Below are 72,089 nucleotides of genomic sequence, written 5' to 3' on the forward strand. Positions count from 1 at the left end.
CCCTCCAAATATCACCTTAGCCTCAGTGAAGCCACCTGGGGGGTATTTTCTTAACTCAAAGATACTCTATGAATGTTGCACTAACGAGTAGCAGGTCCAGAAAGGAGATCATATATGACAGGCACCAGGGGCGTTTCATTGAGTGATGATGCTTGCAATGTACACGCGGCTTTTACACACTTCAGTACTTTGTTCCTGCTTTACTTCCGCATCCGTTTAGGAAGGAAACAGCCCGGGTTGGGTGTAAGGCTGGGGAGGGGAATGAGTGGGGTGCTTTAGGCAGATAGGGCAGGGTAGGGAGACAGGGCAAGACAGGGGGACATGGCTCCGATGGGGGTCAGCGTATCCCGCAGCCGGGTGTTACTCTGCGTCCTGCTGCTCAGCGCTGTGATTTATTACCAGTACTCCCGGCTGCTGGGGAGCTCGGAGAGCCAAGTGGACCTCCGCCAGCTCCTGTCCCTGGCCATTAGAGCGGCGGAGGAAGGGGGCAGAGCGGTGAGACAGGTCCGGGAGTCAGACTCGCTCGCCCAGAGATCCAAAGGGAAGACCAAGGAGGGCGCCGACGAGATGGTGACCAGCGGAGACTTGCTGTCGCACGGGAGGATGAGCAGCTTGTTCAAGAACACCTTCCCAGACATCAAGGTAACAGAGTGTGCGCTGAGGACACTTTCTACGTAAGAGATGCAGTCTTAACTCAGCAGGTCAACATTGACTTGACTGCATCCTCAGTCTGATCAGTCCACCTGTCTTCCTCAATAACCCAGGCTGACACTTCAGTGCAGTACTGAGGGAGTGCTTCATTGTCAGATACACAGTACTGAGGGAGTGCTACACTGTCAGAGGGTCAGTACTGAGGGAGTGCTACACTGTCAGCTATACAGTACTGAAGGAATGCTGCACTGTCAGATATACAGTACTGAGGGAATGCTGCATTGTCAGATATACAGTACTGAGGGAGTGCTACACTGTCAGATATACAGTACTGAAGGAATGCTGCATTGTCAGATATACAGTACTGAGGGAGTGCTGCATTGTCAGATATACAGTACTGAAGGAATGCTGCACTGTCAGATATGCAGTACTGAGGGAGTGCTACACTGTCAGATAAACAGTACCGAGGGAGTTCAGCACTGTCAGATATACAGTACTGAGGGAGTGCAGAATTGTCAGATATACAGTACTGAGGGAGTGCAGAATTGTCAGATATACAGTACTGAGGGAGTGCAGAATTGTCAGATATACAGTACTGAGGGAGTGCAGAATTGTCAGATATACAGTACTGAGGGAGTGCAGAATTGTCAGATATACAGTACTGAGGGAGTGCAGAATTGTCAGATATACTGTACTGAGGGAATGCTACACTGTCAGATATACAGTACTGAAGGAATGCTGCACTGTCAGATATACAGTACTGAGGGAATGCTGCATTGTCAGATATACAGTACTGAAGGAATGCTGCATTGTCAGATATACAGTACTGAAGGAATGCTGCATTGTCAGATATACAGTACTGAAGGAATGCTGCACTGTCAGATATGCAGTACTGAGGGAGTGCTACACTGTCAGATAAACAGTACCGAGGGAGTTCAGCACTGTCAGATATACAGTACTGAGGGAGTGCAGAATTGTCAGATATACAGTACTGAGGGAGTGCAGAATTGTCAGATATACAGTACTGAGGGAGTGCAGAATTGTCAGATATACAGTACTGAGGGAGTGCAGAATTGTCAGATATACAGTACTGAGGGAGTGCAGAATTGTCAGATATACAGTACTGAGGGAGTGCAGAATTGTCAGATATACTGTACTGAGGGAATGCTACACTGTCAGATATACAGTACTGAAGGAATGCTGCACTGTCAGATATACAGTACTGAGGGAATGCTGCATTGTCAGATATACAGTACTGAAGGAATGCTGCATTGTCAGATATACAGTACTGAAGGAATGCTGCACTGTCAGATATACAGTACTGAGGGAATGCTGCATTGTCAGATATACAGTACTGAAGGAATGCTGCATTGTCAGATATACAGTACTGAGGGAATGCTGCATTGTCAGATATACAGTACTGAAGGAATGCTGCATTGTCAGATATACAGTATTCAGGGAGTGCTGCATTGTCAGATATACAGTACTGAAGGAATGCTGCACTGTCAGATATACAGTACTGAGGGAGTGCTACACTGTCAGAGGGTCAGAACTGAGGGAGTGCTGCATTGTCAGATATACAGTACTGAGGGAGTGCTGCATTGTCAGATATACAGTACTGAGGGAGTGCTGCATTGTCAGATATACAGTACTGAGGGACTGTTGCATTGTCAGATATACCGTACTGGGGGAGTGCTGCATTGTCCGATATACAGTACTGAGGGAGTGTTGCATTGTCAGATATATAGTATTGAGGGGGTGCTGCACTTAGATTTTCAGTACTGAGTGGGTGCTGCATTGTCAGATATACAGTACTGAGGAAATGCTGCACTGTCAGATGTACAGTACTGAGGGAGATCTGCACTGTCAGAGGGTCAGTACTGAGGGAGTGTTGCATTGTCAGATGTACAGTACTGAGCGGGCGCTGCACTGTCAGAGGGTCAGTACTGAGGGAGAGCTGCACTGTCAGATGTTCAGTACTGAGTGAGTGTTGCATTGTCAGATATATAGTATTGAGGGGGTGCTGCACTTAGATTTTCAGTACTGAGTGGGTGCTGCATTGTCAGATATACAGTACTGAGGAAATGCTGCACTGTCAGATGTACAGTACTGAGGGAGATCTGCACTGTCAGAGGGTCAGTACTGAGGGAGTGTTGCATTGTCAGATGTACAGTACTGAGCGGGCGCTGCACTGTCAGAGGGTCAGTACTGAGGGAGAGCTGCACTGTCAGATGTTCAGTACTGAGGGAGTGCTGCACTGTTAAAGGATCAGTGCCGAGGGAGTGCTGCACTGTCAGTTGTTCAGTACCAAGGGAGTGCTGCACTGTCAAAGGGTCAGTGTGAAGGAGTGCTGCACTGTCAGATGTTCAGTACAGAGGGAGTCCTGCACTGTCAGATGTACAGTACTGAGGGAGTGCTGCACTGTTAGATCTTCAGTAATGAGGGTGTGCCGTACTATCAGATGTACAGTACTGAGGGAGTGCTGCAGTGTTGGATGTTCAGTATTGAGGGATTTCTGCACTGTTGGATGTTCAGTATTGAAGGAGTTCTGCATTGTAGTATGAGGGAGTGTTGCATTGTCAAAGGATCAGTACTGAAGGATGCTGCACTATCAGATGTTTAATATGAGGGATTGTTGCATTGTTAGAGGATCAGAATTGGGAAAGTGCTGCACTGTGCGAGCATCAGTACTGAGGGAGTATTGGATTATCATAGGGTCAGCACTGACGGAGTGCTGTACTGAGGGAAATTTCCATTATTGGATGGTGAGTACTGAGGGATTGCTGTACTGTGGGAGTGTCAGTACAGAATCAATGTTGCACTTTCAGAGGGTCTATACTGAGGGCCTGTTGTACTGTTGGATTCTCAGTACTGAAGGAGTGCTTCACTGTATTATGATCCCCATAAAGACTTTTAAAAAAGAAATTTGTACTTCCAGTTAATACCTGAAGAAGCATGTGAAGAGTTCTATTTTAAGTCTTTTTCTGTAACAAATGACTAAAACACCTATGACTAAACACTACTTTGTGGGCAATTCTTTAAACCATAAAAAGAAATATCCCCCTTCTTATTCTTAGCCCAACTAAAAACACAAACTTCACAGGTATACTTTACACTGTCCTTTAAAGACAGTCTCAAAACATAACCATGTGAACTTCATAATTGTAACAACTATCGAGGGTCTATTAAAAGTCAGTACCGAGGGTGTGCTGCACTGTCAGTCAGCATTGAAAGAGTGCTGCACTCTTTGAAGGTCAGTATTTAAGGGGACACTGCACTGACGAGGGTCAGAACTGAGGAAATGCAACACACTGGAAGATCACGTCAGTTAATTAAATAAATATGGTTGGACAGAAATGGCTTGGTTGGTGACTGCAACATATGAGAATCTGTGGCATGTACTGCAATCATATCGGACAACTCCTGTCTTTGCACATTCTCTCCGTGTCTGCGTGAGTTTCCTCCGGGTGCTCCGACTGTCCAAAAATGTGCAGGTTAAGTGCATTGGCCATGCTAAATTGCCCCTTAGTGTCCTGGGATGCATAGTTTAGAGGGATTAGCGGAGTAAATATGTGGGGTTATGGGGATAAGACCTGGGTGGGATTGTTGTCAGTGCAGACTCGATGGGCCGAATGGCCTCCTTCTGCACTGTAGGGATTCTATGAACTATATTTGCCAAAAATGTCTGCAGCTTAGACAACTTTGACTCCTGGAGGTCATGTTCCACATTTGTATCAATGACATAGGTAGGATGAAGAACAAAGTTTTGGTTGGAGAGTTTGAGCAGCTAGGGGCTAAATTGAAAAAAGCAGATCCCCAATGGTAATAATCCCTGGACTGTTACCTGAGCCATGAGCAAATTGGTGCAAGACAAATATGATTAGAGATTAAATACATGGCTTAAAGGTTTGTGTGTGAGAAATGCGCTTTGAACCATGGGGAAAGTGGGAACTGTACCTTTGGGACGGTCTTCACTTCTACCATGCTGGGGCCAGAGTTCTGGCACATAACTAGGGCAGTAGAGAGGGCTTTAAACTAAATAGTGAGGTTGAGAGAAGATGTGATAAACTAATGAGAGAGGAGAGGGCAGGATAGCAATAAGGGAATTGGAAATTAGCATGTGGCAAGAAGGGACAGAGTGTGCAAGCATAAGAGTGTGGCAGCAGATAAGGCTAGAGATTGTGAAAATAGTGGCAGAATTGAAAGCACTCTACTTGAATGCACACAGCATTCACATCAAAGTAGTTGAATAAACAACAACAATAAAAGTAAACAGGTATGATCTAGTTGCTAATTTGGAGATGCAGCTGCAAGGCTAGGAACTAAAGTTCAAGGGTATATGGCATTTGGGAAGGATAGGAAAAAAGAAAAGGAGGTAGAGTTGTACTGCTAATAAAGGATGGGATCAGTATATAAGTGAGAGAAGACCTTAGATTGGAAGATCAAGTTGTAGAATAAGCTTGGGTGGAACTAAGAAACAGCAAGGCACAGCAAACTTTGATAGGAATTATTTATATGTCACCACAAATGCTGTAGGGCATGGTATAAATCAATAAATCAGGAGATGCATTCAATAAGGTTAAGATAATAATGGGGTGCTTCAGTCTACAAATAGACTGGATAAACCTGTTCTGCTGATGACTAAGTCTGGAATGTATATGCAATGATTTCCCAGAATAGTATGTTCAGGAACCAACCAGAGAACAGGCTATTTTAAATCTAGTATTGTGCAATGAGAAAGGACTAATTAATACTCTTGTTGTAAAAGAACCTTAGGGAAGGGTGACCAAAATATGATCGAATTTTGCATGAAGTTTAAAAGTGATGTAGTTCAGTCCAAAACTAGGGTCTTTCATCTAAACAAAAGGAAAGTACAAAAGTATGAGGGCCCAATGGGCTGAGGTAGATTGGGAAACTGCATTAAAATATATGACAGTAGACAGTCAATGGCTAGCATTTAAAGAATTGCTACATGGTTTGCAACTAATGTACATTCCTTTAAGGTACAAATGCCAGTAGGAAAAGTGATCCAGTTATGGCTAACAAGAGAATTTGAGGATTCTTTCAGATCAAAGGAAAAGGCATATACGTTTCCAAAAAAAGTAGTAAGCCTGAGGATTGGGAGCATATTGAGATTCACCAAAAGATGACCAAGAAATTGATAAGAGAAATAGAATGGAATTAAACCAGCAAGGAATATGAAAACAGACTATATAACCTTCTACAGGTATGTAAAAAGGAAAAAGTTAGTAAAAGACAAAAGTGGGCCCATTACTGAAAGAGAATGGAGAATTTATAATAAACAAATACTTTGTGTCTGTCTTCATGGAGGAAGATACAAAAAACCTGCCTGAAATATTGGGGAGACAGGGACTAGTGAGATTGAATATCTGAAAGAAATTTGTAATAGTAAAAAAGTAGTGCTGGAGAAATTAATGGAGTTGAAAGTTAATAAATGCCCTGGTCCTGATTATCTATATCCCAGAGTGTTGGTAGAGGTGGTTGTAGATATAGCCGATGCATTGGTGATGATCTTTCAAAATTCTATATATTCTGGAATGATGCCTGCAGGTTGGAAGCTAGCAAATGTTTAAGAAAGGAAGGAGAGAGAAAGTAGGAAACTATAGGCCTGTTGTTAGCATGACATCAAGAGTGCTGCACTCTCAGAGAGTCAGTATTGAGGGAGTGCTACACTGTCACAGGGCTAGTGCTGAGGGAATGCTGCACTGTCACAGGGCAAGTACTGAGGGAATGCTGCACTGTCAGAGTCAGTATTGAGGGAGTGCTGCACTGTCACAGGGCTGGTACTGAGGGAATGCTGCACTGTTGGATGGTCAGTATGAAGGGACTGCTGCATTGTGGATGTGTTGAAGGAATGTTGCACTGTCAGAGGGTCAGTACTGAGGCAATCCTACACTATGAGGATCAATACTAAAGGAATGCTGCACTGGAGGATGGTTACTACTAATAGAATGCTGCACTCTTGGAGGGTTAGTATTGAGGGAATGCTGCACTGGAGGAGGGTCAGTGCTGACGGAGTGCTGCATTGTCAGACGTGCAGTCTTTTGAATAAGATGTTAAACCAAGACTGTCTGCTCTCTCAGGTGTGTGTAAAAGATTCCATAACAGCAGGGGCATTATTTCCAGTGTCCTGGTGAATATTGTTTCCTCAATCAACACCACAAAACATCAGTTTATCTGGTCATTTATCAAATTGCTGCTTGTGGAAGCTTGCTGTCTGCAGATGTGCTGCTGCATTTTCTACCTTTCAACAATTCCTGCATTTCCAAAGTGTTTCAATTGATTATACATTGCTTTGGCATGTACTTAAGATTGTGAAAGGCACTGTGGAAGTGTCTTCCCTTCTAAGGCTGCCAACCTTTCAATATTGCCCTCGAGTCTCCTGGACATTGATTGCAGCCATCCCATGAACACATTAAAACAGAGCTGGGTTTTTTTCATTTTCTTTGAACACTTTTTGTTTATTCATTATTAAAATATTAACAATGTGGAGGCAGGGCAAGACTGACTGGAAGAGTCAATTGGAGGTGGGACTTTGTGCGATGACTCCTGCAGGGAAATGTCCAAACACAGCTGGCAACCTTGGTTTGATCTTGCCTGATGTATAAATGCACAGTGTTGTCAACTGCCTTGTTTCAAAAAATATGCAGGGGTTCTTCTGAAGTTTTACAACCCTTACAGTTTGCTTCATAAGGTGTGGTCACTGCTGTCCCTGCTCCTCAAAATATAATGGGCGGGTTTCTCCCATTTCATCCCCGCCCGTCCTGTTGCAAGTGAAAACGGAGAATTTGACATTCCAGCCAAAATTCCATTCACTTTCAGTGGTAAGGGAGAATCCCAGCCACGAACAAGATAGAGATTTTCAGCATTTAAACTGCAGCATTGAAGTTTGAGCCAGATGCTGTCAAGTAAGTACCAGTCTGCCAGAGATGTGGCTGCTGCAATTAAGGGATGGGAATGTAGGGCAAGGGGAGAAAATCATAAGGAAGAGGTTTCCAAGGATGTAACCACATGGGGTTCAACTTTTTCCCCAAAGTCTCTGTGGGTGTCCTTTGGGCGGCACCATGGCACAGTGGTTAGCACTGCTGCCTCACAACGCCAAGGACCCGGGTTCGATGCCCGGCTTGGGTCACTGTCTATGTGTGGCTCCCCGTGTCTGCGTGAGTTTCCTCCGGGTGCTCCGGTTTCCTCCCACAGTCCAAAGATGTGCGGGTTAGGTTGATTGGCCATGATAAATTGCCCCTTAATGTCAGGGGGATTAGGAGGATAAATATGTGGGGTTATGGGGATAGGACAGGACCTGGGTGGGATTGTTTTCAATGCAGGCTCGGTGGGCCAAATGGCCTCCTTCTGCACTGTAGATTCTATGATTCAATGATTCTATGACTTAGAAGCTAGTAGTATCACTTCCTCTGGTCTTAACATTAATGTGGACACTTCTTTTGGAGTGGCTGTTTTGCAGTGAGGTTTCACTCCCAGGAAGTGCCATTTTCAGTTGGAACGAACAACACATGTTTGTTGAACACAGTAGATTTGAGGCAAATGTTTTGAGCAGGTGTGCCTATGGCTCCCTGATGGTGACATTGTTAATGTTTTGAGAGCGTGAATGGACAGCTTGCTTTCTTGAAATGTGAGTGAAGAACTCGATATAAGCTTACAAAGTACCCAACATGTTTCGAAACGAGTTTAACATAGCAGTATAATACCACACATTATCAAACTCAGTGATGGAGTTATGACGCCACTTTCCCTGGACATTGATATGAAATTTATACTGTATCTTTATTCCGACCACGTTTGTAGATCTCTGTGTCCATTTCTTTTCTAATTTTTTGGAATTCTCCACTGACAGCATTTCAATTGAAACAGCTTTACACCAATGTTGCACCATCGGGTCTGATTTTACCATTTTCATTCTAAGTGCTGAACCCGACTTGGAAATCTGCTTTCAGGCACCCCCATTCGCACTTAGCCTGAAAAAACAACCGTGGGTCCCATTCGCGCTGTGGGCGGGGTTTAGCGCGCCTGAAATGATCAGAGCTCTGACATGCGCAGTTAGAAAAACATTTGAAAAAGCGCACCCGTGTCAGATCGCTCCCGGGCCGCAGAGAGCGGAGAAAGCGGCCCAGGAGTGAAAAGCAGGAGCGATCGCCCCCACAGACATCACTGCCCCCCTTATCCACCCCCCGCTACCCAGACCAATCGTGACCCTCTGCCTCCTTCCCCCCCACCGATCGCCCGCAAAATGGCAGCAGACCCCCTCCCCCCCCCACCACCAGAGATACATCTTACCCGCCTCCCTCCCCGCCCCCCCCAGAGAATGATCTGGCCTCACTCCCCACCCCCAGAGAACGATCTGGCCTCACTCCCCTCCCCCCCCCCCCCCCCCCCCCACAGAATGGTCTAGCCTCACTCCCCACCCCCCCCTCCCCCAGAGAACAATCTGGCCTCATTCACCCCCACAAAGGAACATCTGACCCGCCTCCTCCTCCCTCCCCACCAGACAACAATCAGCCCTCCCCGCCCGCCCCACCACCAGACAATGATCGAGCCTCCCCATTCCCCCCCCCCACCAACAGACAACGATCGGCCCTCCCCGCCCCCACCCCCCATCACCACCACCAGATAACAATCTAGCCTCACCCCCCTCCCCCACCCCCACCAGAGAATGATCTGGCCCGCCTCCCTCCCCCCCACCACTGATCTGAGTCAGAGAGCCGTTGGAAGCTCGGAACTCACTCTTCAGCAGCTGGAGCGCCCGATTCAGACTTTTATTCAGCAGATTCATTTCGGCGTGATTCCGGATCGACGAACGCAGCGGTAAAGGGGGAAATGCTGATAAAGTTGGGCGGGCTGTTCATTAATTCAATTGAAATACATACAAATACATTTAAATCGCCGTTGCGCCTGTTTTGGGCGCGAAGCAGCTCGCGGCCATTCCCGGGTTTCAGTAAAGTGACCATCTGCGCGGATGCGGGCGCGAATCACGTTAATGGCCTCACACCCGACTTTACCATGTTTTTGCGCCCAAAAATGGGTGCGATGCAATGGTAAAACAGGGCCCATCATGTACAAATGAACTCTCCAAAATATGATGTCAAATTAACACAGTTTTTCTTTATAATTTAGCCTATCCTTCCAGCTTTTTAAAATTAAATTTTCTTTTGGGCACTTGCTAAAAACACGACCATTTTCTTGCTTTTTCTTTCTTAATCAGTTTCCACCATACTCAAACATGAATCCCCATTTTGTTTCGGACCTCAGCTACAGAGTTGCTGAACCATGTGGGGCGGCATGGTGGCACAGTGGTTAGCACTGCTGTCTCACAGCGCCAGGGACTCGGGTTCAATTCCAGCCTAGGGTCACTGTCTGTGTGGAGTTTGCACGTTCTTCTCGTGTCTGCGTGGGTTTCCTCCAGGTGCTCCAGTTTCCTCCCACAGTCCAAAGATGTGCAGTTTAGGTGGATTGGCCATGATAAATTGCCCCTTAGTGTCCCAAGGTATGTAGGTTAGGGGGATTAGCAGGGTAAATATGTGGGGTTACGGGGATAGGGCCTGGGTAAGATGCTCATTCTGAGAGTTGGTGCAGATTTGATGGGTTGAGTGGCCTCCTTCTGCACTGTAGGGATCCTTGATGCTATGAACTTAGGGCAGTTGAAGGATCTGGGCATATTGGATTCAATGCTTAACATGTCCACTCACTGCACAGCAGCAGCTAATACGACAAATTCAGTATTCAACCATGTACCCATTTCAGGAAGTTACAGAACAAAGAATATCATGTTTGACTGCAAAGTGTACCAGTAGGAGTACATTTGGGTCTGTTATGTTAATGAGGCACAAGGGATAGTCCTCAAGGCAGTTTGGAGAAGAGTCATAAGGCTGCTTCTTAACATTGGACTATGTCGGGAGTAAAGACTGACAGAACTGACTTCTTAGCCTTGAAAAACAACCAGAAGTACAACTGCTTTTCGTTAGTGTGCAATATGAAAAAACTAATTTCAGAACGCTATTCACTGAATAATGATTGTTGGACAAGAGGACAAAGATTCAACCTGGTCGAAACAATATTTACGATTCAAGTCAAAAAAAATCTTAGAATCCCTTCAGTGCAGGAAGAGGCCATTCGGCCCGTTGAGTCCGCACTGAAAACAATCTCCTCCAGGCCCTGTTAATCTCCCTGACACTAAGGGGCAATCGAGCATGGCCAATCAACCTAACCCGCACATGTTTGGACTGGGGGAGGAAACCGGGGCACCCGGAGAAAAGCCACTCACACATGGGGAGAACATGCAAATTCCACACAGTCACCCGAGGCCATAATTGAACTCAGGTCCCTGGCCCTATGAGACAACAGTGCTAGCCATCGTGCCACCGTGCCACCCTATCTTCACAAAGATTGCTGAATAGATGGAGCAGGTTTCTGGGAAGCTCAAGTCTGCATTAAAGAAAATAAACCTCTTTAGTTCACTGTAGGCGGATGAGCAAGGATTGGCTAAGTGGTGGTCTTCATCAATGCCTGCTTTATGATCTGTTCCTGCGATATTAATACTGCACCTGTGGTTTTCTTTACTGGAGGCAAGGTTAGTCAGTGAGTGCAAGTCCCCAAAGCATAGAAAATTTTAAAACCTATTTCATCTTGAACCCATGTTGTGGATGGCAGCGAATCCACCAATTTGATTGGCTGCTCACATGGAAGGCAAGCTGGGACCAGCACGTTTTAGCTGCAGATCTGTCCTGAGTGAAACAAAGGCAATAAAAGGAGGCTTGTTGCCTGAACTTGCTAGTGGCAGCATGTTGTCTGTAGCCAGTTAACATAAAGGACTCATATTTCGTACACCGTAGGTGTGCCATCCAATCAATCTCTGTGGGAGCAGTGTAAATTCCATATCTGTTCATTTAGCAGCAATAAACCACTGCTGGCAATTTTAATCAGTGAGACAGTCCCGAGTCGACTTTGCCTCAAGGCAGTTTATTTATTGGAAGAAAGAAAGTGAATCGAGAGAGGGAGGTATATAATTTTTCAGAAAGGGAAAGGTTTAGAAATGATATTGGAAAGGAGTTATATTAGAGGCAAACTGGTACCAGCACGTTTAGCTGCAGATCTGTCCCGAGTGAAACAAAGGCAATAAAAGGGGGTTTGTTTCCCTATTGCTGTTGTTTTTCTCCATCAGCTTGGAGCGATAGAAACCAGAGATATTGGACTTTGACCATGTGAAGATGTGAAACTCGGTTCTCTTTTTGTAATTCTTTCATGGGATATGAACCTCACAGGCAAGGCCAGCATTTGTTGCCCATCGCTAATTGCCCTTCGGAAGGTAATGTGAGCTGTCTACTGCTACACTGCTGCAGTCCATCTGGTGGACGTACACCCACAGTGCTTTCCGCAAAGGAGTTCCAGAATTTTGACCTAGCGACCGTGAACCATATCACCTTTCCTTCAAAGTCAGGGATAGTGTGTGGTTTGGAGGGAAACCTTCATGTGGTGGTGTTCCCCTGTGTTTGTGCCCTTGTGCTGCGAGGTAGTAGAAATCTCAGTTTGGAAGGTACTGTCAAAGGTGGCTTAATCAATTGCTTCAGTGTATCTTGAAGATATACACATAGCTGCCACTGTGCACCGATGATGGAGTGAATTAATGTTTACGGTGGTGGTTGGGTACAGTGAAGTGCACTGCATTGTCTTGGATGGCGTTGGGCCTCTTCACTGTTGGAGCTCAGGCAGGCAACTGGGGAGTATTCCATCAGCTTCCTAATTTGTGCCTTGCAGATGGAGGACAGGCATTGGGGAATCAGGAAATGAGTCACTCACTATAGGATCCCCAGACTTTGAGCTACTATTGTAGCCACAGTATTTATATAGCTTGCCCAGTCCAATTTCTGGTCAATAGTGACCCCTAGGATGCTGATAGTGGGGCATTTAGTGATGGTGATGCCTTTGAATGTTATGAAGAGATGGTTAGATTCTGTCTTGTTGGAGATGGTTTTTGCCTGGCACTTGTGGGAGGGATTCTCATTTGTTTTGTTTGATCCTATGGACTGTTGCCAGAAAGGAATTTATTCCAACAATGGACTATGGAAAGGTATCTTCCAAAATAGTTAAATCCAGTTGCCTAATAAAATATGTTCCTTGAGCTGAGACTCAATTTAGTTTTATTAACTTTGTTTTTGTTGCTAGTTGATTTCAGAGGAGCATGACAACTCCAAACTAAACAAGAGCCTCACATGGAATTATGAAATTCCTAGTTTAATCCAGCAAAGCATTGGCAATGCTAGGATGGTATCAACAAAGAGTGTAACGATATGGATAGATCCATTGGATGCAACCCAGGAATACACAGGTGAGCCCTAATTGTCATTTCTTGACGCATGCAGTAGTAGCACTAGAATTACTGTGTCTTTTTACACGTTTAACATCACCCCTCAGCAGAATGAGAAGGGAAGTACTGTAGGGATTGACATCCTTGAAGGTGGATAAATCACCAGGACCGGATGGATTGTAGCCCAGGCTGTTAGAGAAAGCCGTGGTGGAAATAGCGGATGCTCTGCTGTTGTGCAATCATTTTGCAATCCTCACTGTATAGGGATAGTGTCCCTGAGGATTGGAAGTCTGAAAGAGCCAACTCCGTCTTCTTGAACCAATTGCCCCCCCCCCCCCCCCCCACCCCCCCACCCGCCCCATTCCCCAAAAATGAAATGGTGCCCCCTTGCTAGCGAGGGCAGTCCCACCAACCCCTCACCAAAGAGGGACATCCACGAGACACCCACCCCAGGGAAGAGTGGGGAGGTCACCCCCTTGCCGCAAGCCCGAGCCCACCCAAGCTCCAGGACCCATGAGGGATCTTTCCTCAGCCACCTGGCAGCAGCAGAGGGGCAAATGGCCACTGGACCTACTTCCTTGACCCCTCACTCTGGGCACAAGGCACCTATTAAGGCTGTCCGTACCAGGATATAAGGGGGCAGTGCACTGTTGGCAGTGCCCAGGCACGTGGCCTGAATGGGGAGGCCTGAGCGGCATGTCTGAGGGGGAAGGGGGAGCCTGAGTGGGAGGTCTGAGGGGGAAGGGACAGCCTGAGTGGGATGTTTGAGGGGGAAGGGGGAGCCTGAGTGGGAGGTCTGAGGGTGAAGGGGTGGCTTGAGTGGGGGGTCTGAAGGGAAAGGGGACCAGGGGGCAAGGGGGGGGGTCTGTAGGGGAGGGGAGCTGAGGGGGTTTGGGTCACCCTTATGCATGTGTGGTATGGGAGGGATTGACTTGTGATTTGAGTCATGGGAGGGGAGGATGTTCCTCTTTTCTGAGGGATTGGTGGTGCTCCCCTGGACCCTCGGGGTCCAGCACATCAGACCTCTGCTTATGATTAGCAACACCAAAGACTTCCCGGTGCCATTCCTTCCGGGGCGGGGCGGGGGGGGGGGGGGGGGGGGGCGCGGTGTTGCCGGTAGATGGGCCATCAAACTTGCTAATGCATTATTATTGGGTTACCGCCTGCTATAGTGGAACCCGATCGGGGTCGCCAGGACGAGTCGGGTGAATCCCGATTGCTTTGACGCCCATCGGGCATCCCGATCTTTGGCCGACATCCCATTCTGCAGGGCATCAGGATTCCCAGGGGTTGTCTGCCAAGGCTGGAGAATCCAGCCCATGGACTTAATGTCCAATTCAGTTTGCAATCAGATAGGGAAGGGACAGTGTCTAATCGCTCAATGGGTCCATCCAGTTAACAGATAGACCATACAGACCAGAAAGGTCCACGCTTTCGTGGATGCTTTGTTCAGAGTAAATTCATAGAATCAATGAATCCCTACAGTGCAGAAAGAGGCCCCTCGCCCAGCGAGTCTCCACCGACCACAATCCCACCCAGGCCCTATCCCCAAAACCCCATGTATTTACCCTAGCTAGTTCCCCTGACACTAAGGGGTAATTTTAGCATGGCCAATCCACCTGACCCACACATCTTTGGAGTGTGGGAGGAAACCGGAGCACCCGGAGGAAACCCACACAGACACGGGGAGAATGTGCAAACTCCACACAGACAGTCACCCAAGCCGGGAATCGAATCCGGGTCCCTGGCGCTGTGAGGCAGCAATGCTAACAACTATGCCACCCTACCACCTATTATCAACCAGGGGAGTGGTTGGGGCTATTGGAATTAGCCACCCGGTTTGAGAAGGGAAATGTGGCCAGAATTACTGGTCCTGGGTCGATATCCAATAAACTCTGTGTGCACATTAGATAAGAGCAGGATCAAGGGTCACTGTGAGGTCCAGACAGAGTAGTTTTCTAATACTTACATGAACAATAGAATAGCTGGACAAAATACTGAAGGGCGACCGATGACTATGGACCTAAGCCCTGGAGAATACATGAGCTTTAAGAAGGGGAGAGGAGAACATTGGTAACAGGTATAAATGGGAAGGATGCTAATCTCCATTTGGTGCAGCTTTTCACTGTCGGTCTCACATAGATATCAACTGAATTGGGGGGCGGGGGGAGGTGGGGGCAGCAATAAGCTGTTCAAATGTTCTCTCCTCAGAGAATTGCATTGCTTTATCCTGACTGAAATCTCTAAATGGTGTAGATGGAAGGGAATATTGCTTTACTTCTGCCTGATGAATTACATTTCCAAAAAATCCCCTTTTGTTTATATGTAAGACAAACCTACCAATATATTGCACATAGATTACTTCTTCACTTTCAGTTAATCAATAACACTGCTCTGTTAAGGCATACTTTCAGTTTCAGAGAGGACCAATGTAAAACAAGCACTCTGATTAGCAGATTAAACTGCTGCGAAATCATCAAATTGAGAGATGACTCGATGAAATAATGAGTGAATCCACTATTGGGATTTGATTCCTTTTAAGTGGAGCTAGTCAGTAGGGAGGTTATTTCCTTAAAATACATCTTAGTCAATTGAGCTGCATCTTACTTAACTACTTTGATTAATTAAAAACTGAAAGAATTAATTAATTATCACATTTGATCGCTGCGTAACCTCATTGTATAGGAGTCTTATGCTGTGACAAAGGAAGGACATAAATATTGGTACTGAATCAATAATAGTCTTTCATAGATATAGGGCTATTTTAGAACCGTGGTTTGAAAGCATAAGAACTTCCTTCCCCACAGAATAAGAAGTCCATTTTGGATGTGGCTTGTTTCTGTAAACACTCTGGATTTTGTCAACACTGCATGTGACAATGGCTGAAATTCTTCTGCTATTCACGCCAGCGGGATTCTCCGGTCCTGCCGGGAGCGCATTCCCACCTGTGGGTTTCCCACTGGCACAGGGTGACGTCAATGGGAATTGCCATTGGGAATGGAGAATCCCACTACTAGCAAACAATGTGCCACCTCCCGCCGGCGAGAAACACACGGCTGGGAGGCCGGAGAATCTTGCCCCACTGAAGCATATTCATTTCAGCATGGGTTTAAAAATAAACAAACATCCATGAACCAATCCTGAAAGCCTTCCTTTTAATAAGTTAAATTGGATTCAACCAATTGCTTTATGCTGGAAAACGACATTTAAAGTATAAAGTCATTGGTTTTTATTCTGGAGGGCTGTATTAAGTTACGCCGAGCACAAAATGACCCCTTTTCACATGAGCACAATTGCTTTTTAATTGATTCTTGGGATGTGTGTGTCGTTGGCAGGGCCAACATTCATCACCCATCTCTAATTGACCTGGATAAATTGGTGATGGATTACCTTCTTGAACCGCTGCAGTCCGTGTGGTGAAGGTGCTTCCCTAATGTTATTTCACAAACATATTCTTTAATTAATTCAACAAAACACGCAAAGGATATTCCCAGCTGGTTTGCATCAACAACTTAATAAAGCATACTGGAACTTCAGAAAGTCTGCATCATGATTTTTTTCTTGGCGAATTAATTTTATTTCGGAGAAACTTTGCTCGGAATCGTAATTTTGATGTATGTAGGAATTAATTAGACAAGGCGCCTCAATAAATTTCAATAATTTTATTTTTCAAGAAATTGCCATGCATTCAGACACTTGCATTATATATTCACCATCAATACTGTTATTTCTTGCTCAGCTAAAATGAAAGCCACATAAAAGCAAAATGAAATCACTGTTCAGTATCTTTCTTGTTTTATAGAGGATTTGAAACACTTCGTAACCACTATGGTGTGTGTGGCTGTCGATGGGAAGCCAGTTATTGGAGTCATACATAAACCTTTTTCAAAATACACAGGTAAGTTGTTGATATAAAAGTAATTCATGCCTCTGATCTAAAGAAAGTTGCAAACAGAAGTGCCACTTGATTTATTATGGATTAATTTGGGAACCTCCAGATCTTACAGTTCGGTAGTCACCTCTGGTTTTCTCCTCATAATTCTAATTTGGTCAGGTTGTTGGCCAAAGGCTGAGATGCAAACCGTCCCACATCAGAACCATTGGTTAAGTAAAAATGAGTGCTAAATTAAAGTAATTTACACTTCAGTATGACCAGAGAGACCATGGTTAATGAGTTGGCAGAGAGGGATCCTCTCTTCGTAATTCTGGCATTTGGAACAATTACAGTAAAATTGAGGAGGGGATGTGATTGAGAGATATCTCCTGCTTCCATTCTTCTTCATCCATTCCTCTTCACCCATCCTTCTTCACCCATTCCTCTTCGCCCATTCCTCTTCGCCCATTCTTCTTCACCTGTTCCTTTTCACCCATTCCTTTTCACCCTTTCCTCTTCGCCCATTCCTCTTCACCCTCCTGTAGGTGTATATGACGAATATCTTGAAATTTGATAAACCGTAAGAAAGTTCTGGAGCCCTGTTAAAGGAATTTTTTTTTGTCCAACAAGTAGTGATCTACTTAACGGCCAGTCTTACAGACCAACCCTTAAGCAGACTTCATTTCCTTTTGATCTTTCACTCTCCAAGCACACCCTTCCCCCCAATTACTATATGACAAGTTCCATGGCTAGTGTGCTGTGTCTGAAAGCCCGAGAGTATAAGGAGAGGCAGGTACCTCGGAACCCATTGAACTCTAAGAGAAACATCCTGGCCGGGTGTTGAATTCACGTGAAAATTGGAGTAAATCACGCTGTTTTTTTTCAGTGGGAGTTTCAGAAAGAATCTGCAGACTGCCTCAGCGTGAATCACACTGAAATTCAGTGGGTGAAGTCCATCCACGCAGAAGAGGCTGGCAGCATAGCACTGAACGGGCCACTGTGCATGCACTGACCTGTCAGCGCCGAGATCGGCACATATGCATTGCCGGCCTCCCGGTTGCTGTCCAGCTCGATCGCTGGCCAGCCCTGCGATTGCTGCAAAGCTGCCTGACCAACTCCCCCACAGCCTGATCATTGGCCCCCCCATGCATGCTGGGACCAACTTCAACCTCCCATTCCCCACCCCCCACCGACAGTGCGGAACCCCGCCCCGATTGCTAACTTCCCTCCCTCCCCCACTGATCCCAAATGCTGAGCAGTACCTGGACCCCCCCCCCACCCCCGGAGGCCCTGTTCCTATTAGGCCTACCCCCTTGGCACAGCCCCATGTCCAATGGAAAGTGCCAAAATGCCCTCTGGGCATCAGCACTTTGCCCCTTGGGCACTGCTGGGGGCCCACGCTGGCACTGCCAAGGAGCCAATGCCGAGGGGGCATCCCCCACCGCCTGATCCTCTGCGGGGCCCCAATTGCTCCTCCTTCACTCCAGCGGGGTTGGGCCGCTAGCTCCCTGACAGTGGAGAGCTACTATAAACCCCACTGAAGTGAAATACTCCTGGCTGGGGGGAGAGGCTAGCGGGCCAGGAGACTTCAGTCCCGGTCCTGCTAATTCTATTTAAATTGTATTTGATTTGATTTGATTTAATTTGATTTGATTTATTTTTGTCACGTGCATTAACATAGTGAAAAGTATTGTTTCTTGCGCGCTGTACAGACAAAGCATATAATTCATAGAGAAGGAAACGAGAGAGTGCAGAATGTAGTGTTACAGTCATAGCTAGGGTGTGGAGAAAGATCAACTTAATGCAAGGTAAGCCCATTCAAAAGCAGCAGGGAAGAACCTGTTCTTGAATCGGTTGGTACGTGACCTCAGACTTTTGTATCTTTTTCCTGACAGAAGAAGGTGAAAGAGAGAATGTCCGGGGTGCGTGGGGCCCTTAATTATACTGGCTGCTTTGCCAAGGCAGCGGGAAGTATGGGCAGAGTCAATGGATAGGAGGCTGGTTTGCGTGATGAATCGGGCTACATTCACGACCTTTTGTAGTTCCTTGCTGTCTTGGGCAGAGCAGGAGCCATACCAAGCTGTGATACAACCAGAAAGAATGCTTTCTATGGTGCATCTGTAAAAGTTGGTGAGAGTTGTAGCTGACATGCTAAATTTCCTTAGTCTTCTGAGAAAGTAGAGGCATTAGTGGGCTTTCTTAACTATAGTGTTGGCATGGAGGGACCAGGACAGGTTGTTGGTGATCTGGACACCTAAAAACTTGAAGTTCTCGACCCTTTCTACTTCATCCCCATTGATGTATACAGGGGCATGTTCTCCTTTATGCTTCCTGAAGTCGATGACAATCTCCTTCATTTTGTTGACATTGAGGGAGAGATTATTGTTGCCGCACCAGTTCACCAGATTCTCTATCTCATTCCTGTATTCTGTCTCGTCATTGTTTGAGATCCGACCCACTACGATGGTGTCATCAGCAAACTTGAAACTTTTAAATGGTGCTTTGCATTATTCATGTGGCTCCCTGGTGATTTCCGATGCAGATGTGGTGCTGCCGGAAATCCGGCACTGGGAGACGCTACTGGGGCAGGGCGCCCAATGCGGGCCCCGCGCATCGGGCACTGCTTGAATCTCCCGGCTCACAGTGCTAAAAAATTAGCGCAGTGGGATGGGAGAATCACCCCCCGATTTGTCCATGGCTACCAAAGAGGACCCAGCCCATATTCTAGTCAGCAGCATTTTATTGTATCGAAGACCAGGCCACAAATAGGAACCGATTTTAATTTGGAGAAGTTATTCTTTTCATGATTGAACCTAATTCTTTTGGTACATCAACATAGAACACTCCTATCCAAGGGTGGCATCGTGGCACCATGGTTAGCGTTGCTGCATTACAGTGCCAGGGACCCGGGTTCGATTCCAGCCTTGGGTGACTATCCATGTGGAGTTGGCACATTCTCCCATTGTGCGTGTGGGTTTCCTCCAAGTGCTCTGGCTTCCTCCCACAGTCCAAAGATGTGCAGGTTAAGTGGAATGGCCATGCTAAATTGCGCAAGATGTGAAGGTTAGGGGGATTAGTATGGGTAAATGCATGGGGTTACTGGGTTAGGACGGGGTTGGGCGTGGTGTCGGAGAGTGGGTGCAGGCCCGATGGGCAGAATGGTCTCCTTCTGCACTGTAGGAATTCTATGATTCTATCTGAGGAATCTTTACAAATATTGAGTAAAATTAACTGATTTATATAACAAAAGGACGATTTTAGCACCAAAGTTTATCCCCTTTAAATGAATTTGACTTAACAGAATGGTAACTTTTCAGCATTTTTTTAAATATTAGGCAGAGGAAGTTAGTTTGTCTCTTTAATTTCTGTTAACAGTACGTTTTGTATAAAAAGGCTTCCATGGGCCTGACGTTTGCATTTGGCATTACCTAATCTTGAATAAAAGACTTGCAAAAAAATGCTCCTCTCTGATGTAGAGACAGAAAGGACATTCATAATAGAACATAATCAATAGCAGCCTTGTGCAAGCTAAAAGCCCATGTCAAGATCATGGTTTATGAAGAGACCTTTATGTTTACAACATGCGTAGCATTTTGCTTGCTTGCAATGAAGGGCTAGGAATTAAGGCAAATGAAGTAGGAATGCACTAAATCAAGATATTTTTGTCGGGGTGGTAGAGGGTTGGTGTAGGGCTAAAAGAGGTTACAGAAATAAGGAAAGATGAAATAATTGTAAAGGCACAGAATAAATTTTTAAATTGGAGATGTTAGGGGACCAGCAGCGAAATACAGGTCAACTAGGAGAAACGTGTTAGGAATGGATTTATAGACACAAAGAACAAAGAAAATAGCAGCCAAGCCTGCACCGACCATGCTACCTGTCTGAACTAAAGCCCCCTACCATTCCGAGGACCATATCCCTCCATTACCATCCTATTCATGTATTTGTTCACGCGCCCCTTAAAAGTCACTGTCATATCCGCTTCCACTACCTCTCCTGACAGAGTTCCAGGCACCTACTACCCTCTGTGTAAAAAAACTTGCCTCTTACATCTCCTTTAAACCTTGCCCCTCGCACCTTAAACCTTTACCCACTAGTAATTGACTCTTCTACCCTGGGGAAAAGCTTCTGACTATCCACTCTGTCCATGCCCCTCATAATCTTGTAGACTTCTATCAAGTCGCCCCCTCAACCTCTGTCTTTCCAGTGAGAACAAACCAGGTTTCTCCAACCTCTCCTCATAGCTAATGCCCTCCATACCAGGCAACATCCTGGTAAATCTTTTCTGTACTCTCTCTAAAGCTACCACATCCTCTGGTAGTGTGGCGACCAGAATTGAACACTATATTCCAAGTGTGGCCCAACCAAGGTTCTATAAAGTTGCAACATTTCTTGCCAATTTTTAAACTCAATGCCTCCGCCAATGACGCCAAGTATGCCGTATGCCTTCTTGATTACCTTCTCCACCTGTGTTGCCACTTTCGATGACTTGTGTATCTGTGCACCCAGATCCCTCCACCTTCCACTGAAGTTATAAATTGTTGTTAATCATTTAATAGAAGTCACTGGGACTCCTATTTATTGACTACAGCTCAGCCTTCAACACCATTATTCCCATGAAACTCATCTCCAAACTCTGTGGCCTGGACCTTGGCACCTCCCTCTGCGACTGGATCCTGAACTTCCTAACTCTCAGACCACAGTCAGTAAGGATAGGCAACAACACCTCCTCCACGATCATCCTCAACACCGGTGCCCCACAAGGCTGTGTTCTCAGCCCCCTACTATACACCTTGTACACCTATGACTGTGCGGCCAAATTCCCCTCCAATTCGATTTTCAAGTTTGCTGACAACACCACCGTAGTGGATTGGATCACAGACAATGACGAGACAGAGTACAGAAATGAGATAGAGAATCTGGTGAACTGGTGCGGCAACAATAATCTCTCCCTCAATGTCAACAAAACAAAGGAGATTGTCATCGACTTCAGGAAGCATAAAGGAGAATGTGCCCCTGTCTACATCAATGTGGACGAAGTAGAAAGGCTCGAGAGTTTCAAGTTTTTAGGTGTCCAGATCACCAACAACCTGTCCTGGTACCCCCGTGCCAACACTATAGTTAAGAAAGCCCACTAATGCCTCTACTTTCTCAGAAGATTAAGGAAATTTGGCGTGTCAGCTACAACTCTCACCAACTTTTACAGATGCACTGTAGAAAGCATTCTTTCTGGTTGTATCACAGCTTGGTATGGTTCCTGCTCTGCCCAAGACCGCATGGAACTACAAAAGGTCGTGAATGTAGCCCAATCCATCATGCAAACCAGCCTCCCATCCACTGACTCCGTCTACACTTCCCGCTGCCTCGGCAAACCAGCCAGCATTATTAAGGACCCCAAGCACCCTGGACATTCTCTCTTTTACCTTTTTCCGTCGGGGAAAAAAATACAAAAGTCTGAGGTCACGTACCAGCCGATTCAAGAACAGGTTCTTCCCTGCTGCTGTCAGACTTTGAATGGACTTACCTTGCATTAAGTTGATCTTTCTCTACACCCTAGCTATGACTTTATCACTACATTCTGCACTCACTCGTTTCCTTCTCTATGAACGGTGTGTTTTGTCTTTATAGCGCGCAAGAAACAATACTTTTCACTGTATGTTAATACATGTGACAATAATAAATCAAATCTAAATCAAATCAAAGATATATAAATAGGTTACAGGGGGAACTGGGTGTTGGGGAGAATTGTACGTGGAGTTGAATCAAAGAAATAAAGGTAGTTTATGAAGAAGCAGAACTCTTGTCTTTTTTACCGAACTGCAACTGAGAGGCTCAAACAAAAGGTCACTAGCTTGGTGTGGTTTTCTTCAAAGGAATAGTTTGCCTCAGGAATGCACATGTACTTAAAAGCTTTCAAGAAGTATTGAATAGCGACTTCAAAAAAATCAAACTTATTGAGCAAGACCCATTACCTTCCACAAGCAACCGCTACACTCCTCTTTGTGGAATGCCTATGCGCATTTTCAGAGATTTAACAGGTGAAGAGGTAAAGTTTCAACTTGCTGACTGAATCTAACTGACTGCTGCAGATGGAGTTCCCATTACAGCAACTGTTCATTGTTACAGTGGGTTTCAGTAGAAATGAAAACCGGGAGATTGCCAGGGTAGCAGATCCACAACTCAGCCAGTTAAAATTATTTTAAACAACTTCAGTATGCACCACATTGCCTGCACATTAAAATATTGGAAAACCGTAATTAGGAGGTTCCTGATCTCAAACTTTGGCACCTTGAATTTCCTGAAGTATGTGCCTGAGCTGTGGCAGACCTACAGCACACAGCATTATTCTGATAAAGAAATTACAGGGAATTATGGAATTACATCCACCACAACATCCTACAACTCTTAGAGTCATAGAGGTTTTCGGCATGGAATCAGGCCTTTTGGCCCAACTTGTCCATGCCACCCGTTTTTAAAACCACTAAGCTAGTCCCAATTGCCCGCATCTGGCTCATATCCCTCTATACCCATCGTACCCATGCAACTGTCTAAATGTTTTTCAAAAGACAATATTGTACCCGCCTCTGCTACTACCTCTGGCAGCTTGTTCCAGACACTCACCACCCTCTGTGTGAAAAAACTGTCTCTGGACCCTTTTGTATCTCCCCCCGCTCACCTTAAACCGATGTCCTCTAGTTTTAGACTCCCTACCTTTGGGAAAGGATATTGACTATCTAGCTGATCTGTGCCCCTCACTAATTTATAGATCTCCATAAAATCACCCCTAAGTCTCCTACGCTCCAGAGAAAAAGTCCCAGTCTATCCAACCTCTTCTTATAACTCAAACCATCAATTCCTGGTAGCATCCTAGTAAATCTTTTCTGCACTCTTTCTAGTTTAATGATATCCTTTCTATAATAGGGTGACCAGAACAGTACACAGTATTCCAAGTGTGGCTTTACCAATGTCTTGTACAACTTAAACAAGTAGTCCCAACTCCTGTATTCAATGCTCTGACCAATGAAACCAAGCATGCCAAATATCTTCTTCACCACTGTGTCCACCTGTGACTCCACTTTCGAGGAGCTATGAACCTTTACCCCAAATCTCTTTGTTCTATCACTCTCCCCAACGCCCTACCATTAACTGAGCAAGTCCTGCCCTAGTTTGATCTACCAAAATGCATCATCCCGCATTTATCTTAATTAAACTCCATCTGCCATTCATCAGCCCACTGGCCCAATTGATGAATGTCCCATTGCAATCCTAGATAACCTTCTTCACTGTCCACTATGCCACCAATCTTGGTGTCATCTGCAAACTTACTAACCATGCCTCCTAAATTCTCATCCAAATCATTCATATAAATAACAAATAACAGTGGACCCAGCACCAATCCCTGAGGCACACTGCCAGTCACTGGCCTCCAGTTTGAAAAACAACCCTCTACAACCACCCACTGTCTTCTGTCATCAAACCAATTTTGTATCCGTTTGGCCACCTTACCCTGGATCCTGTGAGATTTAACCTTATGCAACAACGTACCTAGCGTAACCTTGTCAAAGGCCTTACTAAAGTCCATATAGACAACATCAATTGCACTGCCCTCATCTACCTTCTTGATTATCCCTTCAAAAAACTCAGTCAAATTTGTGAAACATGATTTTCCACTCACAAAGCCATGCTGATTGTCGCTAATCAGTCCTTGCCTCTCTAAATATCTCTCAGAACACATTCTAACAACTTACCCTCTATCTTTACCTTGTCAGAACAATAAAAATTTAATTACTGTGATCAATGGAGATTATTTTCTTACCAATAGTACATGAACCTATAAATTCAGCTATGTGGCATCTATTTTACAGATGTTAAACTGCCTCCTACTCCTCCAGAGTTGTGGGCAGAAAGTCGATGCATATTTATGACCATAAGTTTACCACCTATTCTATTAGTTATCTAGTTAATCTGGCATTAGGAACATACGTTAAGAACATTTAAAAGGAAATGTCCAATATCCCAGTGCATCACCCACCATGTACTGTCCTCAGTCAACAAAATGTCTGCTAACCTGTAGGAAAACACCCATTCTTACCTGAATGTGGATCTGGCAAGTGTAGTTCTCTTCCTATCCCATTATAAAGGGAATATGGATGGAAGGGGGCTCCTTTTCCCTACAAGCTATAAGGCCAGATCTCTTGATCCTAGCCCTGGCAGCCAGTCTCTCCTCTCACCTGTGGTCCAATCCCTTCCCCTGCCCCATTCCTCTAGCTTTACTTCCACTTTTCACCCGTATTGACTCATTGTCACTAAATGGATTACATAATTGCATTTGAATGATGAATTAACGATTGGCAGTTATTGAAGGAAAGACAGGCTCTCAAACCATTGTCATGTCATTAAAAAGGTAATTGCTATAAAAGTAACAGAGAGACTAATGGTATGTGCAAATCAGAGAGCAAGTTCATTGAGCATGCATGAGTTAAAGATGAAGTTGCTGAAAGGAATGAAATAGAAGTTCCTGGGTGAGATGCTCTGCCTCCCCTTAAGCTTCCCAAAAGCCACATCTCAAAGCTTTCTCTCCAACTGAATCGGCCAGTGTGAACTTTATGCACTGACATCGTAGATGCAGACTAAACTCATTATAAAAGTTTAGGGTTTGTAATTTGCCATGTAACTAACACTTTAACAATGGTATCAGTGTTAATCACTGCCTCACTGGCACTGAATGTTAATTTCTACAAGTGTGGACTATCATTCCTTTAACTTTTCATTATTGTTCGAGATTTTCAAAAACTTAAAAAATTTTAATCCTGCCTTTTTTTCAAATCTCTCCCTATCCAATCTGTCTTCCCCTTTATTTGTCTCACATTTGTGGCAGACTTGATATTGAATTGACAATTCTAACTGACACATCCTGGGTAGAATTTTTAGGATAGCGCTTTCCATCTTGAAAGTCGGTGTGTGCCCATGCGATGACCTGAAAATTGTACAAGCAAAGTAATAAAGGATTGTGAACGAAGCCCAGTCATTCACACAGGGCAGCCTCCCATCCATTGACTCTGTCTACACTTCCCGCTGCCATGGAAAAGAAGCCAGCATAATTAAGGGCCCACTTCCGTCAGGAAAAAGATACAAAAGTCTGAGGTCACGTACTAACCGACTCAAGAACAGCGTCTTCCCTGCTGCCATCAGACTCTTGAATGGACCTACCTTATATTAAGTTAATCTTTCTCTATACCCTAGCTCTGACTGTAACACTACATTCTGCACCCTTTCCTTTCCTTCTTTATGAACAGTGTGCATTGATTGTATATATAGCACGTAAGAAACAATACATTTCACTGTATACCAATACATGTGACAATAATAAATCAAAATTAATATTCCAGGCAATAGGGCAGATAATCGCTTCAATTGGCTTGTTAATGCTGGGCTGCTGATCTGCACCTGCCAACCAAATTACCGCATGAGCGCGGGATGATGTTAGGGTTCTCGTCTGATGTTGTCGCATGCTATTTTACACTCTTCCAGGTCGGGCACATCCAACCAGGACACGTAAAATTCTGACCCTTGTTTTAGACATTGCACTGCTTGTTAATGATTCTAAAGACCAAAACCCATTAGTGGGATATTTGTGAACCCATCTGGTTCACTAATGACCTTTGGGGAAGGAAATCTTACCTGGTCTGGCCTACATGTGGCTCCATATCCACAGCAATGTGGTTGACTCTCAACTGCCCTCCAAGGGCAACTAGAGATGGGCAATAAAGGGCGGCCTGCCAGCAATGCCCATGTCCCAGGAATGAATAAAAAAAACAAAAAGATCCCTCTGATGGGATCTTCTGGTCTCACTGAATGTGACCTGCCTGATTCCCTGGCAGCACAGCCAGTGAGCAATGCAAATGGCCATTGACTCCGATGGGACCAGAAGATCCTATGTTGGCCAATGGCGAGCCTCCTCCGCTGCCAGAATTGCTGGAAGACCGAAAAATTCCGGCCATAGTTTTTTTGCCCTCTTCACATATCGCAGATGTCCTGGAGAGGTGCTCAGCTGGTTGGGTGTTTGTTGGCAAGAACATGCCATGCAAGATCCCGTAGAAGGGTTGTGGGCAAATGCCAGTCTGATGACTGGCTTGTTTGTTTGCTGCTCACAGCAATATATCTAATTATTAATAGTTCTGTCTTTTTCATATTTCTAACAGTTTCTTTCTCAGCATCATTGTTGTTAATATTCTACTTCTTATGTTTGGTTAGCTGAAAGATCCTTTCGGAATAAATAAGTCCCAAAATTGGCAAAGCCAAGAACTGTGTCTCGATATTTGTACAAATTGAGGCACACAAAACGTGATGGATGGAAGGAAAAGTAGCGTCTTTAAATACACTAGACAGGCATAAAATGCAAAATATTAGCGTGCTTTTTGCATGTATGTATGGCAATTGACTGAACTGTCTGATGGATGTCAAAAACCCTGTTTGCTGGATAATTACAGACAAGAATAGTATGCTCCTCAAAGTGATGACAAGAGGCTGAAAGTGGTCTCCATGGAAACAGATGTAGCTGTTGAGTTGCCATAACCCCTGGTGTTCAAATTAGCTGTAATGGAAATGTATAATAGGCAAGCTGAACCTTGAACCATATATTTCTCTTGAAGAGATTATAAAAAATAAATTTCAATCTTATTGAACCACTAAGTTCCACACAGCAACCAAAATTACCATTCGCTCTGTGTATTAGTTTAAAGCTGCTGATTTTCCTTGTTGTAAGTCGTCCCCATTAAAGTGGATGGTTTCTTTTTATATATAGCACCGTGCATGACCTCAGGATGTTGATGAAGGACTCTTTGAAGTGTAGTTATTCTTGTAATACAGGAAACATGGCAGCCAATTTGTGCAAGAGTTAATGCCCACAAACAGCAGTGTGACAATGGCCAGGTAACCTTCTAGTGTAGTTGATTGAGGGACAAATATTGGTCAAGTCGACAGGGAGAACTCTCATGCTGTTCATCAAAATAACGGATAGGGAATCATTTGCCTCTACTCGAGAGAGCAGATGGGGCTTTAGTTTAATATCTCATCCAAAAGACGGCACCTCTGACAGTCCAGCACTCCCTCAGTACTGCACTGGAAGGTCACCCTAAATTTTTATACTTAACTGGGACATGAACCCAGAATCTGTTAGCTTGAGAGGCCAGAATATCTCTAACTGTGCAACCGTTGAAACAGTGGTCGAAACGCTTGTGAGAACAAGCTGGACTGGAATATGCTGCAAAAGCTGGTACAAGTAGTATTTATCCTTAATGTTATAGAAAGAAACATAGAAACATGGAAAAAACTACAGCACAAACAGGCCCTTCGGCCCCACAAGTTGTGCCGAACACATCCCTACCTTCTAGGCCTACCTCTAACCCTCCATCCTATTAAGTCCCATGTACTCATCCAGGAGTCTCTTAAAAGTCCCTATTGAGTTTGCCTCCACCACCACTGACGGCAGCTGATTCCACTCGCCCACCACCCTCTGTGTGAAAAACTTCCTCCTAACATTTCCCCTGTACCTATCCCCTAGTACCTTAAACCTGTGTCCTCTCGTAGCAGCCATTTCCACCCTGGGAAAAAGCCTCTGAGCGTCCACCCGATCTATGCCTCTCAACATCTTATATACCTCTATTAGGTCTCCTCTCACCCTACGTCTCTCCAAGAAGAAAAGACCGACCTCTCTCAGCCTATCCTCATAAGGCATGCCACTCAATCCAGGCAACATCCCTGTAAATCTCCTCTGCACCTTTCCAATCATTTCCACATCCTTCCTGTAATGAGGCGACCAGAACTGAGCACAGCACTCCAAGTGGGGTCCGACGAGGGTCCCACACAGCCGCATCATTATCCCCAGACTCCCAAACTCAATCCCTCAACCAATAAAGGCCAGCACACCATACGCCTTCCCAACCACCTCCTCCACCTGCGGGGCCGATCCTAGAGTCCCATGGACCCGGACCCCAAGGTCCCTCCAATCCTCCACAGCACCAAGAGTCCCCCCCCCAACATTGTACTCCTTCATCCCACTTGACCTGCCAAAATCGACCACCACGCATTCATCTGGGTTGATGAAGATGAAGCATTATTATAGGGCATACACCTCAACTCTTCCCTCACAGTTAAACTAAAATATTGCACATCTATATGGAAGGCCAGGTTTACGGATCTATCAATGTAATAACATCAAATTTTGCACAGGTATGGAAAAGGCAAGGGACTAAGTAGAGCCCCAACCTGTTTCAGTCCAAGGTCTTCTTTCCTCAGACAATGATTGTGAACATAAGCATGCTCTGTCAAACTCCTATTGCTATCTCTTTCACCTGCTCCCTCCACCCACCTACTCTCCGATAAAGAGAGAACACTTTGCATCAATGCCACAGGCAGCGATAGCTGCACCGTTTGATTTGAATGAATTGCGGACAGTAGATTGTTCGTTTGGTGAAAATATTGAAAATATTTATGCACTTATAATACACAACTCACTGGAACTGTCAATCTGTAAAAGAACTGTCCAGCTGTCAAGGAGCTGAACAGCTGTGAAGGAACTGGTAAAGGACTGTCCAGCTGTCAAGGAACCTTTCAGCTGTGAAGGAACAGCCCAGCTGTGAAGTGCAGGTTTACATTTTATGTAACATGGAAATTATATTTAAAGCACAAGAGTGAACGAGTAAGAGCAGAACTAACCCAATCCATTTGTAATTTCAACTTTAAGTTGTGAGTGTTAATAGATTAATGTCAGACATTTTATTTAAGTAATTGAAAATAGACCCAACAAATGAGTGCAGCGATCCGGGGACTGTTAGGTATTTTGGTGGTGTTTGGCAGTAGGAGAGGCAGAAACTATCTTTAACTGAGAATCAGCTCAGTTACAGTTCAATTTGGTAATTATTACTCACATATTAAACCCAGTTATTAAACTTGGGTTTCAAAGCATCATTTGAACTGAAAAATCATTTAAAAGGAATAAGCAATCCTGAGTTCCTCCCATTTAATAAACAACTCGGCCTAGATTTTTGTTCACAGGATGGATTCGTCAAGTTGGGATATTTCCTGGCTTGGCGAACCCAGCCTTCAAAAATAGCTGCTCACAGGTTGCATATTCGGCCGGGGGCAACCTGAAAAACAAGTCAGGGCAGATGGCCCTGGAACAAATATACAGTTTACTGGGTGCAGAGGTGGGCTGAGCATAAGGTCTGCCTCTTTGCTCTGGCACTGCTCTGCCACATACTCCATATGCCTCATCCATTCCCAGCCCCATAGCCCACATACCCTTTATGCCAACCCATTCTTCTACCCACTCCCCATGGCCCTATACCCCCTGTGCCAACAGTACCAACTCATGTCAATCCATGCCCTCAATCCACAATCCCTTAACCCCCCCCTCTTGCCAATTCGCCTAGTATCCTTGGAGAGCTCGTTCACAGGTTTGACACTTCTTGCGTAGCTTTAACAGCTTTGGCACTTCTGGATAACTCTGGCGTGTTTGATACTTTTAACTTTGGCAGCATTGACAAGTTTGATCCTTTCTGGATAGCTTTGACAGATTTAACAGCTGGACAGTTCTTTAACAATTCCTGACATCTGAACAATCCCAAACAGCTGGGCAGTTCCTAACAGTTCCTTCACAGCTGGACAGTCCCTTGACAGCTGGACAATTCTGTAACAGTTCCGTGACAGCTGAACAATCCTTTGACAGCTGGGCAGTTCCTTCACAGCTGGACAGTTCCTTCATAGCTGAAACGCCCCTTGACAACTGGACAGTCCTTTACCAGTTCCTTCACAGCTGGGCAGTTCCTTCACAGCTGGGCAGTTCCTTCACAGCTGGACAGTTCCTTCACAGCTGGGCAGTTCCTTCACAGCTGGGCAGTTCCTTCACAGCTGGACAGTTCCTTCATAGCTGAAACGCCCCTTGACAGCTGGACAGTCCTTTACCAGTTCCTTCACAGCTGGACAGTTCCTTCACAGCTGTGTAGCTCCTTGACAGCTGAACAGTTCTTTTGCAGATTGACGGTTCCAGTGAGTTTGTGCATTATAAAGTGCTTAATTGTGTTACACTTAACAATCCCAAAGGGTGCCTTACTGCTCCCAAAATGGTGCCTTACCACTCCCAACGGTGTCCCAGGATACTATCAAATGGTGTACCTTACCTCTCCAAAGGGATCTGGCTATCCATAAGAATCCACCAGGTTGAGACCTCCTCTTGTCCTAATCTGCACACTTAGGATACCACACTCTTGTTCTTGCAAAATTAACTTCAGTGGAGGCATCTGGTGATTTAAGTGACCAGTTGCCTACACTAATCACATATGGGTGAACACAGGCCCGACTGCAGTCCTGTGCCTGCAGTGTTGGGAAATGTCAGTTTCAGGGGCGGGACTTGGAATTTTCAGCCGTTTCTGGAATATGCGCAAGAACTCAGAGGCTCTCCGTTGTGGCAAAAATCCAGGTCCTAGTCCCAGGTCTATAAAGATCTATTGAAACAGGAGTTAATTTTTTTCTCCTTTGCCAAATAGAAGCGCATTAATTTAATAACACTTACCTGCTTATTAAAGATTCTCAATGGGTGACTATAAAGGAATGGAATACAAATACAGATTTATTGATCATGATGAACTCGGGAACAGAGCACATGTTTAATTTTGAATATTACTGAAAAAAGAGACGTTGCTGATACTTTTTGTCTCTCGTCTTGCACTCAAGAAAGGGTTGGTAAGTCAACTCTGATTGGGTGAGGCATTGTCATGGAGTAAGCAAGTGGGAAGAAAAGGCTCCCCAAAGTCCTGATGTCAGGCCTGAAAATATTCCTTTTGTTTGTGCAAAGAATTGGTTCCTGTGAATGAATACATGTCATTTCTAGCAAGCGTAAATGAACTATGATTTGACTTGAGCTTGAGTTATTTTAAACTGATCGTTAGCATAGCTATTAGCACTCTCAGGATTGCCCAGCAAGTGCTGCCCATTCGCGGAATCACACCTAATAGCAGACATTTTGCCTAGGCTTTTGCAATTGTGAGCTTGGTTGCGTACAACCTGTACTTTGCTTATTTCAGACAACAGAAGGGACATGCTGCTTGATTCGATCAATCGCTATGCTGTACAGCCTACATTCCCAGCATCATAGCAGCACTGAATTCATGCATCACGATGCTCAATTGTGTGGTTAGCAGAACGCTGTTTTAGACTGATGACAACATCCACTGCATAATAGCAGTGTGCAACAGCTCACTAAATCTGTTGTTCATATTTGCTTTGAGTTGCTTTGCCTTCTAATGTTCAATTTTATTTAATTTTCAATCACCACAACACGTGAATAATTGAGATAACCCTCCAGTGACCCTTATTTTTTAAATAGTCGTTTGGCAGTACAGCAATTGAGTATTGCTGCTGAAAGAGACAGCCTATTGATGCTTCTTGTCTTGCACTCATCAGGAAAGCTAGCAAGATAAAACAACAGTAAACAGAACAATAATTTGCAATGCATCAGAAGAGAGTACTTACTAGTTGGCAATGGACTCTGATTGGTAAAGGTGTGGCCACAGCAAACGCAGCAGCAAACTGTTAACTGCCAAGTTTTTGTTTAAATTAAAATCAGACAGATCGTTGACTCTATTTGGACAAGGCCAGTTTCCATTGGGAATGAACCTGGGGATGGCTGTTCGCCAAGCTTTTGTTTAGTTGGAAAAAGCATAATGCATGGATCATAGAATCCCTACAGTGCAGAAGGAGATCTTTTGGCCCATCGAGTCTCTACTGACCACAATCCCACCCAGGCCCTATTCCCATAACCCCACACATTTGCCCTGCTAATCCCCCTGACATTAGGGTCAATTTAGCATGGCCAGTCAACCTAGCCCACACATCTTTGGACTGTGGGAGGAAACCCACGCAGACACAGGGAGAAAGTGCGAACTCCACACAGACAGTGACCCAAGGCCGGAATTGAATCTGGGAACCTGGTGCTCTGAGGCAGCAGTGCTAACCACTGTGCCAGGATATATTCCTCCTGTCTGCAAAGGTCAAAGCCCCGTGTGTGAATAAATGCAGTTACTAGCATCCATAGGTGAGCCGCACTGCAAGCCTGACTGATAACCTTAAATCAGTTTCAGTGCTATTCTTGGCACAATCAGAATTGTTTAGCAAGTACTGTCCAATCTTTCATTCATAAAAGTGGAAATTACATAACTGAACCCAAAATGCTTATGCAGAGTTGGTGAAAAGATAACTTCACCAAAATTACTATTATGAATAACTATAAATTATTTGATGTTAAAGTATTGGCCTTAAATATAGATTTAAGATAGGGGACTCTAAAACTAGAGGGCATAGGTTTAAGGTGAGAGGGGAGAGATATAAAAGTTTCCAGAGGGGCAATTTTTTCACACAGTGGGTGGTAAGTGTCTGGAACAAGCTGCCAGAGGTAGTAGTAGAGGCGGGAACAATTTTGTCTTTTAAAAAGCGTTTAGACAGTTATGTGGGTAAGATGGGTATAGAGGGATATGGGCCAAACGCAGGCAATTGGGACTAGCTTAGGGGTTTAAAAAAAGGGGTGGCATGGACAAGTTGGGCTGAAGGGCCTGTTTTCATGCTGTAATCCTCTATGACTCTGTGACTCTAAATGAACTTAACAGGTATTGCCTCTGGCATTACAGAAAGCACTGTGACCTTCGGCTGTGCTGCTTCTGATATGGCACTGCATTTGCTGCAGTCTATTCAAATTAGAAATGCAGGACCTTTTGGAGAAGGCAGTGCCAGATTTTTGTGTGAAATGTCAGCAGTTGCAGCATCCACCACCCATCTCGCTGTACGTATTTTTTTACCAGTTAACAGCCAACCAAGTACTCAGAGGGTTTAAATAATAATCTGAGGTTTGAGATACGGCTTTGCTTTTCAATGATTTGCTCAACCATTGTAGATGCCGGTGTTCTATTCCAGAAAGCCAGTTAGAAAAGGATATTATGATGATTATGATGATACTGTGCTATTTATACATTTTGGGGGCAATTCACATAAAAACTGGAGTAAATCATGCTGGTTTTTCAGCGGGAGTTTCAAAATAAATCTCCCACTCTCCCTATCGTAAATCTGTCCAAAAAAGCTGTGGGCGGGGCCTATTCCTGCTGGAGAGGCTGGCAGCATAGCGCTGAGCGGGTCACTGCGCATGCGCCAATCTGTCAGCACCGAGATCAATGCATGCGCAGTGACCCCCATCTGCTGGCCTCCCAATTGTTAGCCAGCTCAATTGCTGGCCAGCCCCATGGCCCCTGCAATGTTGCCCCTCCATCATCCCACAGCCCGATCGCTGGCCCCCAAACATTCCTGGGCCAGCCTCGACCGCCCCCAGCTGCCTTGATGTTCCCTCACCACCTCCGCAGCCCCAATCTCCTGACCCCACCACCAGCCCGCAACTCCACCCCCCCACCGCCGCCCCCCCCTCCCCGCAGGCTAACCCATATCCCAATAGCCAGCATCAATCACTGGCCTCCCTCCCTCTGTCACTCAGCCCAAATGCAGAGTGGCAGCGGGAGCCCCACCGCCACCAATCGCCCCCAAAAGTTCTGCCCCATGAGGCCCTGCCCCTTTGACACTGCCTGATGCCCAGTGGGTGTCCCCTGGGAATTGGCACTTTGCCTCGGGCAGCGCCAGAGGGCCCAGGCTGGCACTGCCAAGATGGCACTGCCCAAGGTGCACCCCACCAGTGCCCGAACCTCTGGGGCGGCCTTGATTGCCCCCCCCCTTCAATCTAGTGCGGTTGGGCCAATAACTCCCCATTTGTGGGGAGCTGTACTAAATCCCTGCTGGAGTAAACTACTTCTGGCGGGGGTGGGCAGAGACTGGAGATTTCAGTCCTGGGCCCGCTAATGATATTTAAATTGCATTCCAATTAGAATTTACATAATGTATGCAGCCCCACGCTAATTTCCGGCACGGAGCTGACGGTGCTGGAAATCTGGCTGCTGGAGGTGTGCGGAGGCCGTGGCACCCAGCAGGGAGTCCGCGGAATGGCCTCCTCTACAGTATCCCAGCCTGCTGCACTGCAAAAGCAGAGCCCTGGGATGGAAGAATTGCCCGCTTTATGTTCCTGTAGAATGTTTTCAAGTTCAGTGTTTTTTCTACAGGGAATCAGTATGTGTGGAGGAATGCACCTCAGATGTTGAGAAAGCAGGATAGTTATTCACTTTAGCCATGTAGTATTGATTAATTTATAACTAATGGACTTTTGTCTATAAATGGAGATTTCCCCTGGGTCTTTTTTTTGATCAAAGGAATGGAAGGTGAGTTTGGGTATACCGGGTCATGTGGTAATGGTTATTGGGAGGGGCTAGATATTAGCAATGAAACAGCTTTCAGTTTTCTAGCTGGGGTCTGAAAACAGATCTGCAAGCTGCTTGCTCTCTCTCTATCCACAAAATCTCTCTGGAAGCTTCACAGCTGTTGCCACAATGTAAAGCAAGTCTACCTGGGCTTGTTACCTATATTTAAAGTGACATTTAAGCCTATGGGAAGCATGTTGCTTATTTGGAACTGAAATAGTGATAAGTTAAAAATGAGAGTTGTTTCTTTTCATGTTTAAAGTTTGTTCAATGGTTAAGAGTTAAACGGCATCATTTTGTTAGACTTATGATTAAACTGCGTTCTGAATAGAGTTTGTTTTGATAAAAGATTTCTAATTTGTTAATGAAATTACTCCTAGAATGAAGTATCCTTTCCTCACATTTGTCAAAATAGAAATATTGTTGGGGTCTAGCCTGGTTCCATAATATACCTTGGGGTTCTGGTCTGGGAACTGAACAATAGGAACATAGAAACATTGGAATTAGGAGCAGGAATTGGTCATTCAGCCCCTCGAGCCTATTGCGCCATTCAACTTGATCATGGCTGACCTTCTATCTCAAAGCCATTTTCTTGCATTCTACCCATATCCCTTGACATAAAGGATAGAACTGGAGTCAATTATTACTCACTTTTTTATTTATTCATAGAGATGCACATACCTCTTAACCCAACAATCATAGTTTTAGTCTGTGCATATTCATAATGGGTTCAAGTGAATGAATCCCTATTAATGTTCACCATCTGAATAAAATTCAACAGATTCAATTGATATTTAACATTATGATACTTAAAGCTTTATGATTGAGTGTGGCTGTCTTTTAGCATTCCTTACCTGGCACCCAAAGTGTGTTTCTTCTACTTTTCACCTTGTAGCTTGGGCTATGGTTGATGGAGCATCAAACATTCATCCACGGAAAACCTACAACGCAAAGACGCCTACAGTAATTGTCTCCAGATCCCACGCAGGAGCAGTGAAGTCTTACTGCAAAGGTGCTTTCGGAAATGACACAACCATTATCCCCGCCGGTGGAGCAGGTGGGTCATCTGATTTATTAAAGCGACATAAGATTGATTCTCCTCCATCCCATTCCTGGATCAGTTCACTAACATTGTTGCCAAAGTTAATATCAGTCATACAGGCAAATACAAACATTGGCTCCTTTTAAAATAAAAAAACATATTCCAGGTAGATAAAAATCAATTCGACATATCGCATTATGGTTGGGACTGGATCTCTCCAAAATCACCCATGTATGCTTAGGGGTAACATTATCCTTATGTTACCCCAGGTCAGTTTCAGTCCAGCCCCCTGTTGGGAGCTCTTCCTTCAAAATTAAGGGCAGCACGGTGGTATAGTGGTTAGCACTGTTGCCTCACAATGCCAGGGATCTGGGTTCAGTTCCCAACTTGGGTCACTGGCTGTGTGGATTTTGCACGTTCGCCCTGCATCTGCGTGGGTTTCCTCCCACAGTCCAAAGATATGCAGGTTACGTAAATTGGCCAGGCTAAATTGCCCCTGAGTGTCGGTGGGATTAGCTAGGGCAAATGCTAGTCCCACTGACACTCAGGGGCAATTTAGGGGTTAGGGGGATAGGGTATGGGTGGGATTGTGGTCGGTGCAGATTCGATGGGCTGAATGGCCTCCTTCTGCGCTGTATGATTCTATGATTATGAATAAAATGAAGCTTACCATTGAGGAGGTGCATATTGAGGTAGTGGTGCAGTGTGACAGCCATTACAGCAGTACAAGTGAGTGGCCAGAGAAACCCCCAAAACCACGGTGACTGAAGACCTCATCTTCTGATAGCTTCAAGAGCTAAGTGGGCCCAGTAAGGCGGGAAATCCAATATTAGGTTATTTCCCTCCATCATCCACTGCCATCCTTCTGGTGGTTCTCGGGAAGGCAGAGACAGCAGCAGCAGGTAAAAGTAGGGAATTTGGGCAGATTGTCGGGACCTGCTTCACCACCAGCATTTCCATACATTGAGTGGCAAAGGGGAAGCTGATGAGCTTCCTGGCGAGGGCTGGGGAAGAAATGAAAGACCAAGGAAGGATCTGAAGAACTAATTTTCCACCACTGTCCTCCCTATTTTAGGGTGAGGATTGTGGAGGGAAGTCCAGTCTTTCATGTCTCCATGATAGCATGGCTGGGAAGCCTTGTCAGTACGAGCATTGAAACCTGATGCTGTCTTTGTGAACTGCTGAATAGTGATGGAATGGCATCTAAAGTGTCCTCATAACATTCATTAGTGATGCACTTGTAATCACATCCTGCTCTAACTAGCTGCCCCTTCTGTCAAAGAATGAACCAAATATATTTTTTCCATTATTTCCAACCTGGCAAATAAAGTGATGAGGAAAATGTAGATTAGGAATGTGGAATTCATTTGTCAGATTGGCTGGGATGGGAGGTGGTAAATCAACCACAGCACATCTGTAACAATAATCCCTTAACCATGAGCAACATGGTGGCACAGTGAGTAGCACTGCTGCCTCACAGCATCAGGGACCCGGGTTCGATTCCCGGCTTGGGCTACTATCTGTGCGGCGTTTGCATGTTCTCCCCGTGTCTGTGTAGGTTGCCTCCGGATGCTCCAGTTTCCTCCCAAAGTACGAAAGACGTGCTGGTTAGGTGCATTGGCCATGCTAAATTCTCCCTCAGTGCACCCGAACAGGTGCCAGACCAGGGGACTTTCACAGTAACTTCATTGCAGTGTTAATGTAAGCCTACTTGTGACACTAATAAATAAATAATGTCTCAAGTACCTTTTTATCTACCGAATTAGCACAAATAATGAAGAGGTTGGAAATCCAGTTGTTGAGTTCAGGGCAGGCAATGATGTATTGGTATTGTCACTGGACCAGTAATCCAAAGACCCAGGGCAATGCTCTGGAGACCTTGGTTCAAATCCCACCATGGCAGATGGTGAAATTTGAAATCAATAAAAGTCTAATGGTGACCATGAAGCCATTGCTGATTGTTGTAAAAACCCACCCGGTTCACTAATGTCCTTTAGAGAAAGAAATCTGCCATCCTTATCTGGTCTGGCTTACATGTGATGCAGCAATGTGGTTGACTCTTCAATGCTCTGTGAAATGGCCCAGCCATGAGGGATGGACAATAAATTTCAGTGACGCTCACATCCAATTCATTTTTAAAAAGAACTGTTTTCATCGAAAGTGGTTGAATGATAAATTTTGTATTCTTTTGACAGCAAATGTCTCTTGAAAATAGTGAGAATGTAGTCAGGCAGATTTTCCATGGGTCATCTCACCCATTACACTGTGTTGATCAATGGTATAACATGGTAGTGTGCAGTGAAGACAAGTGTCTCCCAAAGCTGCCGCGCCCTTATGCTTAAAGCTACCAGTGATATTCCGTCAGTGACAGGAATACAGAGTAGTCAGGAAAACCAATAACCATCAGAAGATAGCGGCACTTGAGCAGAAATACGGTGATAAACCTTTAAACACATAAACCATACACACTGTCGCACAAAACAGCAGTCCTGTTTGGCAGTCTCTTTTTGTGCTTATGAATTTAAAAAAGCAGTTACCTACAAACAAATAACCTAGGGTTCTTTGCAACAAATGTGCAGGTATAGCAAACAACTCCATAATTTTAACTATGCTTAATGGAATGAAATGGAAGACATTTTTAATTGCTACCTGCCCGTTTATCACCTGACAATATGGACATATGGTAGGAAAATCAGGGAGGGTGAGACACTTGGATACTTCGATGGAGCTCTCACACAGCCTATAATGATGCAGAGGTTGCCTGCCTGCTTCAAGGAGGAGGCTGTTTAAATGTACAAACTGGGACCCTAATGTCAGAGCCCCGATTGTAATCCTAAAATATGCTGCAGCCCCCCCTGTGTCAGGTAGTGAGGAGCCTAAATGGTTGTCCTTAAAGGGACCAATTGTGGCCACTCCACAAAAAAGCTCCAAATCCTTTTTGTTTCTGACTTATTTTTCAGTTCCAGGCAGAGCAGCAGCACTCTTCCTAGCTCTGTAAAAATAGCCTCCTGCAGGCAGGTCTGTGCTTGATTTCCTCCATGATCAGCTCCCAAGCTGCTCAGTAATCTTCAGTGAAGAGCGCCACGGTGGCACAGTAGTTAGCACTGCTGCCTCACAGCACCAGGGACCCAGGTTCAGTTCCCACTTGAGTCACTGTCTGTGCGGAGTCTGCACATTCTCCCCGTGTCTGCGTGGGTGTCCTCCGGGTGCTCCGGTTTCCTCCCACAGTCCAAAGATGTGCAGCTTAAGTGAATTGTCCATTCTAAATTCTCCCTCAGTGTGCCCGAACAGACACCGGAGTGTGGTGACTAGGGGATTTTCACTGCTGTGTGAATGTAAGCCTACTTGTGACTAATAAATAAACTTTAAAAAGAGCGTGTTTGACATCCACAGCCTTCCAGTTTTTTTAATATTCATTTGTGGGACGTGGGCGTCACTGACTGGCCAGCATTTGTTGCCCATCCCTAGTTGCCCTTGTTCAAAGGGCAGTTAAGAGTCAACCACATTGTTGTGGCTCTGGAGTCACATGTAGGCCAGACTAGGTAAGGACGGCAGATTTCCTTCCCTGAAGGACATGAGTGAACCAGATGGGTTTTTCCAACAATCAACAATGGCTTTATGATCATCAGTAGATTCTTCATTCCAGATACTTTATATTGAATTCAAATTCCACCAACTGCCGTGGCGGGATTCGAACCCAGGTCCCCAGAACTTTAACTGAGTTTCTGGATTAATAGTCTAGCGATAATACCACTAGGCCATCGCCTCCCCAATTCCAGCTTTGGCCCACCAGGCCCAAATGTGAAAATGGTTCAGGCTACCCAACCCCACAACCAATGCCGGAGCTCACCTTAATGACCTGAATGATAACCCTCTTGTCACTATGTTGCCTGTCTACAAAAGCTGGTAGTCTGCTGCTGTGCACATTAGTCGTCTCATCAACAAAAGCAGCAGCAAAGTTTCTCAATTTGTGCATCTTCCCTGTGTGGTCGTGAAAACCCAGCCTCCTTCATCTAAAGTGTTGCTCAGTGCGAATTGTTGGGGAGATAATGGCGTGCAGTGACAATGTCACTGGACTAGTAATCCAGAAGGCCGGGCTAATGCTTTACACGGGTTTACATCCCACCACAGAAGCTGGTAGAATTTCAATTCAGCCAATAAATTACTCTCAGTAATGGTGACCATGAAACTGTCATTAATTGTCATTACAAAAAATACTGGTTTACTGATGTCATTTAGGGAAGGAAATCTGCCAGTTGTACCTGGCCTGGCCTATGTAGGGATCGGTGGTCATTGTTGCACCATAACCCATTTCCCTCAGAAAACAGCCTTTTCCTTCAAAGATCTATTGCATGTTTGATTGCCTCAGAGTTCAAACTTCATGTTTGCACTCTCGGAACCATGGATTAACATTTCCTTGTGTAGTTCACAACCTGCAATCATGGAATAGCTGTTCCTCATAATGCCTACCTTGGGATTAATGATTAACACACAAATGATCACACATCTACAAAACTTTTTTAAAAATTCATTCACTGAATGTAGGCGTCAGTGGCAAGAAAACATTTATTTACCCGTCTCTAATTGCCCTTGAGAAGATGGTGGTGAACTGCCTTTTTAAACAGCTGCAGTTGTGGGTCTGAAGAGGCCAGATTGCGTCAGACGAACTGATTTTTTTTCCTAAAGGACAGCAGATGGACGATTGCATCAATCCAATTTTTACATGATTATCATATAACTAGCTTCTTATTCCTATTTATTTGATGAACCAAATTTACATTCCTCAGTTTCTGTGGTGGGATTTGAACTCTGGATGACTAATCCAGTAATATAACCATCTTGTGAACGTCCCGATGGTACGACCAACTTGATGAAACTTTGGCTATTTTTTTCTGCTGTTAAGTAGGGAGGTTTAAGCAAATAAACTTGCAATCTTCGGCTTTAATTAACACCTTAAGGAGCAAAGTTGCGAAAGAAGCTTACTCCTGGAATAATCATAGAATCCCCAAAGTGCAAAAGGAGGCTATTTAGCCCATCGAGCCTGCACTGACAACAATCCCACCCAGGCCCTATCCCCGTAATCCTACATATTTACCCTGCAAATCTCCCTGACACTAAGGCAATTTAGCATGGCCAATCAACTTAGTCTGTGCATCTTTGGATTGTGGGAGGAAACCAGTGCACCAGAAGGAAGCCCACTCAGGCACGGGGAGAACATGCAGACTCCGCATAGTCAGTGACCCCAGGCCGGAATTGAACCTGGGTCCCTGGCGCTGTGAGGCAGCAGTGCTAATCACTGTGCCACCGTGCCACCCACATTTGCTTGTCTGGAAGGACCCTGTGGCAAAAAAAAGTTGAGGGGGTGGCGATTTTGTGGCAGTGTGATGGTAAACTGCCCCTATAATTTTTTCTCAATCCAATGTCTGATTTTAATCATTTCCGAGTCTTCATTCATTGGTATTCTGATGTTCCCTGTAACTGAATTGAAATACGTTGCCTGGGTTATTTGATGCCTACTGCTCTAATTGTGCTCTGTGTGAAGCCAGACTGTCTTTCACCCAGCTGTGAGATTCAGTCAATAACTACTGCACCTATGGTCTGGGACAGAAATCGCCTGCATTATTTACTTGTCTGACCCAGCTTAATGAGACCTTTTTGATTATCTTCTACCCTGTGTTATGCTGCATAGGCTTTTAACGATCAGCACACAGCATGGGCAAATAATCTTTTAGTGCTAGCTATTAGCAGATCACACTGATAATGTTTGGCTAGTTGTTTGCTCAAACGTGAAAACTGAGTGAAGAATGATCCATATGCACCATAAAAACTATTGTGGTGGCCATTATGTTAGATTGCAGCAAAGTTATGCAAGGTGGTGGCACGGTTGCACAGTGGTTAGCACTGCTGCCTCACAGTGCCAGAGACCCGGGTTCGATTCCCAGCTTGGGTCATTGTCTGTGCGGAGTTTGCACATTCTCTCAACTCTGCGTGGGTTTCCTCCAGGTGCTCCGGTTTCCTCCAGAGTCTGAAAGACGTGCTGGTTAGGTGCATTGACCCAAACAGGCACCGGGGTGTAGCGACTAGGGGAATTCCACAATAACTTCATTGCAGTGTTAATGTAAGCCTTACTTGTGACTAATAAATAAACTTTACTTTGCAAGCCTATGCTACTTACTTTAAAATGTAACTACCATGGCAGCATTTACATCGGAGATAAACAATTGCAACTATATACAGGTAAAACTTTCTCATGGCTTTAGTTATTCTGTTCCCTTCAGCGCTGTTTCTGCACCGGAGAGAAAGGTCTAGCAGATTTTTCTTTGCCCGGCCTCTGCCAGAGGTGTAGTGGATCTGAACAATATCAGGCTGATTCACATACTAATCTGGCACTTGCCCTATGGGAAGGGGAAAGTTACTCATTTTATGTGTTTGGATTGTCCCATATGGGAATTGAGTGCTCCTCCTGTGTGCAATTACATCTCCACACCTGTGCCCTTCCTGCTGTTCAGATTCACCACCTATGTCATTAATATTTGAAGCATTGTGTGTTGTTTGGTTCAAACCAGCAGCATGACTGCCGTATGCATCATCTACAAGATGCAGTACAGCAACTCGCCAGTCAACGGGACTTTGCAAACTGCAACCTTTACCGACTAAAAGGATGAGGGCAACACCGCCACCCCAAAATTCCCCTCCAAGTCACACACCATCTTGATTTGGAAATATATCATTGTTCCTTCACTGAATCATCACTAGGTCACAATCCTTCAATTCCCTCACCAACAGCACTATGGGTATACCTACACCACATGGACTGCAGTGCTTCATGAAGACAACTCACTACCACCTTCTTGAAGGCAGTTAGGGATGGGCAATCAATGTCAGGAAGAATTAAAAAGAATATTATTAAATGGAGATAGATTGCGGAACTCTGCAGTACAGAGGGATGTGTGAGTCCTGATACAACAATCACAAAATGTTAGCAAGCATTTACAGCAAGTGATTAAGAAGACAAAGGGAATGTTGGATAATCTGAAACCAAAAGAGAAAACACGGGAAAATCTCAGCAGATCTGGCAGCAGCTGTAAGGAGAGAAAAGAGCTGCCGTTTCGAGTCCAGATGACCCTTTGTCAAAGCCAAAAGAGAGAAGCTGTAAGCTGCGCCAGATGAAGATATTGGCCGGGGGGGGGGGCGGGAATGGGACAGAGATAGAATAGAAAAGGGGAAGCGGGGGGGGAGAAAAGGTAAGGGAGGGGGTTGAAGTGGGGGAAAAAAAGCATCTGTCACAGCTTACAGCTTCTTTGCCGTTTGGCCAATCACACCCTTTATTCTCTCTGTGGATTGCTATTAGTAGTCTTTTCCCCTGGTTTCTATGGCTATGACTCATCTTTCATTCCCTCACCCTGCAGTATAAATATCTCCCACTTTCTATGCCTTTTAGCTTTGACAAAAGGTCATCTGGACTCGAAACGTCAGCTCTTTTCTCTCCTTACAGATGCTGCCAGACCTGCTGAGATTTTCCAGCGTTTTCACTTTTGGTTACAAAGGGAATGTTGTTGTTTATTGCGAGGGAAATGAAATATAAAAGTAGGAAAGTTCTCCTACAATTGCACATCTGGTGTACTGTGTACAGTTTTGGTCCCCTTACTTAAGAAAGGATATAACTGCATTAGATGCTGTTCAGAGAAGGGTCACATAACTGCTTCCTGGGCTGAAGAGATTATCTTAGGAGGAAAAGTTGGACAAGTTAGGCCTGTATATATTGGAATTTAGCAGAATGAGAGATGATCTTATTGAAACATTGAAGATCCTGAGGAGTCTTGACACTTGATGGATGCTGAGACTATGTTTTCCCTGGTGAGAGAGACTAGAATTAGGGGGCACAGTTTAAAAATAAGGGGACTACCATGACAGATGGAGATGAGGAGATTTTTTTTCCAGAAGGTCGTTAGTCTGTGGAATTCTCTTCCTCAGAGAGCTGTGGAGGTAGGGTCATTGAATAGTTTTAAGACTGGGTTAGGTTCTTGATTGACAAGGGAGTCAAAGGGTATAGCAGGTAGGCAGGAAAGGAGAGTTGAGGCCACAATCAGATCAGCCATGATCTTTCTAAATGGGGGTGGAGCAGGATTAAAGGGACTCCTGCACCTAATTCATATGTTCATAGGCCAGAGTCTCCAGCAATGCCTTCATTCCATAAGTGAATTTAAAAAGGAAGTATCATGATTTTGCAATGGATTATATTCCAATGGAAATAAATATTGAGCTAGTTATTATTTACCTACAATGTGCAACTGAGGAATTTTCTTGAGCCAGGAGTTAAAGTCCCAATTTTAACCAGCAGTGAGTTTGGTGCAGGGTGGGTGAGGTTTAAAGGCATTAGACCTGGGCCATGTTAATTTCATTTTAACACGGCAGATCCGTTTTTCCCCTGAAGCTGATGAGTTGGACATCAAGGCCAATGAGTGAAAGCAGGTATTGGGGTGGGAAATGGACACTGATAGGGAGGGATACAAGAATGGCCTCTTGTACAAACTAAATTCTAGAAAACATTTGTACGACCGCCAGCCGGAGGGGCTTCATTTGTGCTTCCTCCTGGCTTCCAAGGAATCGTTACAACAATTACTATATTCTCTTACCTGTGCCTTTTCTGACCACTTTGTTGCCTCACACCAGGCTTCACTGAATTCCAATGCACCTTAACTCAAATCTGATATTTGCTGGCTCTATTGATACAAGGTCAAACAGTGTGCTTTTCTCATGTGACAGTGACTCAAATTATTATACTGTGCATACGCTAATCAGACTTTTTTACTCTTCAGTTGAAATTCCAATGCAGATCTTGTTTTGACCATGTGTATTTTTTGCTTCAATACATAACAGGATACAAAGTTCTTTCACTTTTAGATTCTGGAGAAGGCACACAGCCTGACAGTGCAGATGTATACATCCATGTGACTTTCATTAAGAAGTGGGACATTTGTGCCGGGAACGCCATAGTGAAAGCTCTGGGAGGTGAGATGACAACAATCGAAGGAGGTTCCATCGATTACAGTGACTTTCCCTCCAATAATGGTGGACTTGTAGCAAGTATTGGGGTAGATCACCATGCTTTGCTTAAACGATTACCTGATCTCAAAAGCCTTGCTCCAAAAAAGAACTAAAGGAATACCAGGTCCCTCCGGTTGTGCTCATTGTGGTAAATCTTGAAAGATTAATGAGCAGAAGCAGCAGAAAATTTCATGAATAATGTAGAATGGATTTCTCCCCCATTGACTCGGAGAAATATCAACTCAAGAGGTCTCCCAAAGCAGTTTCTACTGTTCGAATGCAGAAATTAATAGCACCTCTGTGATTTCCTAAAAGCATTATTATAAAATGTGTACTCTTATAGAACCATGTATAATTGATTGACCACAATCCTTTGAGCCTTCTTTTTGTATATGGAATTACTGTTTATGTGAGCCTGTCACTGTGATTTTAAAGTAAGTCTATATATAAACTATTTCCTGCTAAACTATTGTCCCTGATATGAACATTTTCAGTGTCCATTTTCTTTAATGTGTTAAGAACAAAGAAAAGTACAGCACAAGAATAGACCCTCCAGCCCTCCAAGCCTGTGTTGATCATGATGGCCGAACTAAACTAAAGAAAAAACCTTCTGCCTTTATTTGGTCCATATCCCTCTATTTCCTCCCTATTCATGTACCCATCCAGATGCCTCTTAAATGTTGCTAATGTGCCTGCTTCCACCACCTCCTCTGGCAGCAGGTTCCATTCTCTGTGTGAAAAACTTCCCCCACACATCTCCCTTAAAATTTCCCCCCTCTCACCTTGAACCCCCTTGTAATCGACACTTCCACCCTTTGAAAATGACTATCCACCCTGTCTATGCCTCTCATAATTTTGTGGACCGCCACCAGGTCTCCCTTCAACCTCCATCTTTGCAGTTAAAATAATCCTAGTTTATTCAATCTCTCCTCATAGCCTTGAAACCAGGCAACATCCTCATGAGCCTTCTTTGCAGTCTCTCCAAACAAGAACTCACCGTGACAGAATAGTTCTCCATGCAATTGAGCATATCACATGGGTTTTCTGGACAGGTGATATGCAGAGATTTGATTGGTAATGGGATGAGGCAGACATAACTGGTGAACAAGTGGTCAGGGCTGTGTCACACAGATCTCAGAACATGATTATGGAGCAGAAAAAATTGAGTATAACCATTTTGCCTGGGGAATAATGTGTCATATACAAAGTTCTGTGAGGACTGGTTATCTGAACATCAAAGAGTGAAAGAAGTATATCACTCCCAAAGCGACAGTTACCAGTATAGTGTGTGTAGTTGGAATTTAATTTGCTGCTATCCACAATACTATTGATCATGACAAATTAAATTCTATACCAACCCACTTGCTATACTGAAATGCATTGATCTTTTCTGAGGCACAATTTCATATATCTGATTGTAGATATCTCATGTTTTATTGCCTTCACATAAAACATTAAACACAATTTTCCTCTGGGTCTCTGTTTTCTGAAAATGTGGATTTTTTAATATTTCAAATAGTACTGCATTCATCAATTCCATGTGGTGAATGGGACATCCTTTAAACTATAGCCAATTGATTCAACTTCAATTTGTCAGTCTTACCTTAATGGCCTCTGAAGTATTGATAGGAACAGCAGATAAAATGGTCATTGTGATACTTTGAATCAAAAGAATTTTATTTTAAAAAAAAGCAAAAATCCCCTTTGGTATCTCAAACAAACTTTCTAAAAATAGAAGTGCATTTTTCAATTGGGTTTTCCATTTTCTTTCTTGTAGTTGAACAACGGTTTTGTTTGTATATGTTTTAAAATATTGTATAATGGTTTGATTAGATAGTGATAAACCAAAATAGAGTCAATTAAGAGGGATCATTTCAATACACTTTATAGGTTTATGGTAGCCATTCTGTATCAAGGTCATGGAGGAGCTTACTGTGTGCTCCATGTGTTCTGCAAAAGATGACAGTATTTTCAATGTCATTTATATGAGTAACCTTATAGGTGACTCCATGATGTGGCACTCCCAGAGAGTACATAGAAAACCACTGCCAATTAGCCAGTGATTTTCTATCCATTGTAATCGAATGACAGAAAATCATGATCTGGGCACCCACTCTTTTCCAAGGGGCACATATTTCAGGCACTAGAATTGGAATTTCCGAGCACTAAAGTTGGGATTTTCCTTCCGGCCGGTCTCAATGAAGGTGCGGAACCACCCCCCCCAGCCCCCCTCCTCACCGCCACCCTCAAGGGTTCCTTGGTGGGGGGACAGGCAAGCCACACAAAATGCCACAGACATTGGCAGAACTGGAAGATCCCACCAACATGCCACGGGAGGGCAGAAAATCCCGTGCCAAATTTCAGCACAATCCTCAAAATCATCACAATTATAGTCATTGGTGGAGAATTAGGTTTGCGCATGCTCAGTCTGAAAACCCAAAGAGTATCTTGTTTTATTAATTGACCTTGGTTCAGTCACTTCCTTTTGTTGTTATTGACTGATTTTTTTATTCCTTCATCTGAGGCTGATGACTTCGCTATGAGCAAAGCAACATAAAGCTAATTTGAATCTGGGTATTCCAGTTGCATGCACAGTACACAACAAATTCTTCTCCTGCTCCGTTTAAAAATGCATCAGGAGGTGTCTATCACTGGTGAATAATCAGCTTTAGGGGAATCACTTGATTGAACATTATTGAACTAGATTCATGATTTATATTCATTATAGCAGAAGCTTGTTAGCTTATTAAAAGTTGTATGTTTGATTGTTGTAATTGTACTAATTCGTTACACTTTTTTAGAGGTTGGGTTATTTGTTAAATATGTAAATTAGGAAATAAATAGCGCGAATAATTTAGTGTGGCCTTTGATTTTAATGTGTATGCTGATACAAGGGAAATGTGAGCTGATGGTAATGATACTGGACTAGCAATCCAGAGGCCCAGACTTGGCTCGGCTCCAAGTATATGAGTTCGAGTCCTATCATGACAGCTGCGGAATTTAAATTCAGTTCATTAATAAATGTGGAATAAAATGCTGGTCTCATTAATAATAATCATAAAACTCTCAAGTTGTTAGAAAAGCCCATCTGGTTAACTCAGGGAAGGAAATCTGCCATCCTTCTCCCGCCTGGCCTGAATGAGACTCCGGACCCACAATAATATGATTCGCTTTGATCTTTCCTCTGAAAAGTCCGAGCAAGCCACTCAGTTGTAACAAATCACAATAGAAAAGTCAAATAAGAATAAAACTGGACTAACCACCTGATATTGACCTAAGTTTCAGAACTAACAAAGGCACACCCTGCCCACCCGACACAGCAAAGTCCTCCTCGGTAATATTTGGGAACCTGAGCCAAAATCCTCAGAACTGTCCCATGGATCAGGCAAAAAGAAAACTGTGACAGAGTCCGCGAATTATACCTTACAGCCAAAGGTCCCATCTTCCTCCACCACCATTCCGAGGTACATCCTGTCCCATGAACAGGACAGACCCACCAGGAGCGACAGACTGTGATATACAATTGGAAAGGGGTTCCTCTGACAGTCCGCAACATCAACTTTGGACTCCGTGAAGTCTCATGGCATAAGATCAAACATGAGCAAGGAAACCTCCTGCAGCCTACCATCTTTGATCATCCCTCAACTAGTGAATCAATATTCTTTCCATGTTGAGTAGCACTTGGAAGAAGAACTAAGGACAGCAAGGACACAGAATGTACTCTGTGTGGGCACAGTTCAATGTCCATCACCAAGAATTGAGTGAAAGTATCAGCACTGATCAAGCTGGTTGAGTCCAGAAGGACATATCTACCAGATCAGAGCTGTGGCACCTAGAGTGCTGTGTGCATTATTTAAGGAATAATGTTCTTGCAGTGTAGATGGGACAGCAAATGTTCACTAGATCTATCCCCGGGATGAGTAAATTGTGTCTATGTTTTCTGGGCTTTAAAATAATATGAAGTGAGCTCACTGAAACATACAAGATTATGAAGGAGCTTGACAGGGTAGATACTCAGATGTTGTCTCCCCTGGCTGAGGGATTTAGAGCACAGGAGCACAGCCTCACGCTAAGGGGCTGATCATTTAGGACTCAGATGAAGAGGAATTTCTTCACACAGAGGGTTATGAATACTTGCAATGTAAATGCTCCATCATTTAGTATATTTGAGGCTGAAATAGACAGATCTTTGGTCAAGACACAGGGAGTAGACAGGAAGGAAAGTTGAGGTTGAAGATCAACTATGACAATATTGATTTTTAAAATCATGGAATGGCTGCAGCGCAGGAGACCATTTGGCCCTTCCTATCCATACTGGTTCTCCAAAAGTGCCATTACCTAGTGCCACTCTCCTAGACATTTTACTTTTCAGACGATAATCCAATTCCCATTTGAATGCCTCGATTGAACCTGCTTCCACCACATTCTCCGGCAATGCACTCCATTTCTTACATGAGAAACCCAACAAGAGGGAAGAATCTACTTGATCTTGTCCTCACCAACCTGCCTGTTGTGGATTCATCTTTTGGTGGCAGTATTGGTCAGTGTAACCATTGCAAAGCTCTTGTGGAGATGAAGTCCCATCTTCACACTGAGAAGATTCGCCATAGTGTTGTGTGATACTGCCGCCTTGTTAAATTCAGTCGTTCAAATCTGGGTATCTATGAAGTACTGTCAGCCATCAGCAGCAGCAGCAGAATTGTATTCAACCACAATATATGACCTCCTAACTTGCCATATCCCTCATTCTAACATTATCATTAAACTGGAGGGTCAACTTTGGTTTATGATGGCTACAGTAGTGCTTGCCAGGAGCAGCACCAAGCATCCCTGAAAATGTGGTGCCAACCTGGTGAAGCTACAATATAGGACTACATGCATGTTAAACAGTGGAAAGAGTATCCTTGTATGATAGAGCTAAGCAATCCCAAAACATATCAGATCAATCCTGTCGCATCTAGTTGTGAATGGTGGTGGACATTTAAACATCTAACTGGAGGAGGAGGCTCCACAAATATCCCCATCCTGAATGATGGCAGAGCCTAGCACTCCAGTACAAAAGGCACGGCGATCTCAACCAACTTTAGTCGGAGTGGATGGTCCATCTTGGCCTCCTCCAGAGGTCCCCACCATCACAGGTGCCAGTTTTCAGACAATTCTATTCACTCTACATGACATGAAAAAACAACTGATGGCACAACAAATGCAACATTCCTGACTGTGACATTGAAAAAGACTTCAGCACTATCCGCGCCAATAACGAAGTTGTTCTAATACACCTACAACTCTGACATCTACCCATCAAAGTGGAAAATTACTTAGGTATGTTCCGTCCACAAAAAGCAGGACAAATCAAATCCAACCATTTACTGGCCCACCACTCTACTCTCAATCATCAGCAAAATGATGGAAGGTGTCATCAGTAAAGCTATCAAGTGACACTTACTCAGCTACCACCTGCTCAGCAACATTCAGTTTGGGTTCTGCCAGGGCCATTCAGCTCCAGACCTCATTACAGTCTTGGTCCAAACATGGATACATTACCTAAATTTTAAAGGTGAAGTGAGAATAACTGCCCTCAACATCAAACTAGCATTTGACCAAATGTAGCATCAAGGAGTTCCATCTGAATTGAGGTCAATGGGAAACAGAGGGAAAACTCTCTACCACTGAACACAAATGATGATGGTTGTGGTTATTGGAGGACAATTGTCTCAGATGCAGGGCATCACTGCAGAAGCTCCTCAGAGTAATGTACCATACCCAAACATCTTCAACTCCTCAGAGTGGTGTACTAGGCCCAAACACCTCCAGCTCCTTAGAGTAGTGTATTAAGCCCAACCATCCTCAACTGCTTCATCTGTGACGTTCCCTTCAACATAAGGTCAGAAGTGGGGATGTTTCCCAATGATTGTACAGGTTCAGTATCATTCATGACTCCTCAGATACTAAAGCAGTCCATGCTCACATGCAGTAAGACCTGAACAATATTCAGGCTAGGCTACTAAGTGGCAAGTAATATTTGCACCACCCAGGTGCCAGGCAATACCATTTCCATCAATGAAGAATCTAACCATCTCTATTTGACATTCAACAGGATTACCATCACTGAATCTATCATCATCAACATTCTGGGGGGTTACCATTAAACAGCACAGAATTTTGCTGGGATTGGGGGTGATCTAGGAAATTGGATCAGGAATTGGCTAGCGGATAGGAAACAGAGGGTGGTGGTTGATAGTAAATATTCATCATGGAGTGCGGTTACAAGTGGTGTACCTCAGGGATCTGTTTTGGGGCCACTGCTGTTTGTAATATTTATTAATGATCTGGATGAGGGTATAGTTGGGTGGATTAGCAAATTTGCTGATGACACCAAAGTCGGTGGTGTGGTAGACAGTGAGGAAGGGTGTCGTAGTTTGCAGGAAGACTTAGACAGGTTGCAAAGTTGGGCCGAGAGGTGGCGGATGGAGTTTAATGCGGAGAAGTGTGAGGTAATTCACTTTGGTAGGAATAACAGATGTGTTGAGTATAGGGCTAACGGGAGGACTTTGAATAGTGTGGAGGAGCAGAGGGATCTAGGTGTATGTGTGCATAGATCCCTGAAAGTTGGGAATCAAGTAGATAAGGTTGTTAAGAAGGCATATGGTGTCTTGGCGTTTATTGGTAGGGGGATTGAATTTAGGAGTCGTAGCGTTATGTTGCAACTGTACACAACTCTGGTGCGGCCGCACTTGGAGTACTGTGTGCAGTTCTGGTACCCACATTACAGGAAGGATGTGGAGGCTTTGGAGAGGGTGCAGAGGAGGTTTACCAGGATGTTGCCTGGTATGGAGGGGAGATCCTATGAGGAGAGGCTGAGGGATTTGGGATTGTTTTCGCTGGAAAGGCGGCGGCTAAGAGGGGATCTTATTGAAACATATAAGATGATTAGAGGTTTAGATAGGGTGGATAGTGATAGCCTTTTTCCTCTGATGGAGAAATCCAGCACGAGGGGGCATGGCTTTAAATTGAGGGGGGGTAGTTATAGAACCGATGTCAGGGGTAGGTTCTTTACCCAGAGGGTGGTGAGGGATTGGAATGCCCTGCCAGCATCAGTAGTAAATGCGCCTAGTTTGGGGGCGTTTAAGAGATCCGTAGATAGGTTCATGGACGAAAAGAAATTGGTTTAGGTTGGAGGGTCACAGTTTTTTTTTTTAACTGGTCGGTGCAACATTGTGGGCCGAAGGGCCTGTTCTGCGCTGTAATGTTCTATGTTCTATGTTCTATGAAACAGGCCTTTTGGCTCACCCAGTTCACACTGGTTATTATGCTCCACTCCTCCTCTCATCTTTCCTCATCTCAATCTATCATTTTAATCCTCTATTCCTTTCTCCCTTATATGCTTGACTACTTTCCCCTTATAGACTCTTCACTTGAACCATTCCCTATGACATTGAGTTACACATTCTCACCACTCTTTGGTTAAAGAAGTTTCTTTTAAATTCTCTGTTGGATTTATTGGTATTATCCTATATTGATGTCCTCTAGTTCTGATCTTCTCCACAAGTGAAAATATTCTTTAGGTATACACTCTATCAAAATCTTTCATAATTTTAAAGGTCACCCCTCAACCTTTTTTCAAGAGAAAAGAGACCAGCCTGTCAATCCTTTGCTGAAATGTATATCCACACATTACTGTATCATACTTTTGAACCTCCTCTACACTCTCTCCAGTGCCTCAATATCCTTTCTATAATATGGACTTCAGAACTGCATGCAGTACTCTTGAGTGTGATCTATCCAAAGTTCAATAAAGATTCAGCATAATTTCCATACTTTTCAAATTTATCCCTTTAGAAATAAAACCCAATATTAAGTTTGCCTATCTTCTGGCCTTGCTAACCTACAGTTCAGCTTTTAGTAACTGGTATATTTGGGTTCCAGGACACTTTGTTTCTCTATGCCACCTAGTCTTGCACCTTTCAAGTGATAAGTGACCTCCATATTCTTCATCACAAAATGTACTACCTCACATTTATCGGTGTTGAGCTTATTTGCCAATTATTTGAACATCCTTCAAGTTAATTAATACACCCCTATAATCTGTTGTAGTTCTCCTCAGCATTGACTAACCGCCGCAATCCCCTTGACCCCATCCTCACCCCTTAAAACTCTGGCTTATGGTTTATATGTTCTTGAGTAAAACTAGGAATTAAAGCTTTAACTGTAGATACATGGAGGCATCTGTTTGAGAAATCACATGTCCACTGGGGCATTGGTGATGCAGGCTGCAGGCAATCATGCCTTAGTAATAACTCTCACTGTGATGAGAAAGAGGGCCTGTTGTTGATTGGCACAGGGGCAGGAGCGACAAGATCCTGTGGGGCCTCTAGAATGGCAGGAATTGGCCTGACCTTGGGCGTATTGCCAATAGCTTTCTTTTCTAGAGATGGCGAAAGATAATGCTGGAGGCACTCATCTATGTCCTGGGATGTTGTTGCTCACATCTGCCAGCTTCTCCAGCACAAGCTTCAGCTACATGAACTCTAGAGGAGTAATGCAGAGCTCCTGGCCTGCATTGAGTGAATGGCTGTCCAGCTGCCTTTTAAATATGGCGCCAGGACCTTTGGCCCCATCAGGGGACAGCAGAGTGGGTGACCTTCTGTCTGCCTGTCCACAAGATTTGCCGAGATCTTCATGGAAGCATAATTAATGAGCTGACTAGCAGAAGACTACATGTATTCAGCTGTCCCGCCGCCAATGGAAATCACATCAAATTTCCTTCCTGCCACCAGACTTAATCTCCGGAATGCAAAATTCCATCTGTGGGGTTTCTTCATGGATCGAGAGAGTCTGAGGAAAGGGTCATAAAACTCCATGAGCAACATTTACTTCTTCTGCAAATCCCTTTAAATCTGTGCCCACTTTCTTAATCCTTTGATGAATGGGACAGTTTCTCTTATCTACTCTGTCCAACAGATGCCTGGAACAGTGAAGGATTTTTGAGAAGCAAAAGGTTCATATGAATTAACAGGGTTAGAAACCTAAACTCACTCACCCACTGCTGAATAACAAACATTGGAATTTCACAGGAAAGTTGTTACAAATTCTGTTTCAGAAGATAAATTAGAATAGTATGGTTTAAGTGCATAGATGCCTGTCCTTTGGTACTGACTTATAAAATACACAAACATCTTTTATTTGCCCCTTCCCAAGCCTTGATAATCATTCTTACTGGGAATTTTATTTATTTCAAAAGCACCTCAATAGGCTTAATGATAGCACTCTGACTTCTCAATCAGAAGGATGGTTATAAGCTCCATACTGGACTTTAACACTGTTACAAATGGTAGACATTGCCTTAAGTATTCTTTCATAGTAAGTAGTCTCACAACATCAGGTTAAAGTCCAACAGGTTTACTTGGTAGCATGAGCTTTCGGAGCGTTGCTCCTTCATCAGGTGAGACCTTTGCATGTGCCTTTGTAATCTGCTAATATTGAAATATTATCTGGTGAGCAGACAAGGTTAGGTAAAAATTGTTACATTGCTTTATTTAACAGCAAGTGAACTTACAGAACAACAATTTATGATTGGATTTAACCAGTACAACTTGTGTAAAATTTCAAAAATACTGAAATGCTACACTCCCCATATCAATTTGTCTGACATCTTAGTAGTTCATATAGTAGCTAATATTTTAACTGCTTTTTATTCAATGTCTATAAATAAATTTCTTACGTAAATACACGTTATTTTAAAAACACAGCATTTAAAAATTACCTTCTTCTCCAAAATATTTTGTTACAGAAGAAAACATGCCAAAACGTGATAATTACATAATCTAGATTGGTACTTTAATACAGTACTGAGGGAGGGAGACCATTGCCGAGATACGATCTTTCAGGTGCAATGTTAAGTCACCTCTTCTGCCTGTTTAAGATTGATGTTAAAAATCCTGCTACTTTTAAGGAAGGAAACAAGTTCATACGATAGCTCAGCCAACATTTGTCTCTCGGTCAACACTACCAACCCTTGTCATTTATTGATGTTTGCTGAACCTTGTTCTGTGAAAATTGGCAGGCTGATTAGCCTACAAAATAATAGTGACAACACAACAAAAGTTAACTAAATTGGTGGAGTGCTTTGGAATAAAGTAGGACCCAGAGGACACAACATACTTTGAATTTGGGTAAATTCAAAACTCTTCAATTATATGTAGAACAGACTCCCTTGGGAGATAGTGGAGGCAGCTAATGTTGATTCATCCATATGAATACCAGATAGCTTTCTTTCAGAACATGACACTTTGAGGTACAGCTAGAGAAGTAATTTGAGAAATGACTTGTAAGAACGATGGGTGTGATCCTACCGCCTGCTCATGCCACCCTCCGGCTGCAGCGAAGACACAGATTTTGGCGACAGCTGGATGGGAAAATCCCGCTGGCATGAACAGTCAGAAAATTCTGGCCGATATGTTTGGGAGAAAAAAAGTAACTTTGCAATTCTGCATTCCCCCACTGTTTGATGGTGTCATTTTTGGTGAATTGACAAGAGATTGATTGCTGTGGTTAGTCAACAGCTCCGCTATCATTGTACAATGCAACTACGAGAAGCAGAATATACTTTAGTCTTTCTTTCATTAAGCACTTACTTTGCTACTTTCAGGAGTTGAAAAAGGCATTATATAAATAAAGTGCCTTCTTTGCTTCCCTCTTTTCTGTAGTATAAGGGTCTGACACATAAACCCTAAATCTGGGACTGAGTATAGTACTGTTCGCACCATGATGTAAGGGAATACGTGACCCACACCTAGGGGATAGTGTATCTTGGACAGAGCTGTGCATAGAAGCAAGCACGAAGATGGCTTCTAGGTTAGACCTTTACTTTGCCTCTGCATATAGTTTCTTGTAGTTAATAAATACTTACTGTTGAACGACCTAAGACTCTGAATACCTTAATAAGGCCAGTTGAATTACACCCAACACCTGACTGGATGGCTGGTTTGTGATGTAGAGTGATGCCAACAGTGCGGATTCGATTCACATACTGGCTGAGGTTATTCATGGAGGCCCACCTTCTTAACCATGCCCCTCCCCTGAGGTGCAGTGATCCTCAGGTTAAAATCACCACCGGTCAGCTCTGCCCCCCAAAGGGGAGAGCAGCCTATGGTCATCTGGGACTATGGCGACTGCACTTTTACCTTTGCAACAAGGTGGCAGTGAATGAAACAACTCAGAACTTGCAGAGACCGCAGGAGAAAATTAAAATCCTGTAAAATTGAAGGGAAAATCAAAGAATTATTCTGACCTGAAGAAAAGCTCAAGAATGGCACGGTGGCACAGTGGTTAGCACTGCTGCCTCACAGCTCCAGGGGCCTGGGTTTGATTCCTGGCTTGGGTCAATGTCTGTGTGGAGTTTGCACATTCTCCCCAGGTCTGCGTGTGTTTTCTCCGGGTGCTCCGGTTTCCTCCCACAGTCCAAAAATGTGTGAGTTAGGTTGATTGGTCATGCTAAATTGCCCCTTAGTGTCCCGAGATGTGTAGGTTAGAGGGATTAGTGGTTTAAATGTGTGGGATTGTGGAGATAGGGCCTGGGATGGGATTATTGTCGGTGCAGACTCGATGGGCCGAATGGCCTCTTTCTGTACTGTAAGGTTTCTATGATTTATGATTCTAAGCAAAAGCGGAAATGGAAATTGCCACAGAAAGGACTAAAGAAAGGCTTGGAAGCTGAAGGCAGAAATTAAATCCCTCACTGAAGATTGAATCCCACAGAAGTTTAGCTTTAATATCTGGAGTGTACAGAGTCAGCAGACCTAGTAGGGGCGAGCTGAAAATTAAAAATCCCTGGATAACAAAAGTCCTTAAACCAGCTAATTAATCGCAGTAGTCAGAAATTACCATTTAAATCTCAGTCCCAGAAAACCAATTCCCAAGTCGGTGCCTGAACAAGTGGCGCTGAGCTCGCTCCAAACAAAGAAGAAATAATTAATTTTAAAATTAATCGCAGTAGAATCAGCAGCTTTAAAAATACTGCAAAAACCAGGATTTGATGCTTCTAAGATGCGAGAACATTGCCCCAAAGCAAGGAAGTCTCTAACCAGCCAATGCAGGCAGCCATTGTTGCAAACAGTTAAATGCTGAGATTACGAACACCATTACTAAAGGAGCTGCCAAAACAGAAAATCCTTTGTGAAGATGCGTATGGTGGCACCATCTTGGATTTTCAGAAACATCTCAAGGTTGAACCTGTAATTTTCACATTTGCATGATTGCATGGATGAGAAATCCGCCCTTTAAGATCAGTTTGGACTCATCTAAGGTCCAGATCGATCACAAAATTGGGAACTTCAGAGAAAGAGATTTCCGATATACCTGATGACTTCAGGTCTGGATAAAAGGACAGAAACTGAGCAAGTCAACACACTTGTTTGTTCAGTAGGCCTGGTAGCTGACGATATAATAGTTAGGCAAGGAATCAATGAATCATTTGCAAAATTTGATGATGTTTTAAAATCATTCAACACTCATTTTAACCTTAGAAGTAGAAAAATTCTTGAAAGGGTCAAATTTAGTAAATGTCTCCAGCAGCCAGGAGAACCAGCCAACTCCCTCATTCGTGAGCTGTATAGAATGGCTGAAAGCTATAATTACAGTGACCTGAAATCTGAACTAATCAGGGGTAGAATGGGTTATAATAGTGGTGGACAATGGTCTCACAGACATGCTTCAAGCAAAGGAAGATCTAACCTTTGGGAAAGCCATCCAGATGGTCAGGCAATCTGAAATCCATTTGCAGCACTGATCCATATTAAGGGGAGAAAGCAAACCACGGTACAGAGTAGACTGCTAACTAAAAGCACTCTGTATGCTTGTAAATAAAGGGATTTTGATGAAGGGACTTCTGCCTCTGATCTTACAATCTTGATCTCCTCAAAATTGTAGAAGATGGCAAAACAACCACTGTTGCAAATTATACAGAACAGCAAGTTTCTCAGAGCTCCTCCAAGAAAGATTCCCTTGACTGGGACTCCAGCTCTGAATTGTCTTCTTGCTTTGCGGAGCAGGTTTATCCATTTTCTTTACAGGTGCCAGAAGCCCCTCTTTGATCAGACCAGCAAACCACTCAGATGATTACCACAACGCCTTGCATAGGTGTCAGTCAAGAGAGGAATCAGCAAGAGAAGAGCCTCAACCTTTGGCTCTGACATTAGTTGGAGAAATAAAACTCGAGACCACAGAGCAGATGCTGCAATCCCCAGCCTGTTTGACAGTGCCACAAACAGCACTGGAACCGAGTAGCAACCATCTATTGATGACATTACACCACTCAGCCAAAAGCAAAGATGAACTTACTGCCAAGTCACCTCCTCACAACAGGAGGAGTTATTTTCCATCCCAGCGTGTGTCACAGTGAGCCGCATGAAGCAAGAAGGAAAATAACATTACAGGGATGGGTTCAGAGTTCACCTGCCCCATCAAAATGGGATAGATCAACTGCCATCTATCACTACAATTGACAATTCAATCCCAAAGAATGGAAAAAAAGGAGGATACGACGCCCAGTTCTCAAAACAATCTCCAATTATTAAAGTTTACCGGCAGCAACAGAGCCTACCACTCCTCCAACAGGAGGACAAGGGAGGGATGGATTTTAAGGCCTCCAGACTGCTTGAACTCAGAGACTTGAGTGGGAGAGAGGGAACAAGGTTTGAATGTGCTGCCTGGACACTTTTTGCATGGCTTTTCCATCATGATTTATTTTCCATGGGTTAGCAACTCCCTGAGGCAGCTCCACAGTGACTGCCCCCACAAGAGAGCACATTGGAAGCATCAACCCGTACTCTCCTTTTTTCTTGGCACCCACCCATTTCCTGCCCTCCGTTGGCAGTGCTCAGTCTTTCACAGAGCGCATTTCATGCTGGCTGCCTGTTACCTGGCCAGCCGGAGTGAAGTTGTGCTCGGGGGTCAAATGGGGTCAGGAATGTGTTTCACGCCTATTTCTGCCAAGTTTGTGCACCCAATGGACAAAAAAATTCAGGCCTATGAATATCTTACCAAAATGATGCCCAACACCTTACAACACTTACCTTCCCTTCCTCTTTCACTGCTTCCTGTCTCCCTGACTGGGATTATAAGAAGGATTTTACAAGTGGCCTCAAAAGTACCCCACCCCACTCGGCTTCACAGTAGCCGATCAACATGGGAGGGCTACATTTTTTCAAGAATTAATAGGGATAGGCAACAAATGCTGGTCCAGTCAGCGGCACCCACATCCCATGGAAGAATAAATTTGAAAAGGTCTACATATGTTCATAAGATATAGGAGCATAATTAGGCCAGTCGGCCCATCGAGTCTGCTCCACCATTTGATCATGGGTGACACGCTCCTCATCCCCATTTACCTGCCTCCTCCTCATAACCCTTCAACCCATTATCCATTATCAATTAAAAATCTAACTCCCCCTTAAATTTACTCAATATCCCAGCATCCACCACACTTTGGGGTAGCGAATTCCACAGATTCACAACCCTTTGGGAGAAGTAGTTTCTCTGTTTTAAATTTGCTACCCCTTACCCTAAGACTATGATCTCTCGTCCTGGAATGCCCCACACGAGGAAGCGCTTGCTCCATGTCTACTTTATCCATACCTTTTATCATCTTGTATACGTCAATTTGATTTCCCCTCATTCTTCCAAATTTTAGAGAGTATAGGCCTATACACTGACATTCAAAGCAATATGTCACATGAAGAATGGCCACTTGGGTGTTGCTGGTGCTCTCCAAGCTGCAATCCAGCAAGAGTTGGCTATCTGTGAAGGAGGGAGGGATGTATAGGATGTTATCACAATCCCTGTAAGTGAAGTTACTTTTCTAATCTACAGAAAGTTGCACTGCAAACAATATAATAAGAAGCTTTTGAAAATTAATTGTACAGAAGTTTATTTTTAGTGAGCATAATTCTACTTATACAAGTCATTTCTGTGATGCAGTGGGTCTTCTGAAAGCATCACTGGAGCTGACAAGAGGTCCAACTTTGAGATTAAGCCCTATTAAACATTACTCTTTCTGTTCTCAAAGGCTTGAAGTAACAAAACTTGACTAACACTGAGCCTTTAAGCAGTTTAAATGCAGTTTGTGATGCAGTAGTCCTCTAGTACACTGTACCACGGGGTAGTGAGATGTAGGTTTGCACCCATAATTCCACATGTGCCCAACATTTCTTTTCGACACAACCTATAGAGGAGGTGATGAGTTGGATTTAAGCAGATCACCACAGCAGGGAGGGAAAGAGACCAAGTGAGTTAGATCGGGCATCTCTTGTGCAGCTCCTGAGAATTCTTTAGAGGATGAAACTGCTGAAAGTCTTGGAGCAGACTGGGAATAATACACTTGGTCTGGGAATACGCTGTAATATAGAGAAGCCTCATTAAGGGAAGCAAACAAATAAACAAGTACCAAATATGTAAATCAATTAGGACATTACTGTATAGTTTTACAGAGGCACTTCCCCTTTTTAAAAATGTACAATATATGAAGCAAGTTTAATATGAAAACTAATACCAAGTGCCAGCTTTTTAAATTGTTTCCTAATCAACAGAACACGTTGTTGTATTTAAAGCTAGAATGAACGTAACCATTACTGTTGTCATGTGAGTTTGGAGGAATTGTTGGTGTTTTCAAAGTGCTCGGCTTCAGTAATGGGTTACGCTGAGATATGTTTGATGTCAGCATGCTTCAACTGTGCTTATGCAGATGATGAGCACAAGGGAAATGTATGCAATGCAAAACTAAATATACTGAAAATGGTCCGAATCACTTTCTGTTGCTGTTGCTCCTGCCCTTTGTGATTTAGTTTCTAAACTTGTGTGTATTTTCTTTTAATATTATATTCATGAAAGATAGTTCAGGCGGATCTGAAATTGCTAAAATGTTTCAATGTGCGTAGACCGAAAATGCCTTTTGTAATCATTTGGAAATCTATGTGAAACTGCGTGTTTTATTGCACACATACTGCAGGTGATTTGACGCCTTTGTTTTTAGGATCATGATGTCACACCACGCTGAGTAAACAAGTGTGTAATTCTCTGCTCGGCTAATGGTAAATTCATATGAGCTGTCCGGCAGCAGATTTCCAATCTCAATACTGCCCGATTCTACGGAAATCACTCCAAAATGGTTCTTCTCGGTGCAATAATGGGGCTCCAAGAGTTTGTATTTGAGCTCGTACAGTTCATGGTGTGCTTCTTCCCCGAGGACCAACCACTTCAACTCCACTGAATTGTGATAAGCGGACGATTCTTTCCGATCAAACAACACAGGCATCTTGGTTCTCAGTACCACCCTGAGTTGAGGTATTTTGTTCGACTTTGCATCACTCATTAAATGATGCTTCACATAGAGTTTGCTGGGTACGAGAACTGATATGAAATTTTTTAACGTGTTGAAGAGCTGTCCAAGTCTAGAACAAGTCGTGTTCCAGTGTAAAAGAAATAGTGTTACGTCTGATATCTTAGCAATGACTTTCAACTCTTCGCGTCCATATTTCAGCTCACTGAGATATTCCCTTAGCAGCAGGAGCTGGATTTTGACCTGAGTGGTGCCTATCTTTTTCATCCTCAGAAATTTACATGGATCAATCAGCTGGTAAAGTACATTGGGCTGAAATAGGTTTTGGTCGCCTAATGTCAAGTGTTTTGGTAATACATCTATATAATAAGAGCATTTTTTCAACAGTTCCAGTCTTGTTTCATAGTGCTTCAGGATGTCAGTGTTTAAGTTGTTTCCCAGAAACTGCAAGACTATATTTTTCCTGTCCACGTATTTTCTCCAGGCATCACCAAGGATCCCACATTCATTAACTCGTACAGTTTCGTTCTTCGATGTAGATTGATCGCTGTGCAAAGCCATCATCCTTTTCTTCTACAATACTGAATAGTAAGGCAAAATATCAAGAGTATAAGTATCCAAAACATCACAAGCATGATAATGTTAATTTTAACAAAATATCAGTTCTAATTTCCATTGCTTTCGGTATTGCAATCTTCAAAAAGGTTACAAAAATCTAAGAACATGTGCCAACCCATTCAAGAACAGCTTCTTCCCTGCTGTCATCAGACTTTTGAATGGACTTATCATATATTAAGCTGATCTTTCTCTTCACCCTATCTGTAACTGCAACACTATATTCTGCACCCTCTCCTTCTCCCCTGTGTACTCTATGTATAGCGCACAAGAAACAATACTTTACATTGTATCCCAATACATGTGACAATAATAAATCAAATCGACTATCTCAGTAAACACTGATAATTTGTCTATGTGTCTGTGTGTGAAAATACCTTTCCCAGTTTCATTTCCCTTCCACTCTGGTTGACAGGGGCCCCTGACTGTGTCCATTCCACATTCCTCATCTTTCGATTAGCACTTCTCAATCTTCCAGACTCAACACTAAGTTCAACAATTTCAATCCATTGTCTCTACCCCCAATTTTTTGGGCAGCAGCTGTTGGGGGTGACTCTGCTATTCCCGTACAGGACATCTTTATCTCTGGCTTTCAGTTTATCGTCCTTCCACTGTGACTGGCTATTTATCGTATCATGAATAACATCAGCATTCATCGTGCTTAACATGTTCAGATTGTATTGTAAATGCTATCAAAGTAATTGAATGGAGTAGTTTACGGTGGAGAGTCAGATTTTCCTGTTTCTGGGGAATGATAAGTTTCCAGGTACATTGAGAATGAAAAAGGGGCAGAAATTCATGAGGTAGAATTTACTTCACAGAAACAGATTGTTCAGCCCAACCCATTCATGTTGGTGTTTATAATGCACACAAGTCTCCTCCCACCCTCTTCATCCCACCCTATCTCCATCAACATTTCCTTTCATTCCTTTCTCGATTATGTACTTATCTCATGTTCTTGTAAACCTTTCTATGAAATTTACCCCAACTTCTCCTGTACTCCACATTCTGTCCATTTTTTGTTAAGTAAGTTTCTCCTGAATTTCTGATTGAGTTTATTATGACAGTCTTGTATTTATGACCCATGGTTTTTCAATGAAGGTTCCTGTTCATGCTTTGCTGACTTCAGATTCTTAATCATTCGTGTGTGACCCGGTGGGTTTTAACTATCAGGCCTCATTAACATTTGATTGGTATGCTGCCTGTTTGATTACATCAAGAACAGGCAATCCACCCACTTACAAAAGTCTATTTAAACGATGAATGAACCTCTTAGTAGGAGGTTGCATTCACTTTTTTAAAAAGATAAATGCTGTATTTTGTTGCGTATGAATACAGTCAATTTGTAGTTTTCCAGCTCCACTCATCGAGGAGAATACCAAAATGCAGGGGCAGCTTGCTAACTGTGGAAAATAGTATCATTACTGTTGAGGAGAACAAAATCATTATTCTTAACCTTTAATTGCAATAATCTCTCAGGTGGGGATGCATCGTAAGTCAATGAATCAATGGTATCGACATAACTTGTAATCACTTGAAACTAAATTATCTGAATGTTTTGTCAGGACCTCCACAGGTTGTTTGTTTGAGGATTGTGTGGGTAGGTACAATACATTCCAAAGCTGCTGCAGTGTGTCCATACTGAGCTTGGCACTGACGCCAGTGAGATAAAACGTGTAAGTTCAATGTCACGCAAGAGAATTTTAGGGCAGCACTGCCCTGTGGTATGAAGCCTGTACCCAGCTTTGAAATGTACATGTGCTATCCCAGCAGTTTCTCTTGCTTTATTAACCTGAAAGTAACTTACATGAGGCCAGTGCTGAGTTTCCTAATTGCATGCTGTGTTATTTTGTAAAAGGCCAAGTAACAGTTGTTAAATTAAAAATTCATTGACTTTTTTTTTAAAATGAATGAAATAAGGTTGAAATGAAATGTTTGTTAATAAAATTAAATCCAATTTAAATACGGAAATTGGAGATGCCTAAGGACAATCTGAGTGGCTAAATTTGTTCTTTAATGTCCTTTTAATGATAATCATTCAATGATTGCCTCTAGCTCCCTCTTGAGGGTCTAGCACTGAAACAATTACTTAATTTGTGAGGAAGTTTATGGGGTGACTGCTCTGCAATTTTGTACTGAAAGTGTTTGACTAATATATAGTATAATATCAAATTCAATTGAATGTTTTGGGAGGATAAAAAAACAGAGATAAGGCTGTGCAATGAAACATGATAGGGAGGAAGAGGCAGGAGTCCTCAGTAAAATCGAGGTTTATTAAGAGTGAATTAATGGCCTTACAACCGCTGAGCAGGCTGCAAGTTGCCTGGACTCGGGGGAGACAGAACAAATGACATTCAATTTCAGCAAGGAGGAGTCACATAAAACACTTCTAACCAATGGAGAGGGAAACCAGCACAATTGATGAATTCAAAGAAAGCTGGGAGAAAAGTGGACAGTGCTTCATATTACAGCTAGTTTGGAGAGAGGCCTGGAACAAATTAGTTCACAAAATTCAAGACGGATACCAAGAAGGAAGGCCATTCATCCAATTTTATCACTTAGACTTAAAAAATGAATGAAACACGGTTGAAATGAATGAAATAAGGTTGAAATAAAATGTTTGTGAATAAAATTAAGTCCAATTTAAATAGGGACATAGGAGATGCCAAAGGACAATTTATGAGTGGCTAAATTTGCTCTTTAATGTCCTTTTAACGACGATTGTTCAATGATTGCCTCGAGCTCCCCTTGAGTGGGGGGTGGAGTGGAGTGGGGTGGGGTGGGGGGGGTGGGGTGGGGAGGGGGGGTGGGGTGGGGAGGGGGGGTGGGGTGGGGTGGGGAGGGGGGGTGGGGTGGGGTGGGGTGGGGGGTGGAGGGGGGGTGGAGGGGGGTGGGGGGTGGAGGGGGGGTGGGGTGGGGGGTGGAGGGGGGTGGGAGGGGGGGTGGGGGGTGGAGGGGGGGTGGGAGGGGGGGTGGGGGGTGGAGGGGGGGTGGGGAGGGGGGGTGGGGGGTGGAGGGGGGGTGGGGGGTGGAGGGGGGGTGGGGGGTGGAGGGGGGTGGGGGTGGGGGTGGGAGGGGGAGGGGGGTGGGGGTGGAGGGGGGTGGGGGTGGGGGGTGGAGGGGGGGTGGAGGGGGGGTGGGGGTGGAGGGGGGGTGGAGGGGGGGTGGGGGGTGGAGGGGGGGTGGAGGGGGGGTGGGGGGTGAGGGGTGGGGGGTGGTGGGGGGTGGAGGGGGGGTAGGGGGGGTGGAGGGGGGGTGGGGGGGGTGGAGGGGGGGTGGAGGGGGGGTGGAGGGGGTGGGGAGTGGAGGGGGGGTGGGGGGTGGAGGGGGGGTGGAGGGGGGGTGGGGGGTGGAGGGGGGGAGGGGGGGTGGGTGGAGGGGGGGTGGGTGGAGGGGGGGTGGAGGGGGTGGGGGGTGGAGGGGGTGGGGGGTGGAGGGGGGGTGGGGGGTGGAGGGGGGGTGGAGGGGGGGTGGAGGGGGGGTGGAGGGGGTGGGGGGTGGAGTGGGGTGGAGGGGGGGTGGAGGGGGGTGGAGGGGGGGTGGGTGGAGGGGGGTGGAGGGGGGGGTGGGTGGAGGGGGGTGGGTGGAGGGGGGGTGGAGGGGGTGGAGGGGGTGGGGGGTGGAGGGGGGGTGGGGGGTGGAGGGGGGGTGGAGGGGGGGTGGAGGGGGTGGAGGGGGGGTGGAGGGGGTGGGGGGTGAGGGGGGGTGGAGGGGGGGTGGAGGGGGGTGGGGGGGGTGGAGGGGGGTGGGGGGGTGGAGGGGGGTGGGGGGGGGTGGAGGGGGGGTGGGGGGGGGTGGGGGGGGGGTGGAGGGGGGTGGGGGTGGTGGGGGGGGTGGGGGTGGAGGGGGGGTGGGGGTGGAGGGGGGTGGGGTGGGGTGGAGGGGGGGTGGGGTGGGGCGGGCGGGGGGTGGGGTGGGGCGGGCGGGGGGTGGTGGAGGGGGGTGGGGTGGGGTGGAGGGGGGGTGGGGTGGGGCGGGCGGGGGGTGGGGTGGGGCGGGCGGGGGGTGGTGGAGGGGTGGTGGGGTGGAGGGGGGTGGGGTGGAGGGGGGGTGGGGTGGAGGGGGGGTGGGGTGGAGGGGGGGTGGGGTGGGGGGTGGAGGGGGGGTGGGGTGGAGGGGGGGTGGAGGGGGGGTGGGGTGGAGGGGGGGTGGGGGCTGGAGGGGGGGTGGGGTGGAGGGGGTGGGGTGGAGGGGGGGTGGGGTGGAGGGGGGGTGGGGTGGAGGGGGGGTGGGGTGGAGGGGGGGTGGGGTGGAGGGGGGGTGGGGTGGAGGGGGGGTGGGGTGGGGTGGAGGGGGGGTGGGGTGGGGTGGAGGGGGGGTGGGGTGGAGGGGGGGTGGGGTGGAGGGGGGGTGGGGTGGAGGGGGGCTGGGGTGGTGGGTGGAGGGGGGGTGGGGTGGTGGGTGGAGGGGGGGTGGGGTGGTGGGTGGAGGGGGGGTGGGGTGGTGAGTCGAGGGGGGGTGGGTGGAGGGGGGGTGGGGTGGGGGATGGAGGTGGGGTGGGGTGGGGGGTGGAGGGGGGTGGGGTGGGGGGTGGGGGGTGGAGGGGAGTGGGGTAGGGGGTGGTGGGGTAGGGGGTGGTGGGGGGTGGGGTAGGGGGTGGTGGGGGGTGGGGTAGGGGGTGGTAGGGGGTGGGGTAGGGGGTGGTGGGGGGTGGAGTAGGGGGTGGTGGGGGGTGGGGTAGGGGGGGGTGGGGTAGGGGGTGGTGGGGGGTGGGGTAGAGGGTGGTGGGGGGTGGGGTAGGGGTGGTGGGTGGTGGGGTAGGGGGTGGTGGGTGGTGGGGGGTGGGGTAGGGGGTGGTGGGGGGGGGGGGTTGGAGGGGGGGTGGGGTGGGGGATGGAGGGGGGTGGGGTGGGGGATGGAGGGGGGTGGGGTGGGGTGGGGTGGGGGGTGGAGGGGGGGTGGGGTGGGGGTGGAGGGGGGTGGAGGTGGGGTGGGGGTGGAGGTGGGGTGGGGGTGGGGGGTGGGGGGTGGAGGGGGGTGGGGGGGTGGAGGGGGGGTGGGGGGGGTGGGGGGGGGTGGAGGAGGGGGTGGGGGGGGGTGGAGGGGGGGTGGGGTGGGGGGGTGGAGGTGGGGTGGGGGGGGTGGAGGGGGGGTGGGTGGGGGGGGTGGAGGGGGGGTGGAGGGGGGTGGAGGGGGGGTGGGGTGGGGGGGGTGAAGGGGGGTGGGGTGGAGGGGGGGTGAAGGGGGGTGGGGTGGAGGGGGGGTGGAGGGCGGGTGGGGGGGGTGGAGGGGGGGTGGAGGGGGTGGGGAGTGGAGGGGGGGTGGGGGGTGGGGGGTGGAGGGGGGGTGGGGGGTGGAGGGGGGGTGGGGGGTGGAGGGGAGGTGGGGGGGGGTGGAGGGGGGGTGGGTGGAGGGGTGGTGGAGGGGGTGGGGGGTGGAGGGGGGGTGGAGGGGGGGTGGGGGGTGGAGGGGGGGGTGGGGGGGTGGAGGGGGGTGGGGGGGGTGGAGGGGGGGTGGGGGGGGTGGAGGGGGGGTGGGGGGGGGTGGGGGGGGGGTGGAGGGGGGGTGGGGGGGGTGGAGGGGGGGTGGAGGGGGGGTGGGGGGGGGTGGAGGGGGGGTGGGGGTGGAGGGGGGGTGGGGGGGGTGGGGGTGGAGGGGGGGTGGGGGTGGAGGGGGGTGGGGTGGGGCGGGCGGGGGGTGGGGTGGGGCGGGCGGGGGTGGTGGAGGGGTGGTGGGGTGGAGGGGGGGTGGGGTGGAGGGGGGGTGGGGTGGGGGGTGGAGGGGGGGTGGGGTGGAGGGGGGGTGGGGTGGGGGCTGGAGGGGGGGTGGGGTGGAGGGGGGTGGGGTGGAGGGGGGGTGGGGTGGAGGGGGGGTGGGGTGGAGGGGGGGTGGGGTGGAGGGGGGGTGGGGTGGAGGGGGGTGGGGTGGGGTGGAGGGGGGTGGGGTGGAGGGGGGGTGGGGTGGAGGGGGGGTGGGGTGGAGGGGGGGTGGGGTGGTGGGTGGAGGGGGGTGGGGTGGTGGGTGGAGGGGGGTGGGGTGGTGGGTGGAGGGGGGGTGGGGTGGTGAGTCGAGGGGGGTGGGTGGAGAGGGGGTGGGGTGGGGGATGGAGGTGGGGTGGGGTGGGGGGTGGAGGGGGGTGGGGTGGGGGGTGGGGGATGGAGGGGGGTGGGGTGGGGGTGGGGGATGGAGGGGAGTGGGGTAGGGGGTGGTGGGGTAGGGGGTGGTGGGGGTGGGGTAGGGGGTGGTGGGGGGTGGGGTAGGGAGTGGTGGGGGGTGTGGTAGGGGGTGGTGGGGGGTGGAGTAGGGGGTGGTGGGGGGTGGGGTAGGGGGGGGTGGGGTAGGGGGTAGTGGGGGGTGGGGTAGAGGGTGGTGGGGGGTGGGGTAGGGGTGGTGGGTGGTGGGGTAGGGGGTGGTGGGGGGTGGGGTAGGGGGTGGTGGGGGGGGGGGGTTGGAGGGGGGGTGGGGTGGGGGATGGAGGGGGGGTGGGGTGGGGGATGGAGGGGGGTGGGGTGGGGTGGGGGTGGAGGTGGGGTGGGGGGTGGGGGGAGGGGGGTGGAGGGGGGGTGGGGGGGTGGGGGGTGGAGGGGGGGTGGGGGGGTGGGGGGGGTGGAGGGGGGGTGGGGGGGGGTGGAGGGGGGGTGGGGTGGGGGGGGTGGAGGGGGGGTGGGGTGGGGTGGGGGGGTTGGAGGGGGGGTGGGTGGGGGGGGTGGAGGGGGGGTGGAGGGGGGTGGGGTGGGGGGGGTGAAGGGGGGTGGGGTGGAGGGGGGGTGGAGGGCGGGTGGGGTGGAGGGGGGGTGGGGTGGAGGGGGGGTGGGGTGGAGGGGGGGTGGGGTGGAGGGGGGGTGGAGGGGGGGTGGGGTGGAGGGGGGGTGGGGGGTGGGGTGGAGGGGGGTGGGGTGGGGGGTGGAGGGGGGGGTGGGGTGGAGGGGGGGTGGAGGGGGGGGTGGGGTGGAGGGGGGGTGGGGTGGAGGGGGGTGGGGGGGGGTGGGGTGGAGGGGGGGTGGGGTGGAGGGGGGGTGGGGTGGAGGGGGGGTGGAGGGGGGGTGGGGTGGAGGGGGGGTGGAGGGGGGTGGGGTGGAGGGGGGGTGGTGGGGGGGTGGGGTGGAGGGGGGGTGGAGGGGGGTTGGGGGGGGGTGGGGGGTGGGGGGGGGGGTGGGGGGTGGGGGGGGGTGGGGGGTGGGGTGGGGGGTGGAGGGGGGTGGGGTAGGGGGTGGAGGGGGTGTGGGGTGGAGGGGTGGGGGGTGGGGGGTGGGGGGGGTGGAGGGGGGTGTGGGGGGGGGTGGAGGGGGGGTGGAGGGGGGGTGGAGGGGGGGGTGGAGGGGGGGGTGGGGCGGGGGTGGGGGGTGTGGAGGGGCGGGGGTGGGGGGGGTGGACGGGGGGTGGTGGGGGGGGTGGTGGGGGGGGAGGGGGGTGGAGGAGGGTTGGAGGGGGGGGTGGAGGAGGGGTGGAGGGGGGGTGGAGGGGTGGTGGAGGTGTGTGGGGGGGGTGGAGGGGGGGTGGGGTGGGGGGTGGAGGTGGGGTGGGGGGTGGAGGGGGGGTGGGGTGGGCGGGATGGAGGGGGGGTGGGGCGGGGGGGGTGGAGGGGGGGTGGGGTGGGGTGGGGGGGGGTGGAGGGGGGGTGGGGTGGGGGGGGTGGAGGGGGGGTGGGTGGGGGGGGGGGGTGGAGGTGGGGTGGGGGGGGTGGAGGGGGGGTGGAGGGGGGGTGGGGTGTGGTGGGGGGGGTGGAGGGGGGTGGAGGAGGGTGAAGGGGGGGTGGGGTGGTGGGGGGTGGAGGGGGGGTGGGGTGATGGGGGGTGGAGGGGGGGTGGGGTGGTGGGGGGTGGAGGGGGGGTGGGGGGTGGAGGGGGGTGGGGTGGAGGGGGGGTGGGGTGGAGGTGGGTGGGGTGGAGGGGGGGTGGAGGGGGGGGGTGGAGGGGGGGTGGAGGGGGGGCGGAGGGGGGGGTGGAGGGGGGGGGTGGGAGGGGGTGGGGTGGAGGGGGGTGGAGGGGGGGTGGGGTGGAGGGGGGGTGGAGGGGGGGTGGGGGTGGAGGGGGGGTGGAGGGGGGGTGGGGTGGAGGGGGGGTGGAGGGGGATGGGGTGGAGGGGGGGTGGAGGGGGGGGTGGGGTGGAGGGGGGGTGGAGGGGGGGGTGGGGTGGGAGGGGGCGTGGGGGGTGGAGGTGGGTGGGGGGTGGAGGTGGGTGGGGGCGTGGAGGTGGGTGGGGGGTGGAGGTGGGTGGGGGGGTGGGGGGTGGAGGTGGAGGGCGGGTGGGGGGTGGAGGAGGGGTGGGGGGTGGAGAGGGGGTGGGGGGTGGAGTGGGGGTGGAGGTGGAGGGCGGGTGGGGGGTGGAGGGGGGGTGGGGGGTGGAGGGGGGGGTGGGGGGTGGAGGGGGGTGGGGGGTGGAGGGGGGGTGGAGGGGGGGGTGGAGGGGGGGTGGGGGGTGTGGAGTGGGGGGTGGGGGGTGGAGTGGGGGGTGGAGGGGGGGGTGGGGGGTGGAGGGGGGGTGGGGGTGGAGGGGGGTTGGGGGTGGAGAGGGGGTGGGGGGTGGAGTGGGGGGTGGCGGGTGGAGGGGGGTGGGGGGTGGAGTGGGGGGTAGAGGGGGGTGTGGGGGGTGGAGGGGTGGGGGTTGGAGGGGGGGTGGGGGGTGGAGGGGGGGTGGAGGGGTGGGTGGGGGGGTGGAGGGGTGGGTGGGGGGTGGAGGGGGGGGTGGAGGGTGGAGGGGGGGTGGAGTGGGGGGTGGGAGGGGGTGGAGGGGGGGAGGGAGGGGGGGGTGGAGGTGGGAGGGGGGGTGGAGGGGGGAGGGGGGGTGGAGGGGGGGTGGAGGAGGGGAGGGGGGGTGGAGGGGGGTGGAGGGGGGGTGGGGGTGGGGGGTGGAGGGGGGGGGTGGAGGTGGGGTGGAGGGGGGGTGGGGGGGGTGGGGGGTGTGGGGGGGGTGGAGGGGGTGTGGAGGGCGGGTGGGGGGGGGTGGGGTGGTGGGGGGTGGAGGGGGGGTGGGGTGGAGGGGGGGTGGGGTGGAGGGGGGGTGGAGGGGGGTGGAGGGGGGGGGTGGAGGGGGGGTGGAGGGGGGGGCGGAGGGGGGGTGGAGGGGGGGGGGTGGAGGGGGGGTGGGGTGGGGGGGGTGGAGGGGGGGTGGGGTGGAGGGGGGGTGGAGGGGGGGTGGGGGTGGAGGGGGTGTGGAGGGGGGGTGGGGTGGAGGGGGGGTGGAGGGGGATGGGGTGGAGGGGGGGTGGAGGGGGGGTGGGGTGGAGGGGGGTGTGGGAGGGGGGTGGGGTGGAGGGGGCGTGGGGGGTGGAGGTGGGTGGGGGCGTGGAGGTGGGTGGGGGGGTGGAGGGTGGGGGGGTGGGGGGTGGAGGTGGAGGGCGGGTGGGGGGTGGAGGAGGGGTGGGGGGTGGAGAGGGGGTGGGGGGTGGAGTGGGGGTGGAGGTGGAGGGCGGGTGGGGGGTGGAGGGGGGGTGGGGGGTGGAGGGGGGGTGGGGGGTGGAGGGGGGTGGGGGGTGGAGGGGGGGTGGAGGGGGGGGTGGAGGGGGGTGGGGGGTGGGGTGTGGAGTGGGGGGTGGGTGGGGGGTGGAGGGGGGTGGGGGGTGGAGGGGGGTGGGGGGTGGAGGGGGGGTGGGGGGTGGAGAGGGGGTGGGGGGTGGAGTGGGGGGTGGGGGGTGGAGGGGAGTGGGGGGTGGAGGGGGGGTGTGGGGGTGGAGGGGTGGGGGGTGGAGGGGGGGTGGGGGGTGGAGGGGGGGTGGAGGGGTGGGTGGGGGGTGGAGGGGGGGGTGGAGGGTGGAGGGGGGGGTGGAGTGGGGGGTGGGAGGGGGTGGAGGGGGGGGGAGGGGGGGGTGGAGGGGGGAGGGGGGGTCGAGGGGGGGAGGGGGGGTGGAGGGGGGTGGAGGAGGGGAGGGGGGGTGGAGGGGGGTGGAGGGGGGTGGGGGGTGGGGG

The 72,089-nt window shown here is 47.4% G+C and overlaps 2 protein-coding genes across 2 annotated transcripts; one reads left to right on the forward strand and one right to left on the reverse strand.

Moving 5' to 3' along the window:
- The first annotated feature begins 208 nt into the window (after positions 1–208).
- LOC144508505 (Golgi-resident adenosine 3',5'-bisphosphate 3'-phosphatase-like) lies at positions 209–48,154 on the forward strand. The gene is made up of 5 exons (XM_078236484.1): positions 209–642; positions 12,847–13,009; positions 16,791–16,886; positions 36,102–36,263; positions 45,129–48,154. The coding sequence occupies exons 1-5, from the start codon at positions 322–324 to the stop codon at positions 45,407–45,409; spliced, it is 1,023 nt and encodes a 340-aa protein (XP_078092610.1). The 5' UTR covers positions 209–321; the 3' UTR covers positions 45,410–48,154.
- Positions 48,155–61,260: 13,106 nt separating this feature from the next.
- Positions 61,261–62,190, reverse strand: LOC144508248 (fibronectin type III domain-containing protein 11-like). The gene has a single exon (XM_078236064.1). It carries the CDS (start codon positions 62,188–62,190, stop codon positions 61,261–61,263), a length of 930 nt encoding a protein of 309 aa, XP_078092190.1.
- Between the last annotated feature and the right edge of the window lie 9,899 nt (positions 62,191–72,089).

This window comes from Mustelus asterias, chromosome 20 (assembly GCF_964213995.1).
Source record: "Mustelus asterias chromosome 20, sMusAst1.hap1.1, whole genome shotgun sequence".
NCBI lineage: Eukaryota > Metazoa > Chordata > Chondrichthyes > Carcharhiniformes > Triakidae > Mustelus > Mustelus asterias.

Excerpts from the sequence above, each read along its gene's own strand:
- LOC144508505 (XM_078236484.1), top strand. The coding sequence starts at position 322 with ATGGCTCCGATGGGGGTCAGCGTATCCCGCAGCCGGGTGTTACTCTGC. Across the intron at positions 13,010-16,790 it reads TGCAACCCAGGAATACACAG|AGGATTTGAAACACTTCGTA; the intron begins GTGAGCCCTAAT and ends CTTGTTTTATAG. Across the intron at positions 36,264-45,128 it reads TATCCCCGCCGGTGGAGCAG|GATACAAAGTTCTTTCACTT; the intron begins GTGGGTCATCTG and ends AATACATAACAG.
- LOC144508248 (XM_078236064.1), bottom strand. The coding sequence starts at position 62,190 with ATGGCTTTGCACAGCGATCAATCTACATCGAAGAACGAAACTGTACGA.